Source organism: Lampetra planeri, unplaced genomic scaffold (genome assembly GCF_965212315.1).
Source record: "Lampetra planeri unplaced genomic scaffold, kcLamPlan1.2.h2 scaffold_306, whole genome shotgun sequence".
NCBI lineage: Eukaryota > Metazoa > Chordata > Hyperoartia > Petromyzontiformes > Petromyzontidae > Lampetra > Lampetra planeri.
In genome coordinates this window covers 20,498-82,230 of record NW_027615131.1, presented here as the reverse complement: position 1 = coordinate 82,230, position 61,733 = coordinate 20,498, and the positions used below count along the sequence as shown (strand labels likewise).

The following is a 61,733-nucleotide window of genomic DNA, read 5'->3' as shown; positions in this document are numbered from 1 at the left end:
CTGCACGTTTAGCACCAACGTCAGTGGCTCAGAGCGGCGGGCTACTGCTGTTGCTGCTGGACATTGCCACACGCTGAGCCACTTTGGTTCGGTTTGTAATTTGCGGCGGGCGGGTCGCTTCTGAAAAAGAACTACATGGCTCCGTGGCCTTGCCTGGTCAAATACAAGTAGTGTAGCTTAGTAGTGTAGTTCTTGTTACAGCTTGGGTTCATTTCCCCGCGGGAGTTTACAGCAGGCTGTGCGCGACGATCGGAAGAGTTCACTCGACTGCAGGCAGTGCGGTACGAACGTTTACTACTCTTCACCATCAACAAAGTTTACTCCTCTTCACCACCAACAACGTTCACTCTTCACCATCAACAAAGTGTATCAGCGACGGTCAATCCACTGCTGGATGAGGGCCTCCTCCCAAAGCCGCCGCCGCCGTCACCATCTCGCGCGATCCTGCGACGTAACTATTGATCCACGTGGCACCTGCACAGGCCGATTGATTTGCTATCATTGATAATGTAGCGATCACCAGGCAGTCGAGTAATAATGTTGTTTATTCATAATAAGGACAATAGCTTAGTACATTGGTCACTCCTCAGTGCCGTGCTGGGAGCGCGAGAAACATGTGTAGCAACAACGTATGATTGTCATGGAAGTGCACATCGTTAGCTTCGGTACGTCACACCTGGCCCTGCCACATCACACAACTGCAACCCCACCACCAATCCACACCACACCACGCATCAAACCACGCCAAATCCACCCCAATCATCACACCACGCATCAAACAACACCAAATCCACCCCAATCCTCAGCACACCACGCATCAAACAACACTAAATCCACTTCAATCATCACCACACCACGTATCAAACCGCACCAACCATATAACCACACAACCCGCGCCACAACCCCAGAGCACGTGGCCACCCCACGCTTCTAATCACACAAAACACATCACCTGGTCATAACCGAGCTTGTCATATCACACCACACTCAACCTAGCAACCCACGTCACCATGTCACACCACGTCACCATGTCACACCACGTCACCATGTCACACCACGTCACACCACATCACTCGAAACCACGGCACGCTGCACCACCCACCACAAAGATCCCCCACTCAGCTTGAACAGACTGCTGAGGCAAGTGCTGTTGCGAGCAATGCCGATGAAGGTCGGCACGGCATACCAGGTGGGTGGCCAGCACCTCGACAGATACCCGCACACACACAGGTAGACGGACGTGATGACCGTCCCATCCCAAGCGTTCCGGCTCTCCTGCGCATGTGGTAATGCTTACACACCAAACCGGGAACTCATTTGAGGTAGAGGCGACCTAGGGGAGGCCCAGGACCAGTTCAGACAATTGTCACTGGTGTTGGCTGTGAGCGGGAATCGAACTCTGGTCACCGGGTTCATAGCGCAGGGCAGCGCCCGAAACCGCTACACGACCCGCTCTCCATACCACCCACGTCACCACACACACACGAGCACTCTATGTGGCACCAACATAATTCCACCACAACGGTCCGAACCGTATGCCACGTGTTAGTTTCAGCCTAACCACACACCACCCCCACACCACCCCCCACACCACACACCACCCCCCCACACCACCCCCCACACCACCCCCCACACCACACACCACCCCCCACACCACCCCCCACACCACACCACCCCCCACACCACCCCCCACACCACACACCACCCCCCACACCACCCCCCACACCACACACCACCCCCCACACCACCCCCCACACCACACACCACCCCCCACACCACCCCCACCCCCCACACCACCCCCCACACCACACACCACCCCCCACACCACACCACCCCCCACACCACACACCACCCCCCACACCACCCCCCACACCACCCCCCACATCACACACCACCCCCCACACCACACACCACCCCCCCACACCACACACCACCCCCCACACCACACAACCACCCCCCACACCACACACCACCCCCCACACCACCCCCACACCACACACCACCCCCCACACCACCCCCCACACCACCCCCCACACCACACACCACCCCCCACACCACACACCACCCCCCACACCACCCCCACCCCCCACACCACACACCACCCCCCACACCACACACCACACATGACGTCCCACCACCGACTCCGCAAACCTGTCGAGTCGCGCCACACGTCACTCCACCCGCTAAACAATCCACGTCACAACACACGACACCCCCGTGCCACACCCTAACAACCCACACCACACTTCACGGCGGCTCACACATACCACCACCACCACCACGTCAGCCCCCCACTGCACGCCACACACAGCGGTCCACACCATAGCACACACACCTACACAGCACACACACCTACACAGCACACACACCTACACAGCACACACACCTACACAGCACACACACCTACACAGCACACACACCTACACAGCACACACACCTACACAGCACACACACCTACACAGACACACAAATATCTCAATATAGCCTTAACAGACTGTTGGGGCTGCTGGCACCTATGAAGGCTGGCACAGCACACGAGGGGGTGGGTGGCCAGAAACCACGCCCGGCCGCCTTTGTCTCCCCAGTGACGATGTTTACACACCTTACCAGGTACTCATTTGAGGCTGAGTCGACCTAGGGGAGCCCCAGGACCGGTTCAGATATTCGTCACTGGTGGTGGCCATGAGCGGCAATCGAACTCGGGTCGCCGGGTTCGTAGCGCAGTGCACTAACCACTACACTACCGCTCCCCACACACACTGTTGGGGCAAGTGTTATTAGCGAGCACACACACCCCACAGCACACATCACACGCCACATCACACACACAGCACACACACAGCACACACAGCACACACAGCACACACACACAGCACACACACACAACACACATCACACACACAGCACACACACAGCACACACAACACACCACACACACATCACACATCACACACACAGCACACACACAGCACACCACAACACATCACACACAGCACACACACAGCACACACACACAGCACACACACACAGCACACACACAGCACACACACAGCACATTACACACACAGCACATTACACACACAGCACACACACAGCACATAGCACATTACACACACAGCACACACACACAGCACATTACACACACAGCACCGCACGCAAAGCCCCCCCCCCCCCCAATATGGATCTAAAGTGCAGCCGCGTAGCAACCGCAGCGAAGTTGAACCGCGGGTTCCAATCAAGCACGTGGGATGGTCGCTCACGAGGCGGGGCGATGAGGGGAGGGAGGTGCGGGCCTGTGATGAGGAGACCGGTAGATTCACCATCGATCCCCATACTTCACCGACGATGACCGTCCCCCCCACCTCGTCATCTCCCGCCCCTTCGTCAGTGGAGCCGTTAACGAGGAGCGCCATCAGAAGTCGTTCCCCCAGGAGGAGCGGTCCTCAGTGGGGGTGCGGGGGGGACTGTCGGGGGGGGAGAAGGGAGCGGTGGAGACCTGTGGGGGGTTAGAAGGGAGAGTTAATATTTACTAATGTTCGTTATGCCACACAGCTGTGTCGCTCTCTTGCAGAAGTGACCTGGCGATCACAAATGATAGCGCTTCCACCAAGTGGCTTATCACGTGCAAACGTAGAGCAGCCAGATACTCTGAAATGCACGTTGATTCTAAGTGTGCAGGGAAAACCCGGAGAACCCGGAGAAAAGTCCACGCAACCACGGGGAGAGAGACACGCAAACTCTAAATATACAGCAGCAGCAGGCGTCAGGGTCGGGATCAAATCCATGACCTCCTGTATACCAGGCGAGGTAGTTAACATCTCTCCATCGTGGCACCCTGAGTGAGAGAGTGAATGAGACAATGAGATTGAGTGAAACACCCCATTCAGAGAGTGATTGCTAGATGATGATAATCGCATAGTGAACAAATGAATGACTGACCAGAGTGAATGAGTGTGATTGAGAGAACACCGGTGAATGAGAGAGTAAATTAGAATGTTATGTTGGGTAAATGTTATGTTGGGTAAACAGGACGAATCATCAGCACAAGACTAAAAGAACATCAGCTAAATATTTAATTCTCCCAAATACAACTGTCAGCAGTAGCAGAGCACGCGTGCCAACAAGGACACTCGATTGATTTTGATGTTGAAGTTCTGTGCAAAACTAGCTACTACTGATTTAAAGCTTTCGTGACTGCAGGGATTCATCTTCTTGGTTCTTTCGGTAAAGTCACGTAGAAGGGAAGTAATAAAATAATAAAAATAAAACATTATTTTATTACTTCCCTTCTACGTGACTTTACCGAAAGAACCAAGAAGATGATAGCTACTACTGGCCAAGACTAATTAGAGAATCTATCGAAATGGAAAGAAATAAAATAACTTTAACCGTTCGGATAGCTACCGCCTTAGTGCTGCGTGGAAGTGAATCATCATATAATACATTATTTAAATGCATGCCTACAAAGGGCAACATACTTCAATAGGGATTACCATTGGTACGGCTATTTTAATACACACAATAGACAGGAAAAACATAATGTACGTTGCCTCAGTAACCTCCCCCCCCCCCCCACATTGTGTAAGAGCGCAGAAGCGTGGTCACCACATCTACGCCTCGATATACGGAACGAAACAGGTGGACTTCTCTACAAATCTGGCTGTCGCCTGATCAAGCTGGTTGTAATTGTGAATGTTGTGGCTTGGCTCTCCAACACACCGGTTAGTGCTGTACTAGTATACTACACTATACACTACACTATACACTACTATACCACTACACTACTATACACTACACACTAGTGCTGTACGAGTGATGAATTGGCCATGTTCTGTTTACGTGACAACCCTTACTAGTTGGCTGTGTCGGGTGGTGGCGGATTTTAACCACGACACATTTATATATTTATGCGATCTAACCCCAAAAAAACTCTATTATAGAGTTAATTAGAACTTTGTGAATGAGACACCAGGTACAGGGATTGAGGTAGTGAATGAGGAAACGAGCAAATAAGACATGGAGTGAAATTGTGGTTAATGTGATAAGCGAGTGAATGAGAGCAGCAGAATGAGAGACTTGGAGACCAGCGAGAGATCAATCGGATGAATCAAAGAACGACATCACACCACAGAGTGAACGGTAGTGAATAAGAGTGAATTAAATAACAAGGGGGGATTTGAAAGAGTGGGTGCTAATAATTTGCATTAATCACACAATTATCGCTGCTCGGGTGGCCCCAGCCTTCGCGTCATCACTCGAACAAGAGGCCAGAAACTGTTAAACTGGAAGAAAATTGCAGTTTTCGGAAAATCTTTGGGCGACCGGGACGAACTTTGCGAAACCACGAGGACCATGCGAGCCCAGTGTCCAGTGCGCTACGCACCGTGAAGGGGCGGCTGATTCCCACAATGCCGTGCTTGCGGCTGTAGAACGCGAGCACATGCTCGCCACCATCGCGTGGAATCAGCTCCGAGTCGAAGCGAACCTGAAGCAACGCAGACAGCCACCGTGACGCAGTCACAGTGACTCAGTGTGACACACGGCGACACACAGTGACACGCGCTCCACGGGGGAGGAGAGAGCTAGCCTGCGTCTCCATCAGTTCTGGGGGGAGGGGGGCGGGGGGGGGGCGGGGAGGGGGGCGGGGGGGGGCGGGGAGGGGGGGGGGGGGCGGGGAGGGGGGGGCGGGGAGGGGGGGGCTCTCACCAGCCGGTCATCGCAGAGGCTCCAGAGTTCCTCGTCACGGGCCCACACGTACGACACGTAGTCCTTGGGGTGACGCCAGCCGACCTGCACACACGCGTCAACGCGCGCGTCATGGGGAGTGATAGTGGAGCGGTTAACGCGTCGTGGGTCTCCCCCTCCTAGGTCGACTCGGCCTCAAACGAGTACCCAGTCATGTGTGTAAACATCGCCACTAGGGAGACAAAGGCGGCCGGGTTTGTTGTTTGTCACCCACCCCCTCGTGTGCCGTGCCAGCTGACATAGGTGCTCACTCAGCAGCCTGTAAGACTACACGGGGGCCTTTTCGTGTGTGTAGGTCGTTGTTATTTACTGCAAGGCCCGCGGGCCGCTCCCCACACACCGACATACAAACACGAGCACACGTTAACATGTGTGTTACACGTGTGTTACATGTGTAACACACGTGAACATGTGTTACACAGCGGGCCCCTGACGTGTGGCTTACAACAATACACAAATGTAAAAACACCCATTGAAAGGCAATGTGGCGGCACTCACACCGATGTCTTATCGGCGAAAGCGTGGGTGCGTGCGTGCGCGTACAGCATAGAGCCCGATCCAGTCCCAGGGGTTTGTGGGAAAGCCCGGCTGCACATGGAGCGAGAGCTTGGCATCCCGCGCTGCGCTCCACTCCCCGATCGCCTCCACGCTCACCGGGCCCTCGGCGTCCACCTCTCCCTCCAGCTGCACCGCACAGCAGCCACCGCACGTGGTTACGGCAACCGTCGCAGCAGTGTCCTCTGCCGGCCCCACGGTGCGCGTTGCACGGCCACGCTAGCACTGTGGCTTGTCTTCAATGTGACTCTCTGTGTCTCTCTAAGTCTCTCTGTGTCTCTGTGGGTTTACTATACAGTCCATAGTTTGGGTTGGATGGCCACGCTAGCACTGTGGCTTGTCTTCAATGTGTCTCTGTCTCTATAAGTCTCTCTGTGTCTGTGTGTGTCTGTGTGTGTCTGTGTGTCTCCGTGCATCTCGATGGGCTTACTATACGGTCCATAGTTTGGGTTGGATGGCCACGATCGCACTACTGTGGCTTGTGTCTTTAATATTCCATTCACGAAGGAGATTTGTGCATTGGCCTGCTGATGATGTTCTGATGCTAATACTACTAAGCGTGTGTACACGGGACAGCCTCCGCGAGTCTCATGGCTCTGTTTGCAGCAGGGTCCTGCCAGGTGTTTGCAGTAGGGGGCGATGAGGGTGATGCCAGAACACGATGGCCTACACTTACAAATTACGTTATTTGTGAACTTATAAAGTGCATTGAGCGTTGTCTCAGGTTTAAAAGGAAGTTAGCGCTTTATATTTGACCAGTAGGGAGACAAAGGCAGCCGCGGCGTGGTGCTGGCCACCAACCCCCTCGTGTGCCGTGCCAGTCTTCATAGGTGCTCGCAAAGAGCACTTGCCGCAAATTTGTTAAGGCTACACAGGGGATCTTTGGCGGCCCCACCTCCTCGTGGTTCACTTTATGGTCCATAGTTTGTATTTCACGGTCTTTGGTGCATGGCCCAGCTACTCGTTGATACTGGGTCGTTTCACTTAACGAGTGTGAACTGCAGATGCTGAGGACAGGTACCTGCAAACACTGCGGTTCTTCACATGTGGTGTTACATTTGACGTTTTATTACTTTATTTTAAAATCATAATTTGTACTTCTCACAGAGAAAAGTCGTTCAAGAGTGGAGAATGTTGGGGCTGAAATGTACCTCGAACAAAGGCGGTGGTCACTGCGTCGCGTGCTTTCAGACGCGCTTTTGCGACCATCTGGAGCGCTCTTCGATTCGATATTAGGAAGCCACTGGAGCTTTGCACTTTTAAATCTAATTTTAAAACGCATTTCTTTAGAGCTGCTTTTTGTGCTTCGTTTGTTGTCCTTCCCCCGCACCTCCGATTGGCACAGTTGGCTATGTACGGTGCGAAAGAAGTTCAACATACACACATTCAACTCGGAAGGTATCTCGCTCGCGAAGCGAGACACGCGCCCCCCAGCGAGTCGGTTAAGCGGCGCTGTACCCCTGTACCCTACCAGCGAGACACGCGCCCCCCAGCGAGTCGGTTAAGCGGCGCTGTACCCCTGTACCCTACAAGCGAGACACGCGCCCCCCAGCGAGTCGGTTAAGCGGCGCTGTACCCCTGTACCCTACCAGCGAGACACGCGCCCCCCAGCAAGTCGGTTAAGCGGCGCTGTACCCCTGTACCTTACCAGCGAGACACGCGCTCCCCCAGCGAGTCGGTTAAGCGGCGCTGTACCCCTGTACCCTACCAGCGAGACACGTGCTCCCCCAGCGAGTCGGTTAAGCGGCGCTGTACCCCTGTACCCTACCAGCGAGACACCCGGCAGCTGGCACGCGACTCCGTCACCTGGATTAGGAACTCGGCGGCGACGGGTTTGTGGTCGCTGACGTTGCAATCCATGTGACTCGTGTAGGAGAGCAGCTTCACTCGGGCCGAGGGGGCGGCCGCGCCGTCGCCCCGGTCCTCAACGGCGCCCGCCCCCCTCCCCTCGCCCTCTGGCCCCGGGGCGTTGCGGGAGTCACCCTTGACCCGCCACAGCACGCGGTCGGTCCACGCGGGTTTGCGCTGCTTGCCGCTACCGATTGCGCGCAAAAGAAAACGAAATTAGAGCGAAAAGGCAAAGGTGCAGCCCTACAACTGCGTGCTCGTGCCGCTGCTGGCGGAAGGGGCCTCTGAAAGAGGGAGCTCCGATGAGGCCCACGATGGCCAGAAGTAACCCGCACACGAGCTCACCGCGCGAGATCGACTAACCATGACGTGCTCCTTTATATGGCTGCTACTGGGTGGACAAGAGGCCATGGTGGGCGGGGGATTATATCAACTCGCCCCCCATTGTTTAAACTGCCGCATCAGGAGATGGAGTCCGGATTGCAAGTCTCGTGGCGCTCAACTACTACACCAGGGTGGCAGCAGCCCCGTTGTAAAAACAACGATACGTGTTCCACTGACGCCAAGTGGTTAGTTACGCACCAATGGCCTAGACGTGACCCCAGCTTTAAAACCGAGGGCAGGGCCGTCCATAGGGGCGGTGAGGGGCCCGGGGAAAATCTCACCGTGCTGGTCTCCCCCCCCCAACTTCTTCACACTAAACCGGAAGTATTCCATCTGACACTGTGACATCGAAGCGCGGGGCCCCACAAATCGCGGGGCCCCCCAAATCGCGGGGCCCGGGGTGGTCGCCCCGATTCACCGTACCCTTGGGATGCCGCCGAGGTCGTGATGGGTATGATATGCCCCCTGTACCGTTCCCGTTCTGCCGTGATGTACATCGATGCCTACTTTTTTGAGGGCGACATTGTCACGTAACAAACAGATCGACCGACCGATCGATTGACCGAGGGGGATGAGAATGGCCAGTCGTGGTGTTCCCCGGGCGGGAGGGAGGTGGATCTGCGAGCCCCACGGGACACGGACTGCTGCCCTGCAACACGCGGTTCGGTCCCACCTGGTGTCGTAGGTGTTGGTCCCCTGGTCGAACTTGTACGTGGGGGGGAAGGAGAGCGGCCCCTCTTGAAAGTCGCGCAAGAACGCCTCGTTAGCCTTGGATATGTTCAGCTGCAAAGGGGAGAGCATATATATATATACACATTAATTAAATTGACGATTCGTTATGACGTTTGTTGTAAAATTACAATTTATTTTCGGTTTACATCTCCTTTGCTTCATCATTACGTTGTATTTTTGTGTTTTTTTTATTCTACATTGCGTATTTTTTTGGCGAGTCTGTTTGCCTGGCTGCCGCGTCTTGTAGCCTCACCACTCGTCGTTTGCAAGCCGAGCCGTGTCGTTCAATCTGCTGTTTGTTCCGTCACACTTTCGACTGTAAGCTCCTGCTGCCCCTCCCTCACCCCTCCCCACCTCACATGTCGTGGTGTATTTGGTGATGTTGGTGACGGTTGTGTTGACGATGGTGGTGTGACGAGAGGGATATTGGTCATGTGGTTGATGGCAGTGGCGATGGTGGCGTGATGAGGGGGATATTGTCGATGTGGTTGATGGCGATGATGTTCAGGAGGCCACGCGCCTCGTCCTTGCCCCACAGGAGGTGGAGGCGGCCGTTGTCGATGGAGTCGCGCGTGAAGCGAAGGCCGTGGTCGGCGATGCGGAAGTTGAGGTCGCCCAGGCAGAGCACGACGCTGTGGAGGCGTGACACGGAGACGCCCACTCACCGATTGGCACGGGTGGCTACGTACGGTACGAAAGAAGTTCAACGTTCACACCAACACTGAGGTGGCTGCCAAGGTGAAAGACAAGAGGCTGACAGCTGGGCCGACGGTCGCGTCTCCTGGCTTAGCGCACCCCAAGGACAACAAACTTAACAGAAAGAGCAGTTCAACCACCGTTACTAGATGAGGGCTGTCCCCAAGCCGCGCGGATCGTGGGGGCTATTCGACCATACTTCGCCTACTCTAGTTGCCACTGATATCAGCTGTAGCCAGCAATCGAACGTGCAGCAGAGGGTTCATATATGCAGCACCCTCACGACTACCATGAAGACAAGGATCCCCCATACAGCTTAAACAGGGCCGAGTTCTGTTAGCGAGTAACAGCTATGAAAGCCGAGTCGATGTCGGGGAGGCCCAGGACCGATTCAGACGATCGTGGCCGTGAGCGGGAATCGAACTCGAGTCGCCGGGTTCCTAGCGCGGTGCGCTAACTGCAACCCCACCGACCGGCGTGCGCATCCTCACTCGTGCTCCAGTATCGCGAGGCCGGCCCCGTTCCCGTCTCGGCCAGCCGCGTCCCTGCCGCCGCCGTCCCCGCCGCTCCCGTTGGCGTCGTTCTCCACCGGCGTCATCGCCGGTGCCACCGCGGGGTAGCGCTGCTCGTCCAAGATCCGCTCCAGAGCATCGAGGCGCTGCAGGTGGCCGCCCTCGTGCGGCGGGAGGTGGCAGTTGACGAAGCAGAAGGAGAGGCCGCAGAGCGACGCGCGCACGCTCACGCCGCCCTTGTTGCCCTGGACGCCGGCCGGGACCACGCGGAACGCATCACTCGCACGGCATGGAATGGAGCAGGTCACTCTTCCCACCCCGAAAAGATGAATCTCCCTGCTAAAACTGTCCATATGATAAGCGACTCCGTCGTGATTGTGGCCAGCTCGCTTCTGAAAGGAGCTATATAGCTCAGTGGGCCTTACCGGGTAAAATAAAAATAGTTTTAATAGTTGTAGTTTAATGTGACGGAGAGGTGGTGTGAGATGAGACAGGAGGTAGGGGGGGACGGCGCCAAGACCAATGTTGTCATTGTGTCTGTGTGTTTGCAGGTATGTGAAACTTATTTCGCACCATACGTAGCCAACCGTGCTAATTGGAGGAGCGGGGTACGCACCCAGTAGCCCCCGAGGCCCGTACGCGTGTACGCCGTGTGTACATCCCTCACGAGTGGCAGCAGGGAGCTCTGCACGAACACGAGCAGCAGCAGTCCCTGCAGACGCACCGACTCGCGCTGCACACACGCACACACGCACACAAAGACAACGATCCCCTGTGTAGCCTTTGTACGTATGTTGACCTTCTTTCGCACCGTACATAGCCAACCACGTAAATCGGAGGTGCCGAGAAAGAACAAACTAAACACAAATAGCAGTTCTAAACAAATTAGTTTTAAATATTGATTTTAAAATGCATCGCTCCAGTGGCTTCCTAATATCGGAAAGAAGACCGTTCCAGACGGCCGCAGAAACGCATCTGAAAACGCTCGCGATGCAGTGACCACCATCTGGCTAGTGAAAATCCGCTGTGATGAGCGGAGTTTGCGTGATGGTTTATGCTCCTTGACAAGAAACAGACTGTTGGGGGAAGCATCGTTAGCGAGCAATATGAAGGCCGACATGGCACACGAGGGTTGGTGTGGCGGGTACCACGCCCGGCCACCTTGTGTCTGCCCAGTGGCGATGTTTACACACCGCAGCAGGTACTCATTTGAGGCCGAGTCAACCGAGGGGAAGCCATGCACTGCTTCAGATAATCACCACCGTTATTGGCCATGAGCGGGAATTCAACTTGGCCAGCTGGACAGCCGGGTTCGCAACACAAGACGCTGACCCGGAATGCGCCCCGTCTCGTCGGCTCTCGGATGCTCAGCAAGAGTTGAGTCTGGAGAGTGCCGGGAGGGCCTCCCTGTGCGCGTGCTGGGGCCCAGCCCGCACGAACCCACGCTTGGGGGCCCTACCCGCCTGGGGGCCCTACCCGCCTGGGGGCCCTACCCGCCTGGGGGCCCTACCCGCCTGGGGGCCCTACCCGCCTGGGGGCCCTACCCGCCTGGGGGCCCTACCCGCCTGGGGGCCCTACCCGCCTGGGGGCCCTACCCGCCTGGGGGCCCTACCCGCCTGGGGGCCCTACCCGCCTGGGGGCCCTACCCGCCTGGGGGCCCTACCCGCCTGGGGGCCCTACCCGCCTGGGGGCCCTACCCGCCTGGGGGCCCTACCCGCCTGGGGGCCCTACCCGCCTGGGGGCCCTACCCGCCTGGGGGCCCTACCCGCACGTATCCGCGCGGAGCCAGCACGTCCATCAGGAAGCAGCTCCAGGGGTCGTCGACGAGAGAGTCCCGAAGAAACAAGTCCACACGCGCACTCAGCTCCTGCAGCCTGCGCACACAAACCAACAAAGACCCCCCCCCCGTATAGCCTTGGACACTGTTGTTGGGGTAAGTGCTGTTACAGAGCTCCTATGAAGGCAGGCATGGCACGTGATGGGGGGTGGGTGGCCAACACCACGCCCGGCTGCCTTTGTCTCCCCGGTGCTGATGATTTACACACCGTGCCAGGTACTCATTTAAGGCTGAGTCAACCTAGGAGAGGCCCGGAAACAGTTCAAATATTCAACGCTGTTATTGGTCGTTAGCGGGATTCATAACGCCGTGCGCTAACCGCTACACTACCGCTCCCCGCGCACACACGCACAGCCATTTTATCGCCCACACATAACGGCATTCATGTCAGAACTCAAAACACATCTCTCTACGCTTGTATAGAACAACTAACTCACAGCCACAACTTGATTTACATTTTTTTTTTAAAGGTGCTTTGGGTGGCACATTTGTGCAAGCAAGGCACCACACGTTGACATACTGGAGATCAGTAAAACCTACTGGACGTCTGTAAAAAAGAGCTCCACGGCTCATCGGATTCCTCCAGTCTAAATAAAGATTGTGATTCAGTAAAGGTGTGGCGGGTGGGGGGGTGGCTCACCCTATGATGTAGAGATGTGGTGGGGGGCCCTCCTGGCCCAGGGCGAGCAGAGCGTCTGCCTCTTCGGGGGGCTCAGCCGTTCCCACGTTCCATGTGATCACGCGCAGTCTGCGAGTCACGCGGCGACACGCATCGCGGATTTAACGGGAAAATCGCAGAACCCGGGCATCGTGAGACTCGCCATCGTCGCCGCCGCCATCGTTTCTGTATTCTCCCCATTACAAGACGCGGCAGAAAGTAAGATGCACCCCGTCTCCCCCCCCCCCCCCCAAACTTGTGGATCTTGAAATAAAAAACACCCCATTTGTATCCAAGAATACAAGGGTATGCATGTTGAACTTCTTTTGCACCGTATACAGACCACTGTGCTAATCGGAGGTGCAAATGTAGTGACATTAGACAGAACTGTGAGAACGATGGTAGCCGGTAGGATTACACCGCCAACATTGCATCACCTCTCCATTTACGTGCGGTGAAGAAGGGCCATCGGCCAAATCATCGCTTCTCATAACAAGATTCCTTTCAAGGCCACAGTCGTATTGATGAATGTGCTGAGGATCTTGTTGCTCGTTGGGGGGGTTAGGAGGGTGGGGGGGGGCGTGATGTCAACCCGGCGCACGAACCCGGCGCGACGACGCTGCGCACTTGCCTGCCTGTCCACGCGCCAGTCAGCCAAACGCTTTTTCTATAATATATTTCATCTGCAGTAATAATCACGTATATATTTTTTTCTTCATATAAGACGAGGATGTTGTGCTTGTGCACCACTGCCAACGCAGCAGCATCACAAATACAATTTGTTGCATTTCATTGACCAAGGCAAAGATTTTTCAAGAAAGTAAATTGCAAATCATGAATTCATAATTTTCCATGAAGATTTAATTTTAGATACCTTTAATATTATGCTGTATAACCAAAACTTTATTCAAATTTAGCTTGCAATCAATCCCCCCCCCCCCGACACGTTAAGGGAGGCGCGCCACCACTGATGGGAATTCTGGAAATGCTGGAACCAGGGGCCACAGACTGAGTGATTTCGCATCACTCCTGGAATTCAACAAAATAAATGCAGGAATTATGTAGCTCTCAGCACAGGGAACCAGGCATCAATGGATTCCAAAGAACACAGATAATGAGGATCTTGGGACTTTTACAACTGCCGGAAATGGAATCGGGTATTCCCAGGTATCGAGAGACTTAGCAGAATTCCGTTGTTCGAGGATTCGACTTATTCACGGGATTCCTGGTACCAGGAATTAAGAGGTGTTCTCACAATTTTGGGATTCGCGGCACCAAGAATCATGTTACAGCAATACGGATCAGAGATATCACCAAATTAATTTAACCTAGAACCATAGAATTCATGCCTCCAGGAATCAGGGATTCCAAGAAAATCAGGAAGCATACGATTCATGGCACTTGGGATCAGGAATTTAAACATTTGACAACAGCAGGCACGAAAAAATGTCAGTAAAAAGGAATAAGGATTTCCTAGATATCATGGGAAACTCGGAACTACAGAGCCACGAAACGTGTGACTTTAACAGCCAAGAACTCAGGGGAATTCACACCAGCCTGACGAAGCAACCCACAAGCCACCAGGGGACACCTTGTAACGTCACAACGAAACGAATGAGAGAACGGACGATCCGTTCGCACAACCAACTCACGGCACCTCATCTGCACCTCCGGCTCTCCCCGTAACGACCGCATGGCCCTGACCAGCTCGTCGAGCGCCCAAGTGGCAGCCGCTTCTTCTCCTCCCACCACCTCAGCCTCCTCCTCTTCGTCCCCATCGCAATAATCATCGGCGTCGTCGTCGCGCTCCCCGTCTCCGCCGCGGGCGAAGCGCCCGCCCCCCTCGCGGCACAGCACCAGCGAGGAGTTCCACGAGCGCAGGCCGCTCGCGCCCAACGCGGCGTCCCCGCCAAGCGGCCCGCCGGGCCACGGCGGCGCCGGCGAGTAGGCGCAGGACGAGGAGGCCGAGCTCGGGGCCCGGCTGCGGCGGCCGCAGGGGGTGCCGACCGCCGAAGACGCCGCGGTGGATGCCCCCCGCCCCCTCCGGCGCAGCACGAGGCTCACGCCCTGGACCGCCTGCTCCAGCCGGTCGAGTTTCGTCGACAGCGACTGCAGGCTCTGAGCGCGGTTCATGGTTGTGGTCGTCGTTGCCGCGGTCGTTGAAGAAGAAGCGTGGACGGATGGGCGGGCGGACGGACGGGCGGGCGGGTGGGCGTGGAGGTACGGCTTTGGGCAGAGTGCCGTGATCGTGCTGAAGTTGGTCAGGATCTTACCAGATGCAGCTCGAGTGATCGGGTTATATTGATGGATGAGCAGGAGCGGAGTAAATCTTGCTGGATACGTAAATATTGCCGGATGAATTTACAGCTGGATTGGTTATAACTGCAATGAACTGATACAGGACGGTCCTGGAGTGATTAAGATATCTCTGATCTTTCCAGATGAAGCTGAAGTGAGGAACGTCTTTGAAAACCGAGTTGTAGCAATTGCAATCTTCTGGATCAAGCTGGCACGATTGAGACCTTGCTAAGATCACGATGGCGTAATTGAGAGCCTGCTGGAGCGACCAGGAGTGTTCACAGTCAGACTGCGTGGGTGGGAGCGCTCACGGTCGTGCTTGATTGAGATCTTGGTAGATATCACCAGATTGTGCTGCAGAAAGTGGGATCTTGCTTAAGTTCGATGGAGAAATGCGGACCTTTCACGATCAAATTGCAGTCATCAGGATTATCAGTGAACCCTGCTGGATCATTCTGGAGTTGTCAGAATCTTTCCGGACCGTGGAGCATTGGTGGTTTTGCCGGAACGAGTCCTGGTATTACCAGGATGGTGTAGGACCTCGCTCTGAGTGACCACGAGTGATCAAGACGTTTCTAGATCTTGCTGAAAAGAACTGCAGCTCTGGATCTAGTTGAACTGATGTGGGTCTCCGGACCGACGATACCAATATGAATACGGCCTTTAAATCCAAAGCCGAACAACGATTAAGGATCGGGACGCTGCGAGGAGACGAGAGATACGGGGCGGGAGGGGGACAATCTTCAAGAAATACACACAGAGACAAAGCGAGATGACTGGACAGAGAGATATGGAGAGGTAGGATAGACTCAACAACATACAACCTACGCCTCGCAAGCGAGCCAAGTTAGAAGTGTCGCTCCCCGGTCACCCGCACAGCCTCCCCACACCATGAGGATTCCACCAGCCGCACCCCTCCCTCCCTCCCTTTGCCCACCCATCACACAGGGGGTTCAATGTGATTTTTCGGGCAGACCGAGTCACGGGGTCTGGTTTGGCGGGGGTGGGGGTGTGCGGGGTCTGCGGATGGGGCAAGCTATTCAATCGTGACCTTAATCCTGATCAGCGCCACGTGGGAGTCACCTGTATGGGATTAGTGAGGGCCCAGGCGGAGGGGAGGGGGGACTTGTGTAGGCAATGAAGAGGGGAGGGGGCTCAAGCGATTGGGCGTTGAAGCGGGAGGAGAGGAGATCAAGCTGGCATGAGTAGAGGAGACAATGCTTCTTCTATGCCGCCTGTAAGAAGCACCTTGTTCATTATAGTCTGGGCCCCATCACAGAAATGTGGAGTTTGGAAATTTCACAGTAGTTCAGAGACAGGTATAGTCTGCGAGGATTGGGTGAAAGTGCCAGATTGTTTCACGCTATCCGCCAGTCGGCACTGCGGTCAGAGGCTTGACTCTGAATTGGAAGGTCGCAGGTTCCAATCCCGGTTTGGGAATCCATTAAATCCATCATCATCATCATGCCTCCATGGTCGATAACATGACAACCATTTAGTGGGAAGCCAACAGTAGTTGTAGAATTGATGTACTCGGCTCCTCACAAACAAACAACTTGTAAAAGACCAAACGTAGAAGATTCTAAAGGTCCACCCTAAACCGCACTCACTGCACAAACCACAGCAGTAGATGCCAATACCTGACGCACAAATGGAAACATAAAAACTCTCAAGTAGCAGTGTGCGACTGTGGTCATCCAGAACAGACCCTACAATGTATAACGACGCGATGCCCGATCCACAAATACAAAGGAGACATCACAGCGATACACTCCGAAACATCCTGATGCGGTTATCTGGCTTGGCCACCTGAATGTGAAATTGTAGTTGTTGCTCTGCATCAGCCATACGAAAGACGAATAAGACTTGGCTCCTCCAGATAAATGTGGAATTTCAGCTGTGGGCTCTATTCAGGCTGCCAACAACGGAGATGAGCACTGCCCGTGAGACTATTAAACTGTGAGCCATTGTGTGCTTTCCATGTAGAGATCACCCATGTGATATCCCTGTGCGGCAGTTCCCTCCCCACCCACCAATGTCCACCCAGCGATATAAATGGGTGCACCAGTTAGTCAATCAGTAGGTCGCGTGTGGTGGGGTAAAATCTGGGTACTCCCAACTCTTAGACATCTGATCAGCATGGGAGAGTCGGCCAAAATACCCTCCCTCTAGCGGAGGCCCCTTCCGCCAGCAGTGGCATGAGCAAGACATTGCGGGGATGCGTCGTTACCTTTTACTGTGAACCACGTGATTGTTAGCTTAGGTCAGTACAGAGGTGAAAGGTTTATGTTCAAAGCTTAAGATCAAGCAATAAAGTTAAGCATTCGGCAGTGGGAGACGATAAAGGCAACGATGATAAGATTGTCAGTGTGTAATTATTCACCCGGCCATTCAAAGCATCACCTGATTCGGTGTCACGATTCCATGTACCATTACATTAGCTGGGCGGTGGTGGCAATATACGCGGCTGCCTGTAATCCAGCAATGTGGAGGCAGCAATGAGGGTTGGTGGATCACACACAGATGTTGTGACACTCCCTTCCCATGGGCTTCGAGGAGGTGCTGTACTCTGGCTCGCCAGAAGGTGGCACATCAATTTGTAGACTAATCTCCATCCGTTTCCATCTGCACAGGGGTAGAGTATTGGCCCCCTCGCCGCGCGGGGGTTTTACAACACTTGTGCAATCCTCCAACCCTCGCCGCCCCTACAGTGCTGGATTAGAGGCCAAGTATGTATGCATTTTGAACTTATTTCGCACCGTACGGACGTAGCAACCACCGCACGGTAAGAGGATGACCTCTGAACACTTCACACAAAGTGATACTCATTATTCCTGGAGTTTTTACAATGAAACTCCCAGCTCACTATTAACCACGGCTAGCCAGAGAGCCGGGCATTGTAGCCACACAGCATGCACCCGATGTGTAGTAGAGAGACCACAGGGCAGCATGCCCTAGTTGGAACAGCAGGCTGCCAACCTGCGGGGGAGTCACCCCTGACAATTTTGTCCACCGTCATCATCGTTCACTACTTCATATATCTCCTCGCAAGTATAAACAAGTCCCGAGGCACGGACGGAATGAAGGAGCAGATTTGAACAGAGCCTCTGCGAGTGGGCAGCAGCACACACGAATTTAAATCACAAATAGTTTTCAAGACAGCCAATAACATCGTTGTGGAAAAACTAGCTCCCTCAATTGTCATAGCCAGAAAGCACCGTACATCGAAATGCAAACACAGCCCATTAGGCTGCTAGGGGTAGAGCACGGCTAATGATTTGCATTGACGAGGCAATGCTGTTATCAGTGTAGGCTGGTGAACGGAGGAGGACCCAGGACCGGTTCATATATCACTCGCCTGTGTACACGAGTGTGTCAGTCTATGTGTCACTCCATGCAACTCTGTGGGTGTTTCACTCCGTGAGAATGTCTGTCGTTGTGGCAGTCCGTGAGTGTGTCACTTCGTGAGCGGCAGTGCGTGAGTGTATCGCTCTGTTAGTATGTCAGTCTGTGAGTAGGCCAGTCAGTGAGGATGGCAGTCCGACTACGAGTGTGGCCACCCGTGCCAGTCCGCGAGTGTCACTCTCAGCATGTGTCACTGTGTGTCATGGCAAGAGATCTCTTAGTTTGCAGTGGCGCAGTGGCTCGCCATACAGCTCGCCACAGGACTCTGGGGGCTGCGACTATAACGTCACAATAAGATTAACATTCCATGAGCCAGTAATCAGGGCAGTGTGGACGCATGAGGACACAAACCCTGTGAAATGCAATTCAGGACTTAAAAGGTTCTCATTAACAGTATTTTCCACAGCAATCTATAAGGATTTATGTTTGTACAAGCTAATTTGCCTTGTGTAAGCTGGCCTTGGTGAATCCATTGTTGAATGAAGGCTGTCCCTTGCTGTGCTGGTCGTGGGAGTGTTGTGTGATCATGCTTCACCACACAGGTCTGTGCGGCTTGGTGACCGATTGAGATATCAGTCGCCAGTGTGTCAGTCTGCAGGTCCATGGGTGTGTCAGTCCGTGAGTGTGTTAGTCCGTGTGTCAGTCCACGAGTGTGTCAGTCCACGAGTGTGTCACTGTGTGTTAGGCCATGAGTGTCAGTGCCTTAGTGTCACTACAAGATTGCGTCACCTTACGTTTACATGCGTCCATCTGTCAGTCCATTAGTGCGTCACGTTATGAACATGTTCACTGCACATGTCAATCCGCGAGTCAGAGCCCGGTATGTCCTGTTGTGCTGACAGCCCCACGCATCTCACCTGAGTTCCCGTCGTCTCTTGTTCGCCTCGGCCAAGCCAAGGCCCCTCGCCCCAGCCTCCAGCTCTCCCATCTGCGCTTTCCCTGCATCTGCCCTGGGCTCCTCCATGACTCCGGGTCCCCCTTAGCAGAGGGCAGGGACAGCCATTCAGTGTCACAGGCTGCGGCGGGGCTACATTACAACAACACCGTGATGCATACAGTCATCACTGTACTCCGGGCTTCACTGCAGCCGGATACATTGACTCGTGGTTGCACTGTACTGTGCTCCCACGTCTCCGCTCCCCGCCCTCGCCGCCCCGCAGTGACCCGCATGGGGAAGTATGTGGTCAGGTCGCCCGTTCAGCGCGCGAAGGCGGTGGGAGGCCCCGAGCAGTGGACTGCCAACGCAGGCTGTGCATGTCCATACTTAGCACAGCATCACGGTCAGCACTGGGTCGATTATATCTGTGTGATTCGCAATGATTTGCTTTCACAATACAGCAAATGTTTCATTTGCAAGTCTAACAATGCTACGGCTTTGATTGTATGTACAGTAACTACAGTATTTATAACGGACCCAGGGTCTGATTACAGAGATCGATGCGAAGGCGTCTCCCCGATCTAAGCAGCAGCGTTGAGCGGCGCCGTGCACCTGCTGGCTTCCATGAGCCGACGGTGGAAACTCCACACTCCCATGGCCGGGGCCAGTGAGATGTACAAAGTCACGTGTCATACCCGCCGCGCCGATCAGTCAACACGCACACAGTAGAACTACGTCACAACGCCTAAGATAACCCGATTTGTTCACGCTGATGTATTACCGCTGCTGTTGTCGCTATTGTCATCGGTGCTGAGCCGCAGAGGTCAATGCTTGTTGTAGTCGCCGTTGTTTTAGGGGAACCGTCAACGCCAAGCCGCGATCACGCAGATACCGACCTTTGACCCGGAAGACGACGAATCCCGGTGATGACGTCGCGGGTGCAGCGAGGGGCGGCCATGTTGGTTAGGAAACTGAGGGGTAGGGACGTCTCGTGCCTGTTCGTCATTGCCCCCCCTCCCTTACAAAGATGGACGCCCGCATTCAAATCAGAAAACTGCGATTGAGAGCGGAGAAATCCGATGAGCGACGAAGCTCGTTTTAAACAGATGTGCAGTACGGGCAGGTCAGAACGTGAGAATAATACAAAACACGAAAGGAGTGCAAAGTATAGGAAACGTAAACAAATCTTTAAAGCTTCAAATCAAGATTAAATCCTTAAAAATATATGAAACTAAACTATTTGTATATTATACCACGTCAAGCCCATTGAGCTATTAGCTTCTTTTTCAGAAGCTACCTGGCCACAACTGATAAGCTCAACGAGATGGTTTATAATGTGTAACTTTATAGCAGCCAAATCAAAATAATGTAAACACGTGTTTCAGGTCTCGCCTGGTCACAGGAACTAAATGTGAAACCACACTTTAATGAGGGCGACTTGGCGGTTGACAGTTTTCAGTTACACCATTGGAACCTCATTTGCCAGTAAAAATATGATAATTGTTTTTTTACCCTTCTATCTGGCAACAAAACTGACACCAACCCATGTGAGACTAGGGTCTAAGGAAAGCTGTCTCGGGTGTGGACCAATCAACTTCAAGGACAGTGCACATTATCAGAGTTATGTTTTTTGTTTGCATTATGACTGCAGGTATTGTGGTCTATGCAAACATGACTCCTTGTAAAAAGGTGTCAGTTTTGTTGCCAGATAGAAGGGTAAAAAAACAATTATCAGTTTTCAGTTAATGACGCCACGATTCCACACGGTACCGATGACGTCATGGGAACGTATCGCTGAATGTCGTCACAGGCGGCCCTCGGCTGGTGACGTCACCTCATGCACCACGTGTTTGTTTCAGCGTGGTCGGTGGGTGGCGAGTGAGGCGAGTGTTGTTGACGGTGGTGACGATGATGATGGCGATGATGTTGGCCTCCTGAGCAATGGTTCGGCTCCGCCAGGGCCTCTGCCCGGGCCTCACAGCCGACGTGGTGGCTGTGCTGCGGGGAAACAACATCAGCACAGGTGGGCTGGGACAGGCGGCGTGCACTGTGAACGTGTCTCACGCGCGGTGTGGTGGTGGTTGTGGTGTGGTGGTGGTGGTGTGGTGGTGGTGTGGTGGTGGTGGTTGTAGTGTGTGTGGTGGTTGTGGTGGTGGTGGTTGTGGTGTGGTGGTGGTTGTGGTGTGGTGGTTGTGGTGGTGGTTGTGGTGTGTGTGGTGGTTGTGGTGGTGGTGGTGGTTGTGGTGTGGTGGTGGTGGTGGTTGTGGTGTGGTGGTGGTTGTGGTGTGGTGGTTGTGGTGTGATGGTTGTGGTGTGTGGTTGTGGTGTGGTGGTGGTGGTTGTGGTGTTGCCGTGGGAAGCGGTGGTGGAGCTATCAGCTCGCGGCGTTACGAACCCGGCTCCACCGGAGGTCGAATCTGGCTCACGGTCAAGAGCAGTGACGATTCGGATAATTATAATTATCATGGGCCTCCTCTAGGTCCACTCAGCCTCAACGGACTGCCTGGTGCGGTGTGTAAGCATCGCCACTAGGGAGACAAAGGCGGCCGGGCGTGTTGCTGGCCACCCAACCCCCTCGTGTGCCTTTCCGGCCTTCATAGGTGCTACTCGCTAACAGCACTTGCCCCTACGGTCTGTATCGGCTACACGGGGGATCTTTGTCTTTGCAGTTGCGGCGCTGGTGACCCAGGACAGCCAGAGTCTGGCTTGGACCACGGGGATCCCCTACAAGGTGCCTGCCGCCATCAGCTGCAGAGAGAGAAGTTGCCCAGTCCGTGAGCTCTCTCTGGTCTCCAGAGCGGGGCTCTCGGAGCCCTGGGGGCACGCGGAGCCCTGGGGGCACGCGGAGCCCTGGGGGCTCTCGGAGCCCTGGGGGCACGCGGAGCCCTGGGGGCACGCGGAGCCCTGGGGGCACGCGGAGCCCTGGGGGCACGCGGAGCCCTGGGGGCTCTCGGAGCCCTGGGGGCACGCGGAGCCCTGGGGGCTCTCGGAGCCCTGGGGGCACGCGGAGCCCTGGGGGCTCTCGGAGCCCTGGGGGCACGCGGAGCCCTGGGGGCACGCGGAGCCATGGGGGCTCTCGGAGCCCTGGGGGCACGCGGAGCCCTGGGGGCTCTCGGAGCCCTGGGGGCACGCGGAGCCCTGGGGGCTCTCGGAGCCCTGGGGGCACGCGGAGCCCTGGGGGCACGCGGAGCCATGGGGGCTCTCGGAGCCCTGGGGGCACGCGGAGCCCTGGGGGCTCTCGGAGCCCTGGGGGCACGCGGAGCGCTGCGGGCAACCGCGTGTCAATGTCCCAGGGTGGACGGGAGGTGACTTGCAAATGTGTGAAATGTTATCATACACGAGAGTCATTGGTGAGTGGCCAGGTATGAATCTACCAATATAAAACAACAAACCATCGTGGTAACCTGCAACGACCTTTGTAAACTCGGCGGTTGTCAGCAACGAGGCGGTGACCGACAAGAACCAGCGGGCGGGGACATGACGTCACGCGCGCAGAGCGCCCGCGGGATTTTGACTTTAAATTCGCTGTCAGTCACTCAGCTCGTTGGGATACCTCACAAAACGGACAGTTGGTTAAGATATTAATGTTCATTATTCATACGTTTATTTCTCAGAACCATACTCGGTTGAAACAAAATTCAACAAGGGGTATAGGAGTTAGTCAAATAAAGGTGCCGGGTGGCTCGGAGGTCAGACGGAGCGAGCACCGCTGAGGTGTCCTGGGGTTGAACCCAGGCGCAGTAGTGGACCTGATGCTGTCGGCCCAGAGACCAAGGACTGCACAACAATTCGTCGCGTTACACTCGGTCCTTTAATACCAGCACTGCGGATGTTGATCCCAGCACTGAAAATGTCATTTCAGGCACTCGAATTCGAGTAATGGTTTGACTGCCCATGCGACGAGCATGGCTCTCAGTGGCAGAGTGAGTGACAGAAGGTGCTGGCCTCTGCTGTGTGGACCGGAGGTCACTTGAAGGGATATCAGAAGTAGTTCTGTGATATCCGCTTACATGGGCCATGCTGTACCTTGCTGAATGAGAGATGTGAATGGATTCTTCATAATTTGACACCAGTAGCACAATTCGGGAACATTTTTGCAAGATAAAAAAAAACAAATGTACAAAGTTGGAAATGTTGAATGTGTTCCAAATGTTAAGAGTAAAGCATTGTAACATGGTCAAGGTGAGGGCCCATGCATGCGTGCGCACATCGTGTGTGTGTGTGCGTGCATGTTTGCGATTGTGGGTGCGTATCAGTGCTTGTGCGTGCATGTGTAGCGGTTAGCGTGCTGCAAAACAAACGCAGCGACTCGAGTTCGATTCCCGCTCACCGCCAACACCAGTGACGATGATCTGAACTGGTCCTGGGCCTCCTCTAGGTCGACTTAGCCTCAAATGAGTACCTCGTGGAATGTAAGAACATCGCCACTGGGGAGACAAAGGCGGTCAGACGTGGTGCTGGCACTCACCACCTGGTATACCGTGCTGGCCTTGAAAGTTGCTCACTAACAGCACTTGCCCAAAAAGTCTGTTTCGGCTATACGGGGGATCTTTGTGCGTGCGTGCGTGCGAGTGTGTACGCATGGGGAGCGGTAGCGCACTTTGCTATAAACCCAGCGACCCGAATTCGATTCCCGCTCACAGCAAATATCTGACCTTGTCTTGGGCCTCGCCTAGGTCGACTCGGCCTTAAATGAATAGCTGGTTATTTGTGAAAAAACATCGGCATTGGAAGAGACAAAGACGGCCAGGCGTGGTGCTGGCGACCCACCCCTCCACGTGGCGTGCCGGCCTTCACACCCGCCGCTAGCTTACGTCATTTGCCCCAGCAGTCCGTTGAAGGCTATGCACGGGGGGGGGGACCTTCGCCCCTGTTGCGTGTGCTGCAGACTCTGCGTGCCGTGCGCCGCGTGCTGCTGGCACAGTTCGCCGCGTTCCCGAGCAGCGCGGCGGACGCCTACGAGGAGCTGCTGTCGTGCACGGCCATCCTGCCCACGGGCTGCTCGCGGTCAGCGCTGCACCGCGGCCGGCACGCTCCGGAGCTGTCCGCAACACTGTCCTGCGAGAATAATTTAGGCTCTCATCATCACGATCGACATCACGGTCTATGGCAGGGGTCGGGAACCTTTTTGACTGGGAGAGCCATAAAAGCCAAATATTTCTAAATATATTTCATTGAGAGCCATATAGTATTTTTAACGTATAATAAATTAAATATGTCTTACTTTTAATGCGACTTCTGGTGCTGCATGGTTTTGCTGATGGCCTTGTAGTCTGGTTCATACGTGGTGAGGTTGAGCTTCATGCAGGCGTGACCCGTGAAATGTATCTTCAAAACTAATTTCTGTTTACTTTAAAATGACACAGTATTATTAAGTAATATCACAAGTATTTTAAAATCAGTTCCAAACTGATTTTTTATTTTATTTTATTATTTTTTCAACTCAAAATTGTCTGGGAGCCATATGCCGTCACTGGAAGAGCCATATATGGCTCGCGAGCCATAAGTTCCCGACTGCTGGTCTATGGGGCAAACAGCCCGTAGGTGTCTACTGCACACGTCGTCATTTGTTTCCACTTTCCTCTGTCTTGTGCCAATATGCTCAAGTAGTGCCACATCTTTCTGGCACCAATATCTGACGTGGCCATGAAGCCATTCTCAGTTGGGTTATTCCTCTCTTTCCGGTTCCTTCCATTTTTCTGAACAACACACTTTTAATGTTCCTGTTAGTGTCCATACTACATGTGTCCAAATAGTACCAGTTTCCTCTGCACCGCCGGCATCAGGTCTTCCTCTACGTGCAAACTTCTTGCATTACGCTGCCCAGATGGTTGTATTTCGGTATGCCGCGACCATTATAGGATTATTATCAAGAGGCGTACCTCGTATTCTAGTGGTAGTGCCTTGTGCCGATAATTCCTACTGCCAAGTCAGCCTCGCAGCAGTTTCCAGATAATTTCTGAGTGAGGAATTAAAAGTCCCTGCTCGGGGTTCCCACGTAGCAGGGATCTCATGCCAGGGGTGGCACACACACACATGGCACGGACACGGTGACGTGGGTGACACACGAATGACGTGGGTGACACACGAATGACGTGGGTGACACACGGCACGGGGGCGAGGTGCGACAGGTGACACAGCGTACGGGGGTGTGATGCAGCAGGGAGTGTGGGCTATACTGTGCTGTGACCCCCACCCCCCCCCGTGTGTCTGGTCTCAGGTTGGACTCCCTGCTTGACTCTGGGCTCTACACGGGAGAGCTCACTGAGCTGGCAGGAGGACCGGCCACGGGAAAGACACAGGTCTTGTCACGGCACATCCTGTCACGGCACATCCTGCCATGGCACATCCTGCCATGGCACATCCTGCCACGGCACAGCCGGCCACGGCACACATGGCCACGGCACAACCTGCCATGGCACAGCCTGCCATGGCACAGCCTGCCATGGCACAGCCTGCCACGGCCTCTATCCTGTCACGGCACATCCTGCCACGGCACACATGGCCACGGCACATCCTGCCATGGCACAGCCTGCCACGGCCTCTAACCTGTCATGGCACATTCTGCCACGGCACACATGGCCACGGCACACATGGCCACGGCACATCCTGCCACGGCACACATGGCCACGGCACACATGGCCACGGCACACCTTGTTACACTCAATGCTGCCACACCACAGCCTGCGATGGCACATTCTGCCACACCACAGCTTGCCACGGCACATCCTGCCACACCACTCGTAGCCACACCACTCGTAGCCACACTGCTCTCTGACAACACCACATACTGCCACACCACTTTCGGCCACATCACAATCTGCAACACCACAGCCGGCCACATTGAAGGGCAAGTGTGAACCATGTCTCTCTGTCTCCCCTCGTGTCTCCCCGTACCTCCCTGTACTTTCCTATGTCCCTCCGTGTCTCCCCGTGTTTCTATTTGTCTTTTCCTGCGTCGCCCCTTGTATCTCCCCATGTATCTCCCCGTGCGTGTTTCTCCATGCGTCTTCTCTCCGTGCGTCTCCCCACGGCATGTAGGTGTGCCTGAGCGTGGCGGTCACCGTGGCCTGCGACTTGGGCCAAGCCGTGATGCTGGTGATGGCCGGGGGGGCGGCCGGGTGCCTCGCCTCCCGTCTGCTCGCCATGGTGCAGGGGAAGACGCCGGACTCCGGGGCGAGCCAGGTGTGCCGGGCGGCACGACACGGCACAGTCAGTCTCGGGACAGCACACCAAGAAACGCCATGTCGTGGCAAAACATGCCATGGCATGACACGGACTGGCACCGCATGGGCACACCACAACATAGCACGGCACAACAAAAACATAATTGGCAGGGCAGAGTCTGGTGCAGCATTCCACATCACGGGACAGCGCAGAGTCCCGGCGACGCATTGGCACGGTCGGGCGTGGCTCGCATCTTAACATTTTGGAGGGGGGGTTCGCGGATCGCACCGAGATTACGCTACTCTCTCAGCGTGCCGCTGAGTTGTTGTCGTAAGAGTGATTGTCGCCGACGTGTGCAGGTGGCGGCTCTGCAGCGCGTGCAGGTGGCGCGTGTGTTCGACGCATTCGCTCTCCTGGATCTGCTGCAGGACCTGCGGGCCCGGCTGGGAACACAGGCACGCGCGCACGCACGCACTCACGAGCGCACGCAAATACAGCCGCCCTTCACCACGACGCTGTGGTGACATCGCCACGGTGCTTGTGCCAGGCTAGGTGCATTTGGAGGCCACGTGAAATGTCGAAGGCTCGCTGCTAGCAGGAGGTCATGGGACAGACCCAGGTGCCATGGTTTGACTCGTTTAGATTGCTAGCAGATGCACCACCTGTACCCCCTACTGTGCCTTGCTGAGTTTTATTCGCCCGGCGCTCTGCTTGTTGTGCACATGGCTCCTCCTCCGCCGTCCGTTGTTGTTGTTGTTGTATGACGCCTCTTAGAGATTGGGATGGCAAGTAATCCACAATCACGGGAGTTGGTTACACCACAAAAACAAGGTTACAGTAAAAACACACAAAAAAACCAATGTGTTAGGTTGGGAATGACATGGTCGTCCATCACCAAATATAAGGCTACTAGAACACGTCACATACAATAATACTGCATATTTGATAGCAAAAATATACATCATTTTAAAAATAGTATATGCTACGAAGAATGGCCAGAGCCCAAAACTTTGTTAGTATATGTTTTTTTATTCTTTTAAGGCTGCAAGTGGTGTCACTGACAAACGCGTTGAGTAGGCCCGTCCTGCCTTGCGGAGCCTGTGCCTCGCTCAGTGCAGCCGAATGACCGGGCGGCTCCGTGCACCGTGCCGCGGCAGGTGCCGGTGACGCCTGCCTCGGGGGGCGCAGACTCCTCTGTTCTGCGCCTGCTGGTGATCGACTCCGTGGCGGACGTGATTACGCCGGTGCTGACTACGGAGCGCCACGACGGTAAGGACGCACGTGGCTGCCAGTTATGTTTTGCAGATAAATCACTTCTTGGGACGCTTTAGACAAATGACAAAAACATTTTAAACTGTTCTATTCTCTCGGCACCGCGACCGCACACAGCTACTCCCGCTACACCACACCACAGCACCGTATCACTACGCCACACCATTATACCACACCATTACACCACACCGCTACACCATTTATAAATGTAGAGGGAATTATCGAAGATAAATCCACGCGATCACGGGGAGAACGTGCAAACTCAGACTATATAAGCATTAGGGTCGGGATCAAACTCACGACCTCCTGTATACCAGACCAGGTAGTTAACATCTCATCACCATGGAGACCATAAACGAGCCCCGGGGCAGCTTCACACCAACCCATGCCTGCTGCTTGTGCCTCTGTCCGTGAGACTGCTTCTTCATTTGTCCAGTTGCTCCAGCTGTCTGTGTTTACATAACTTTGCCCATCTGTCTCTCCTTGTCCATTTGTTCTAAATCTGTCTTTGCTCGTCTCTCTGTCCATCCGTGTTTCCTCCGTCGTCCGTCCCCGTCTGTCTGCTCGTGCCTGCCGACGCGTGGTGCCGCGTCCTAACGGTTGAGTTGCACAACGGGCAGCGGTTTCTCTCACCTGGGTACGATTCCCGACCACGGCACATACCACTGTCGTCACAGCGGCACGTGGCGTTTGAACCTTGCCTGGTTCACTCCTCGGTCATCTCGGGCCCAATGTGATTCCTTCTACCCTTGACCCTGTGGCTCTGCTGCTCTCCCGCCCTAACGCCACCCCCAGGACTGGCGTTGCTGATGCACATCGGCCGTGAGCTGAAGTCGATCGCTAAGGAGCACGCGTTGGCAGTGCTGGTAATGGTCTCACCGCAGTGGCAGGAAGTGCATTCATTCATTCGTTTATTCGAGAATGGACGACTGGTTCAATACGGGCCATCGTGCCGAATGACGCGCGGCAACGCGACGTGAAGACGCGCGTCGGATGAGCCGCGCGGCACAACCACGACGGGCCCCGGGGCGGCGCAACCTCCCCTCTCCTTCCCCACGCCGTCCATCCCCACGCAGGTGACGAACTGGGTTTGGCGCGAGGACGGAAGACGTCCCATGCCGAGCCTGGGCCGGGCCTGGAGCTTCCTGCCCAACGTGCGGGTGCTGCTCGAGAGGGAGGGCGAGCGCCAAGGAGGCGGCGCGAGGGCAGGAGGGGGGGGCGGCCGTGAGGGGGGCGGCGGCACGCTCGTCTGCCGCGCTACGCTGCTCAAGTCTTCGCGGCAGGTGGGCAAACGAGCGGGGCCTGGCGTCTGGCTCGATGTCTTTGCCAGAACGCTGTCAGGGCTGGGCTTGCATGTACGTGCGTGTATGTTGAACTTTGGTGTTGAAACATTTTAACACACCTGTCTTCTTGCCAGGAACGGTAAAGCCTATAAAAGAAAATGTCATTATCTTGACACTGGTCCCATAGATGAATAGCGTCCCATACATATGTTGAGAGTCACGCGGGGCCACGGATGACGTCACGGATTACGCAAGGGGCTTTCGGAAAGCACTTTCGGGAACGTGGGCAGGGCCGAGCTGGGGGGAGGAGCCACCCAAAGGGTTCTTCAGGGGGACCCCGTGACGGGGGCGTCGTGGGGAGACGGGGTAAGGACCGGCTGGAAGAGGGTCTCTCTCCTCGTCGGGGAGCGGTGTCCGGGTGGAGTCGGGGTGAAGGAGCGAGATAGTGTGCACCTCCACTGGTGGAGGATGCCGAGTGTGAGAGTGTTTTAATAGGCGGCAACAGCCCTTATAGTATTCCTCGTCTCCACGTGGTTGTACTGCACAACACTTACATACAACTCTGTAGAACAGGGGGAGATCACACCAACTCCACTCACACTCTGTCACGCACACACTACACAATGGGGAGAACATACAAACTCCAACACAGAAAGGCACGAAGACGGACATCGAACCTTGGGCCTGCTTGTGAGGCGCAAGTGTCACCATTGCAGCACTCTGCTGGAGCAGCATTCCGGACTGTTTGAGGCTGAAATTAATCGCTAATACACACGAGTGTTTCGGCAAACGTATACAAGTGAGATTCATGCATAATGTCATCATTCAACGGGAACAATCTGTGTTCCTATGGCGGGAGCGAGTATACAAAGTGGTGCTCGCTTTAACGACCCTGGAGGGATGATGGGCTGAGTCAATCCCCCCCCCAACCAGCATTTGGACTGCCAACGCCCGATCGCCAAGCCGTCCCCTCTCCCAAAGATGTCACGAAGCTCCTTGTTGGTGGGTGTCGAGCGGAAGCCCGACCCTGGCTCGCCTGCTACAGCACAGTGTGGACTCCACCTGTTGCGTCTAGAAGGGATAGAGGGTTTCCCCCTCGCACGCGTGGGGTTTCCCCAGGTGCTTTGGTTTCTTCCCACATGTCGTGCACGCCGGTTGATTGGCTGGTAACACCTTCATATATAGAGGACCGCAGAGCTTGGCGGGGGAATTTGGTGCCGGCTCGTCTGCGGTTCCTCCTCCCGTCTCTCTTGGAGAGGAGTATTATTATTGTTGTTGCTGCTATTCCATTACTTCGCTTGAATAACTCCTTAAAGATGAAACGTTCCATTTGGCAAGGGTGCGTGTATGCACACGAGACGTCCCATCTGCCCTGTTTGTCCCAGGAGTCCCAGGTCTTGGTGCGGTCTGAGGCCGTTGTTGTGCTGCCTTGCCCCAAGCGCGGCAGGGATGTGTGTATTTGTGTGTCTATGCATTATATATATATTTTAGTGACTAGTTTTCGCTATCTTGCACTCGTATCATGATTTGTATTGTTGATGTAATTCAGTGACCCACCCCCAGTGGACATCGGTGGAAAAGTAGCTTCATAGCTCATTGGTTTCCTCTCCGATAAATACGCATTTTGAAGTGTAACATTTGCATATCATTTGCATAAAGGAAAATAAGTGATTTTTACGCACGCGATTCATTCTGTGTCATGAGCATAAACATTTATTATCAGAGGGATCTATTTGCCCTTACTTATCGGGTATTCAACGCAATGCAGCTTACATTAGAGCAGTACAATATCCGATTTCTAATTGCGAGACTTATTATAATAACTAACAGACACTGAATATTGAAACGAACCGTTTCATTGTGAATCCTTCCCTCACCCCCTCTGCTTGTCTGCTCAACCGCAGGCCACAGGCCAGTCCGTGAGCATCTCCGTGGGAGCCCTCGGAGTACTGGATTCGTGACGTCTTCAAAAACCTAAATCCTCTGCCGCCTCTTAGCGCGGCGCACGTGCGCGGGATCGCAATACAACTACATCTCAAGATTCCACTAATTATATCTGGTGATGTGACGGCTGCTGCTGCTGCGTTGGCAGCGGTGCACAAGCAACAAAATACAACTCCCAACACATTGGTCAATAACAACACTGTGTGGCCTTAACAGAAAACTATAATAGGTGACCTTTCAGGCAATGGGCCTTCTTCAGAGCGGTGGTGGAGCGGTGGTGGATCGCTGGTGGAGCGCTGGTGGAGCGTTTACCATGCTGCTCTACGAACGCGGCGACCCGAGATTCCCACTCAAGTACCAACACCGGTGACGATTATCTGAACCGATCCTGGGCCTTCCCTAGATCGACTCGGCCTCAACTGTGTAACCTGGTGCAGCGTGTAAACATCACCACTGGGGAAACAAAGGCGGCCTGGCGTGGTGTTGACCACCCTCCCCCTCGTGCATCTTCATAGGCGCTCGCTAACAGCACTTGCCCCAAGTCTATTAAGGCTATACGGGGGATCTTTGTCTTGGTGGTGGTAGTGCTGAAGTAGTAACTAATTGACACGTTTTGATTGCGTGACAAACCTTACTAATTGGCCGTGTCAGGTGGTGGTGGGTTAACGACATTTATGCGACCTGCCGTAAAAACCTTTATTGTGGTGGGGGTGGTGATGGTCAAAGGCCAAAACGGGACCTGTGCAGGCTCCCAAGGCTGCCACCCCAACGACCTCATCGCTGACGAGGTGCGGCGATGCCTGGGGCGGACAGGGAATTTGTTTTGTGGTAAAATACGACCGGGAACATCGGCGCAGGGAGCCCACGAGCGCCACAGGCGAGCGCCACAGGGGAGCGCGCACGAAGAGAAGGGACGTTTGAAAAGTCGTGAACGTTTGGGAGTCGCATTCCAGACTTGCAAATCCAGATGGTTGCCGGTGTGTCGGGGGGAGTACCCACACTTTGCCCCACGACAAATTTGGACCCCGACGCCGGCATGCGACGGGCCCACTCTTTTGCGAATGATGTTGCCAGATCTTTAACGTTCTATGCAATTGAAACGGACAGCAAGTGGCAGTGTCATGGTTATTATAGCCGCTTGCTTCTAACAGGAAAGCACCGTCTCGTGTTTAAAGCAGTTTGTGCTGTGTGGTAGCATAGCCACAGATGTTCACATATCTGGATTTTTCAGCCTGTATATAAAGCCGTCCAAACCTCGGTCTCCTGCGAGTCGGATATATGCGAGTTGCACTTGACCACCAAGGGGGGACTATTTGATGATTTCACACGGACTAGGGCCGGACGTAAGCTCCACTGCACGAGTGGCTGAAGCAGCGCTGCGGTTTGTAAATGCAACGTGATTACAAGGGAGGTTTGGGGACTCTAGAAAAGGTTGAATATAGCGCACTTTTAAAGCTCGGAATTCTCTATTTAAGTTGTTTCGGCGCGTGTCGCCACTGGTGACGTGTGTCACGCAGCGCCCATCTCCGTTATACGTTCCATGCCCCAGAAACCTTGGTGGGGAAATTCCACATTCCTCTGGCAGGAACCATGAACTTCACTCATCGACTCCTCGAAGTGTGTTGCCTGTATTCCAGACTGGCTGGCTGGCTGCTGCTGTTGGTGTTGCCAGTTCTTGATGACGATTGGCTCGGCTGTCTGTGCATGGGGAACAAGCGACGCTAGCGGTCATCAGCACACTCGGTGATTTATTGAGAGAAGACGTTTTTTTAAAGCTTTAAGTTGATTGTTGTTTAAGCATGTGAGAACTTAAGCGACCAGGATAAAGTCTGTCAGTAGGGAGCAACGACTCCCAAATTAGTCACTTCTGGCCTCAGTTTTCGAAATTGGCAAATTGAGATCATGCCCTGGTTTCGTGAGTCCTCTCCTGGATACACAAACGTGACCGGACTTGTGGTATCCGAGTTCTGGGAAGCAACCGGACACATCTGTGGTGATGAACTTTGGGGGCAGGCAGGGCCGTCCATCGGGAGGGGTGCGGGGAAAATCACGCCGTGTGAGCCCCCCCCCCCCCGACGCCTTCAAAGTAAACTTGGTCTCGAGTTCTCGAGTTCTCACTCTGGTTACACAATCAACTTGCAGAACATGCCGACAATCGTTCATTCTGACGCACTTGCACAGTGACACCCCCGTTATGAGATGACCGTGCGGATGTTCGTGCAGGCTGAGTGCAAAATGTGAAGGCCGTGGCCCAGGACAATGAACGTTTAACCAAAACCCAACTGAATTCGTCTATGAAAGAGACATTGATTGGTGACGCTGCTGCGTTAGCAGTGGTGCAAAAATACAAAAAAACCTCAACACGTTCGTCAATAACACCATGGCCTGGCAATGAAAAAGTCTAATGGGCGACATTTTGGGCAATGGCCCCTCTTCCTGGCTGTGCTTCATTGCTTCATTTGACTCGATGGCGTTTGTCGTTGTGGTGGCCCAGGTCGTCACGCTTGCAAACGAGACTCCTCCATCCTAGTCTCTCGAGTTATTCTAGTTAAAGACAATAAACTTGAACTTTTGACTTTGTAGTATCCCACTGGTTTGAGATTGGAGGGTGACGATTGGGGATGTGTTGTTGCTTTCCTGCAAACATGGACAACTTGAAGATCGTTGGGACCGTGATGAACATCAGTTGCGTGAAATTTGCGATTGGATCTCTTCGGCATTGGGAGAAAACTGGTAAATAAATACGGTGGGGTTCACGGAGTTTGCGATCACGTTTTGGTTTTCAGCGACCGTGGCTTTGGAGGTGTTTGGGAAGATGAAGATTTGGGCTCCACTCGCGCCTGGTCCACGCTTAAGTGAGCAGTTGCAAGCAACTCGGTTGGACAAGTGCAGGGGAGAATCCTCGGGGTGTTTTGATGCAACGAGACGGAATGATCGTGGACCTCGCCTGACACAGCTGGATTATGTTGATGACTGATTCGACTGGGCCTGAACCTTGTTCTGCATGTGAACCAGCATCTCCTGCATGCGGGCGAGCTGTGGACACACGCGCACACAATGAGCCATTGTATAGCCCGAGACTGTGGGGAGCAAGTTCTGTTAGCAAGCACCTATTAAGGCCGGCACGGGCATCGTGGTGGTCAGAACCTCGCCCGGCCAGCGACACCCGTCGCTTATAGATGTTGCATTTGCAGCTATTGGTCGCAGTCTGCACACATGTCTAGACAGTATGTATATGCTGCGTGTGTAAATATATGGATGCAGATTTAATTTAAACGCAAAACTTTCTCCAAATGATGAAGAAAAAACATCGCAATGCGAGGAGAACGCGTGCGGGCCGGAGACCACCAACACAAGACGCACGCACCGGGGTTGGTGCTGGTCTCGACAAGGCCGAGAGCGTTGTGCATGCATCGTGGCATGGGGGGTGGGGGTCACGTGTGCATGCATCGTGGCATGGGGGGTGGGGGTCATATGACATCCGTGCAACGGGGCACGCTTGCAGCCGTGTGCGCGTCGCTGCCATTGGCGAGCAGCCACCGCTGCACGTGGTGTTATTTAAATACGCGGCTCGCAAATTAAAAGGGGGGGGGCCTTCAGCAGGGGGGGGGGCATCTTAGCCCCCCTGCATCTCCCCCCCCCCTCACTGGGGCGGCCATCGCGCGGCTCCTCCCTGTGCCTCTCTCACCTCCTGCTCCTTGGCGCGGATGAGCGCGTCCGCCCGGCCCGCTAGGCCCGACACGATGGGCGTGGGGAAGTCCACGACGCTCTCGCGGGACAGCTTGCTGCCTCGGGGGGGGGGGTGAGAGGGCGGGGGCGGACATGATAGGCATGGGTACGAACCCGGTGACCCGAGTTCAACTCCCGCTCACGGCCAACACCAGCTACGATTCGGCTTCAAATGAGCACCTGGTGCGGTCTGTGAACATCGCCACTAGGAAGACAAAAGCGGCCGGGCGTGGTGCTGACGACCCACCCCCAATGTGGCCGTGCCGGCCGTCGTCGGTGCTCACTAAGCACTTGCCTCAAAAGTCTATTGAGGCTGTAAGGGGAATCTTTGTCTATATGCATCTACGTGTACCGGCGCGTACGCGTACCCACCTCTGTGTGCGTGTAGGTACCTGCGTGTGCGTGTAGGTACCTGCGTATGCGCGCGTGTACCGGTTGTGCGTACCTGTGCGTGCCCGCACATGCGCGTGTGTGCCTGAGCACGTGCGTGCGCGTGTGTGCCCGAGCACGTACCTGCGCGTGCGCGTGTGTACCAGATCGCGTACCTGCGCGTGCGCGTGTGTACCAGAGCGCGTACCTGCGCGTGTGTACTAGAGCGCGTGCGCGTGGCGTGTGCCCGAGCGCGTACCTGCGCGTGCGCGTGGCCACACGCGTCATGTGCTGGATGCAGCGCGCGCGGTGCTCCTCGTAGTGCAGGTCGCGCGTCACGTCCTTCAGGTCCTGCATGTGCGTGCGGATCAGCATCGTGCGCAGCTTCGCCAGGTCGCAGTGCTCGCTGCTGTCCACTGCTCCGCAAGGGGACACGGCGGGGGGGGGGGCACAGAGAGGGGAAACACGGGGATAGGCTGCCAAGCCACATCTGTCACACCGCGGCCATCAACCGACAGCCGTCACACCGCGACCCTTGCACCGCGGCCCTCGCACCGCTGGAGATGTGTGGAGCCACGCCGTCCTCACCCTCGGCGATTCCCCATGGGTAGAGGCGGCCGCGCACCCGGCGCCCTGAAGCCTCCACAACCGCGCTGCCACCAATCACTGCGAATGGGATGCTGGCCTAGAGAGCACGGGGACACGCGCAAATACGCACGCACACAGACAAAGGTCTCTCATGTAGCCTTAACAGACTCTGGGGGCAAGTGCTGTTAGCAAGTAGCGCCTATGAAAGCCGGCACGGCACACGAGGGGGTGGGTGGCCAGCACCACGCGTGGCCGCCTTTGTCTCCCTTGTGATGTTTACACACCACACCAGGTCGTCATTTGAGTCGGATCGCCGAGTTCATAGCGCAGTGGAGCTAACCCCCCACCTACACACACAGCCACTCCAGAACAGTCAAGGTTTGTTCCCCAAACCCATTCCCACCATTCTGCCGCATTCTGCTCTCGCGTGCGACAGCAGCAGCGATGTGGTTCAGGAGCTCGATGCCAAAGTCGGAGTCTGCTGCTGCTGCTGTCACGACGAGAGGGCTTCAGCAGAAAGAGTTCGTGCCGCTTTGCGAACCCTACGCAGGCGACTCCGGGCTACGATATTGTTCCCACTGCCGGGTTGCGTTGCACACAGCTCGCAGACGGAGCAATGAGCTCCATTCCTTCGTAGGCATGAGACACGGTGGCAAGATGTTAACTACCTCGCCCAGTATACAGGAGGTTGTGGGTTCGATCCCGACCCTGACGCCTGCTGTATATTTGGAGTTTGCGTGTTCTCCCCGTAGTTGCGTGGATCTCTCTCCGGGTCCTCCACATTTTCCCCTTCACATTTAGAATAAATATCAATATTTAGCTGCTATACATTTCCACGTGATAAGCCACTTCGTTGGGCTATCATTTGTGGCCAGGTCGCTTCTGAACAAGAGCTACATAGCTCAGTGCGCCTTACCTGGTGAAATAAAAATAGTTTATCGTTTAGTTTAGACGGATTTTCGGTGGTGCAAGGCGTTGAGGGATGGCGACGATAACGACGATGACGGCGATGGATGATTGCTCCACCGGCCTCCCGGCACACACCTTCAGCTCCTCGTCCTGCCTCTTGAACTCTTCGTCCTCGTCCGAGTCGCACTCCGGGAACTGGTAGATCTTGATGTCGTTTTCACTCAGCTCCTCTTGCACCTGGGAGAGGGCGAACATCGGCATCGACCAAGGGGCGATCGTACGGCTGCATGATCCGATGGAAGAGTGGGGTCATAGGTGGTGCTGGGGGGGGGGGTGATTAGGGGTGTTAGGGGAGGCTCTCACTCCCACTTCTGTCGTCAAATTTACAGTTGCTGAGGAGAGGCCCAAAGCAGCCAGCAACAAACTGCACAATTGAAGGTGAAATAACAATAGATACACGTTGACAGGTTTCTTGAGCAAGTTGTGTGTGTATACTATATGTATACCACTGTATATCTATATATATAAAATCGCAAACCTGTCTGTCCGTCTGTCTGTCTGTGTGTGTGTCTGTCTGTCTGTGTGTGTGTCTGTGTGTCGCCGGACCATACGCAGTTTCATTGGACGGCGGTTGCCCCTGGCAACGGGTAGCGACGCATTCGCTGCGGGGTGGACGCCATTTTTAATTCCCGTTAAAAATATGCGAACGCATTAACACGCGACTCTGAGGTAAATTCATCAAAGTTTCACGTCCTCTTCACTCCCCCCCCCACCACAATGTGTGCAATTACTATTATAGGGTCGGTAGATAATAAAATTATAGCGATTAGACAGTATTATTGTAGCGCGGGGGGGGGGGGGGTAACGGCCCCTGTACCCAGCCTCAGCCGGGTGGGCAATTTAGGCGAGGCCGGAGGCTCTGCACGGTACTAGGCCTCGACACCCCACCACACTATAGGCCGTACATATTACTGCACAGCGGCCCAGGAGATCGTCGCTGGGGGGGGGGGGGGGCAGGGGTAGCAGCCCATCTGTGTATATATGTAAGGTTATTAAGAAATATATTTTTCACCCGGGCAACGCCGGGTACTTATGCTAGTACTATATGTATAGTACTGTGTTTGTGTATAATTACGTGTCTGAGTGTGTACATGCACATGTGGGGAGCGGTAGTGTAGCAGTGCTGGCCACTCACCCCATCGTGTGCCGTGCCGGCCTTCACAGGTGCTCGCTAACAGCACTTGCCCCTACAGCCCGCCAAGGGTAGATGTCTTATGTACGTAGTCAGGGGTTCGATTCCCGCTCAACGAGTACCCCTAGTCTCAAATGAGTACCCGGTGCCACGTGTAGAAATTGCAGCCGGGCGTGGTGCTGGCCACCCACCCCCCCGTGCACCATGCTCGGCCTTCATAGGTGCTACTCGGTATCGGCATTTTCCCCAAGCGTCTGTTAGAGGCTACACGGGGATGTTTGTCATTGTGCGAGCGAGCGTGCGAGGCATCACCCTGCGTTTGAGCGTCTCCCTCTCCCGCATGGTGAGCGTGAGGACAAGCGTGAGGACGTGGTGGTGCTGGCGAGCGAGCCATATGGTGGCGGTGCGAGGCATCACCCTGCGTTTGAACGTCTCCCTCTCCCGCATGGTGAGCGTGTCGGCCTTGGCGATGACGGGGACGATGTTCACCTTGTTGTGCAGCGCCTTCATGAACTCCACGTCCAGCGGCTTCAGCCTGGGACAGCGCGGCAGCGGTCAAAGCAACGGTGAACGACAGCGGTCAAGGCAACGGTGAACGACAGCGGTCAAGGCAACGGTGAACGACAGCCACCACGAGCCCCGCGGCCCTGGGCACCGGTCTCATCCCGGCAGTGGAGGTGACAGAAGAAGTGTCGCGTATCCGCCGCAAACACCGCCGCCACGATTACCGTGGGGAGCGCGGGCGCCGTCCCCGTGGGGAGCGCCGTAGGGAGCCGTGCTCACCCGCCCCCACCCATCCCCGTGAGGAGCCATGCTCACCCATCCCCGTAGGGAGCCGTGCTCACCCGCCCCCAACCCATCCCCGTGGGGAGCCGTGCTCACCCATCCCCGTGGGGAGCCGTGCTCACCCATCCCCGTGGGGAGCCGTGCTCACCCATCCCCGTGGGGAGCCGTGCTCACCCGCCCCCACCCATCCCCGTAGGGAGCCGTGCTCACCCGCCCCCACCCATCCCCGTGAGGAGCCATGCTCACCCATCCCCGTAGGGAGCCGTGCTCACCCATCCCCGTGGGGAGCCGTGCTCACCCATCCCCATGGGGAGCCATGCTCACCCGTCCCCGTGGGGAGCCGTGCTCACCCGTCCCCGTGGGGAGCCATGCTCACCCATCCCCATGGGGAGCCGTGCTCACCCGTCCCCGTGAGGAGCCATGCTCACCCATCCCCATGGGGAGCCATGCTCACCCATCCCCGTGGGGAGCCATGCTCACCCATCCCCATGGGGAGCCGTGCTCACCCATCCCCATGGGGAGCCATGCTCACCCATCCCCATGGGGAGCCATGCTCACCCATCCCCATGGGGAGCCATGCTCACCCATCCCCGTGGGGAGCCATGCTCACCCATCCCCATGGGGAGCCGTGCTCACCCGTCCCCGTGGGGAGCCATGCTCACCCATCCCCATGGGGAGCCATGCTCACCCGTCCCCGTGAGGAGCCATGCTCACCCATCCCCATGGGGAGCCATGCTCACCCATCCCCGTAGGGAGCCATGCTCACCCATCCCCATGGGGAGCCATGCTCACCCATCCCCGTAGGGAGCCATGCTCACCCATCCCCATGGGGAGCCGTGCTCACCCATCCCCGTAGGGAGCCATGCTCACCCATCCCCGTGGGGAACCATGCTCACCCATCCCCGTAGGGAGCCATGCTCACCCATCCCCGTAGGGAGCCGTGCTCACCCGTCCCCGTGAGGAGCCATGCTCACCCGTGCCCGTAGGGCGAGATGAAGTAGAGGCAGCAGTGGACGCGCGTGTCCTGCAGGCTCTTGCGGTCGAGGCCGCTCTCCTCACGGAAGTACGACTCGAACTGCTCCTCCACGTATTCCACCACCGGCTGCCAACTGCTCAAACAAAGACAAAGATCCCCCGTGTGGCCTTCAACAGACCGTTGGGGCAAGTGCTGTTAGCGAGTTTCACCTATAAAGCTTGGCACGGCGCACGAAGGGGTGGGTGACCGGCACCACGCCCGGCCGCCTTTGTCTCCCCCCGTTGCTGATATTTGACACACCGCACCAGGCGCTCAGATTAAGGCCGAGTCCCCGTAGGGGAGGCCCAGGACCAGCTCGGACATTCGTCGCCGATGTTGGCCGTGAGCGGGAATGTATGTTAAACTTCTTTTGCACCGTGCAAAGCCAAACATGCTAACAGGAAGTGCGGGGAAGGACAACGAGACATGCTGTTGGCATGAGTGACGCTACATAAAATGAAAGTGTCATTATTAAGTCCCCTCACCACCACCTCCTCCTCCTTACCACCCCCAACTCACCACTCCGTGTTGTCGATGGCGTCGGCAAACCCGGGGGTGTCGACCAGGGAGAGGCGCAGTCGCACGCCCTTCTCCTCGATCTCCAGGGTGCGCCGCAAGATCTCCACCGTGCGCGAGATCCGCTCTGCGGTGGAGGAGACCTCGCCGTCACGGAGCGCAGTGGCCCAGCGCGGAGGCCCCACGTGGAGGCCCCACGCGGAGGCCCCACACGGAGGCCCCACGCGGAGGCCCCACACGGAGGCCCCACGCGGAGGCCCCACGCGGAGGCCCCACGCGGAGGCCCCACACAAAGGCCCCACACGAAGGCCCCACACGGAGGCCCCACACGGAGGCCCCACGCAGAGGCCCCACGCGGAGGCCCCACGCGGAGGCCCCACGCGGAGGCCCCACGCGGCCAACCGCGCTCATCGGAGGTGCGGGTGAGACTCGGACGGTGACAGCAGCAGCAGCACTATCCCAGAAAGGGATTGAATGATCTCCGATTAGTGGACCATACTTCACCACCACGGTCACGCTGTTCCGTGCGGCTTGATGACGGAAGGGTGGTGAGGGAACCGGGACCGACCGGTTCCGATGTCGCCCGCCACTGATGTCAGCCGTGCCTGGGAATCCAACCCAGGTGCGAGTTTCGTGACGGCAGCCCACTAGGTGATTCGTGAGGATCCTCCAACTACAGCGCTCGGTGCGGATCAGAACGCCTCTGCTACTTTGTTCGGCACGATGTCCGACGTTTCCTTCCACGTGCCGTACGGGAGCTTTTTTAGGAACTGTTCAGCTCCCGTATTTGTTGTGTGTTCGCATGTGCACGTGTGTGCGTGCGTGTGCACGTGTGTGCGTGCGTGTGCACGTGTGTGCGTGCGTTTACATGTGTAGCGGTTAGCGCACTGCGCTATGAACCCGGCGACAAGTTCGATTCCCGCTCACGGTCAACACCAGTGAGGATTATCTGAAACGGTCCTGGGCCTCCCCTAGGTCGACTCAGCCTCAAACGAGTACCCAGTGAGGCGTGTAAACATCACCACTAGGGAGACGAAGGCGGCCGGTTTTGGTGTTGGCCACCCACCGTGTGTGCCGTGCCGGCCTTCACAGGTACTACTCGCTAACAGCACTTGCCCCAGCAGTCTGTCCGGAGGCTATATGGGGAAGCTTTGTCTGTGTGCGGTGGCGTCTCTTGCCGTCAGCGGGCAGCAGCACGCGCTCGTGGTAGAGGTCGGTGAGGAAGAGGCTGTTGATGAGGGTCGACTTCCCCAAGCCCGACTCGCCTGCGGAGCAGGGGCCAGAAGAGAGGGGGTGAGCAGAGGGGAGCAGGGGGGAGCAGAGGGGAGCAGAGGGGAGCAGGGGGGAGCAGGGGGGAGCAGAGGGGAGCAGGGGCCAGAAGAGAGGGGGGAGCAGAGGGGAGCAGGGGGGAGCAAAGGGGAGCAGAGGGGAGCAGGGGCCAGACGAGAGGGAGAAGCAGAGGGGAGCAGAGGGGAGCAGGGGGGAGCAGAGGGGAGCAGGGGCCAGAAGAGAGGGGGGAGCAGAGGGGAGCAGAGGGGAGCAGGGGCCAGAGGAGGAGGGGGGAGCAGAGGGTGGGCATCAATGAGCGGGGGGAGCAGGGGGGAGCAGGAGTGAATATTGCAAGGCATCAAGTCTGAAACATGCTACAGACGCGCGTTGACTGCTCGTTGACTTCGTTAATTACCTGAAATTGTCGTTTAAATTCGGACAAAACCGAAATGTTGTGAATCCCAAACTCATCCCGAGCCTCAAGTCACTTCCATCGATCCCGACATTCCCGCCCGTCCGTCCGCCCCCCACTCGCCCCCCACTCGCCCCCCACCCAGCGCCCGGAGAGCAGCTGGGAGGAGAAGCAGGAGGACGACTCACCGGCCACCATCAGCGTGAACTCGAAGCCTTTCTTCACGGACTTGCGGTGGACTTGGTTGGGGAGTGTGGCAAAGCCAACATATTCCTTGTCATGATCCTGCGTGTGTGTGTGCACACGTGTGTGTGTGTGCACACGTGTGTGTGTGTGCACACGTGTGTGTGTACACGTGTGTGTGTGTGTGTGTGCACGCGTGTGTCAGACACAGCAGTGAGGCAAGCCGCGTTAAATCAGTCGCATTGTCACGCAGTCAGTTGGCCAGGCAGGGGTTGGCCATTCTGAATCTTCGTGGTTTTGTTGTCACGATTGTTTGAATCCACGCTGCTGTCGTTGTCACGACGCCATCCCAGGGGTCCCGTGATTCCATCCCAGGAGTCAAATATTGTTGGCCACGTTTCGCCGCGTGGTTTGTACTGTTACCGGTTTGGTCCGTTTTGTTTACTTTTTGAGCCTCACTTCTATTCATCATGTCTTTGATTTATATTGCTATCATGATAATTACTTTCAGATAGTTTATTTAAGAACTGTGGGTCTCTGAACGTTGTCCGCTGTCTGCGTCGCGTGGAACACGCGTACACACACACGCGTACACGCGTACACGCGCACACGGAACACGCGTACACGCGTACACGCACACGGAACACGCGTACACACACACGCGTACACGCACCGAGATCTCAATCTTAATTTGAATCAGTCCTCTTAACGAAAGCAGCGGTCATTGCTTAGCGTGTTACACGGGGCGTGTTTAACACTCATCATGCGCGTGTCGCGCGAGGCGAGTCACGTTGTATGTCAATGGGGAGGAGTAATTTGGTAAACGCGGAAAGACGGAGGAGCATGGTGGTGGTGGTGGTGCCAGGAGGACTGGAGTTGTGACTACCCTGCACTAGATGATTATGCAATGTTTACTCCAACTCTTACTACCCATGGGTCTCTCTCTCTCTCTCCGTGCGATGAAGAACTGCCCGAGTCCCGAGGGGCCACTGCACTTGGAGCGACGCGGACGTCCGGGATGAACTCCTCATTCGAGACGCAAACACCCCCCGCCTCTTGCCTGTTCCATTCGCCGCTGAAGACAGCGGGGGAAGCGTCGACCAATTCATCGGAACATCGTCAGCAGGCCGATGCGCACGTCTCCTTCGTGAATGCGACAATTAAAGACGCAAACCGAATGGAGTGCGATTGTGGCCACGCAACCCAAACTACGGACCCGTACAATAAACTCATAGACACACAACGGTACAGAGGCTCACAGAGACCCAAAGAGATACATGGATACATAGATATACATAGAAACCCATAGAGATACATAGAGACACATAGATACACCTAGAGACCCATAGAGATACACAGAGATACATAGAGATACATAGAGACCAATAGAGACACACAGAGACCCATAGAGGTCCATTATGTAGACAAGCCACAGCAGTGCGACTGTGAACATGGCACCCACACGAGTGACCGCCACAGTGACCCCACTGCGCTCTGCGCTCCATCAACGTAGCAGCAGCAGGAGGGGGAGGAACAGCGGCAAGAGACGAACTCTCTCCCTGCTCAAGGCCTCTCGTCGTGACAGCAGCAGCAGCAGATCTCGACATTGGCATCGAACTCCTGAACCACATCGCTGCTGCTGCCATCATGCACAATAAGATAATTGCTCGAATCATCCCCCGTTATTGACATAGACACTTTTAAGGCCACACACAGCGGTGTTATTGACGAATGCGTTGCGTTTGTGTTTCTCTCCAATATTTGAAGGGCAGCCATTGCCCTCGGGCCTCGACTAACGCACGCGAAGGGCGCAGCAGCAGCAGAGCGCGCGACCATCGCCATCGGGAATCGTTGCGGCGACCTTGTTTTGCTTTTCCACTGCAATCGATCTCCCGGTGCGGCCGACTCGGCTCCCCCCCCCCCCCCGTGTCCCCGTGAATGTCGCCCTCCACCCGGGGGCGAGGGGGGTCGGCGGTGCTCATTGGCACGGCTGTCACGCCGGAGGAGGCACGGCACGACGGCCGTGTCGAAGAGGGCATCTACATAAGATTCCAACTCGAGCTAAACTAACACCCAACTTGTGTTCTGCCAGGAGAGGCCCCCACTGAGCCACGGAGCTCTTTATCAGCAGCGACCTGCCCATCCAGACGGTAGCGCAGCGAAGTGGCTTATCATGTGGACAATTATAGCAGCCAAACACTCTGAACGCGTGCTGGTGTTGATTCTAAATGTGGAGGGGAAAACCGGAGGACCTGGAGAAAGATCCACGCCACCACGGGGAGAGAGAGACACGCAAACTCCAAATATACAGGCGTCAGGGTCGGGATTGAACCCACGACCTCCTGCACACCAGGCGAGGTAGTGAGCGCGGTTGGCTACGCACGGTACTAATATTGAGGGTCTTCAAGGGCCCCTGCAGTGCGCCGAGCTCCTCAGCTCGATTGGGAGTGCCTGCCCACAACATCGCGAATCAGTGCGGCTAAATGACCCGAACATACGAAAAAATTGACGGTCCTTAATAATCAGATTGTTTTCCTCATCTGAGACGCATTAACAATTGATACCATTGGACGTATACAAACATCCCCCATATTTCCAAAGGCTTTAGGGGCAAGTGATGTTAGCAAGCACTTATTAAGGACGACACAGCACACAAAGCGGTGGTGTGGACAACACCACGCACGGCCGCCTTTGTCTCCCCAGTGCTGAATTTTACACACCGCACCAGGTAGTTATTTCAGGCTGGGTCGACCTAGGGGAGGCCCAGAACTGGTGTAGATATACAGCAGTCGTCACTGCTGTTTTCCGTGGCCAGGATTCGTAGCCAAGTGCACGACCCCACCGGCTGTGACACGAAGACAAAGACTCCCCGTGCAGCCGTTTCACAGATTGTTGCGAAGGTGCTGTTAGCGAATAGCAGCAGCACCTATGCAGGGCGACACAGCACACGAGGGGGTGGGTGGCCAGCACCACGCCCGGTCACCTTTGTCTCTCTTGTGCTCATATTTACACACCGCACCAGGTACTTATTTGAGGCTGAGTCAACCTAGGGGAGTCCCAGGACCGGTTCAGATAATCGTCACCGGTGTTGGTGGCCATAATCGGGAATTGAACTCGGGTTGCCGGGTTCATAACCCAGTACACGAACTGCTGTTACACGACCGCTCCCCGCGTTCGTCACGCACACAAACACACTGGCAGCCAAATACCTCCAGGGTGTCGTAGGGATCGAACACTGCCCAGGGACTCTTTGGCCGGGAGCTGCCCGGGGGGGCGAGGCCCCCGTCACTGGGGCTCAGCAGATCGACGTCTTCCGCACTCCGCGCCGCGGCCGCGTGCCGTGCTGCCCTCAGAGTCGCCCCCGCGCCATCTCCACTGTCGTCGTCGTCTCTCACGCGATTGGTCGCCTTGGAGGTCGCACGGCCTGTGACGTCACAAGGGCCCGTGATGCCCACCACTGCCGGGTCACTGTGGGCCTCCTCCTCTTCTTCCTCTTCACGCTTCTCTTGCTCCTCTTCTCCCTTAACCGGGGGAGTTGCCTGTGGCCCCTCGATGCATCGTGGGGATCGGGTTTACGGTTGCAGGAGGATCACGACAAGGATTGACCACGTGTTTGTTATATCCGCATGCGTCCGGGAAACATGACATTTGTCATTGGTAGGAAAATCACACGAGGGCAGGTGGGTGGGGAGGTAGGGGAAAACGTCCACGTGAGAGGCAGCACTCCACATGCATCGTGGGGAGTGTGGGACAGGCGTGGGAAGTGTGGGACAGGCGTGGGGAGTGTGGGACAGGCGTGGGGAGTGTGGGACAGGCGTGGGGAGTGTGAGACAGGCGTGGGAGAAAGATGAAACAGAACGTTAGCACAGGGGGACAAGGCAGAATGTTGTGTTTGTATGGAGAGGAGCCACTGTGGACGTGGAGAAGTTGTCGGGATATTTGGAAGCCACTGGAGCTGTGCACTTTTAATCAAAATTGAAAACTAATTTCATATTCTTTGGTTCTTTCGGTAAAGTCACGTACATAGAAAAATACAACAATAATAAATAAATTAAATAAAAATTATAAAAACCACGTTTCCATCGCAACACAAGCAGTCGTCATCAGGAAAAGGGGGTTAACCTGATAACGATCGCTTGTGTTTTATTTTCTTTTTTTGTATTATTATATTTTTCTATCTACGTGGCTTTACCGAAAGAACCAAAGAATATGAATTCCCGCAGTCACGAAAGTTTTAAGTCAAAATGAAATCAAATTTATTTAGAACTGCTCTTGGTGTTCAGTCTGTTGACCTGCACGGCGTGAGAAGGCACTCCTCGTTCAGTAGTGGATCGACATGAGGGCTGCACGTGCACAAGAAACACGAAACTAAAAAACATTTTTATTTTACCAGCTAAGGCCCACTGAGCTGTGTGGCTCCTCTTTTTCAGAATCTCAACGAAGCAGCGGCTTCCGGAGGACCCAGAAAGAGATCCACGCGATCATGGCGAGGGTCGGGATCGAACCCACGGCTTCCTGTACACCAGGCGAGGTCGTTAACATCTTGCCACCGTGGTGCCCCACAGATACCGTTTCGGTGTCCCCGACGCGCCCACTGTGACCACCCCTCTCCCCCAGAGCCACCGAGTCCCGAGGGGCCCCCACCGGGGGAGTAACGACGCATGCTGGCCCGCGCCGCGCCGCGCCGGGTCGCGCCGCGCCGGGTCGCACCTGCCGAGCGGGCGGGACGCGGGGCAGCGGCCGGCGGAACCCGCGAACCGTGGAGTAGAGGGCGTCCCCTGCCTCGTCGCCCTCCACTCCGCACCCGGAGTCTGCCCCGATGGGACGGAACCGCCTGCCCAGGGGCAGCACCTTCGGGGGCAGGGCCGGGGCTGGGGGTACGGTCTGGGTTGGTTTGGGGGGCAAAGTCTGGGTGGGTTTGGGGGGCAGGGTGTGGGTGGGTTTGGGGGGCAGAGTCTGGGTGGGTTTGGGGGGCAGAGTCTGGGTGGGTTTGGGGGGCAAAGTCTGGGTGGGTTTGGGGGGCAGGGTGTGGGTGGGTTTTGGGGGCAGGGTGTGGGTGGGTTTGGGGGGCAGGGTCAGGGTGGGTTTGGGGGGCAGAGTCTGGGTGGGTTTGGGGGGCAGGGTCAGGGGTGGTGTCGGGACTTTGAGTGCTGGGGAGACGAGGCGAGCTCGGGTCGAGGAATCTCGAACGAGGAGTTCCTCCTCTCCTGTGTTCTATAGGAGTGTCAGTGTTTGTTAGTGAATGTGTGTGAGCATGCGTGAGTGTGTGTACATTTTCATACACAAGGACATGTGTACACACATTCACAAGTGCACGTGTGAACACTTGTACAAGTAGGCTGGTGTGTAAACACACGCGCACCAGCATTACACACGCAGCTAAAGCGCAAGTATCACCAGTGAACATTTAAATAAGGTGGATTCCAAAGCTCCAGTGTATATGTATGTATGTAATTTGCACTGCAATATACACATATGTAGACACCAAGTAGGTGCACACACACATATAAACAATCTAAAACATAAACAATTGGATGTGTGTGTAATGTATGCACATATGCACACTTAGACACGTCACATCGTTTAACATGTGTAGTGACATGGAATGGGTCACTATGGCGGGTAGCGCTGGCTGCTGGCAGAGAAGGGGATCTCTGCTGTTGGAGCAGCCCCGTCTGCCGCTGGGTCACGCGACGAGCCGGAGAGAGGCAAGTGGGACAAAGGTGACAGAAGGGACACGTGGGCTGGAGCCGGGAACCTTCTGGTCGGTCCTGGAAGGGGGCGTGGCCGAAGGGGGCGTGGTCGAAGGGGCGGGGCCGAGGGGGCGGGGCGAGGCCGCGCTGCACGAGGCTCCGTCTTCACCTCCTCGGGGTCGCTGCTCAGGCAGCCTGTTAACCGTCCTGACCAGAGTAGTTACTCCCTGTGCCGGTGAAAGCTAGAATACAGAGGGTGCATCCTACTCTTGGTGTCTCTGAGTGACTCACTACACATACAACGTGTGCCCTTATACAAATATACATGATACACACACATGTACAACTATATATGGAACATGATTGCTTTAAAGCCTTAAATGCATGGCAGGAGAGCAACAGCGGTGATGGAGACAAGAGAGGGAGGATGGGCAGGGAGGCTCGGCACGATGTGTTGGAGTTGTGGACAAGGCCAGGTGAACACCGCTACGTCACACGCCGCGCACACACGCGTGGCAGGGCGTGAAGGGAGACACGTGGCTGTCAGATTGTGCACATGCATGTCATTCTATATTTAACAAAATAAGTTTTGCTGGCTGGCTGGTGCAGGTGGTAACGTCACCGTACATATTTGCGTGATAATGCTCATATGGTAATGATCATGATCATAATAATATGATTATTACGTCTCTGAAGCTGCACACGAGACACACATCGTCGCGATGTCAGCTTAAAGAGGCCGACGAGACCCGGGCTGCTGGAGGCTCGAATGGCGTGGATGCCCAATACCACAGCAGGAAAACTACTCAGGGTGCAAGTCACAGACCACCAGCCAACAACGGGCACTGGACAGATCCGTCCTACTCTTGGTCCTGATGTCAAGGACACCATGGGCTCGTGGCAGAGCCGCCATCCGCCACCAAGTGGCGGTGACGTCGACACAGCGCCTATGCCAGGCTAGGTGCACTATGAGACCACGTGAGGTGTTGAAAGCTCGTTGGCAGGAGGTCACCAGACAGACGACCCAGGTGCTATGGGTTGACTGAGATAACTGGCAGATGCACCATCTGTGCTACTCACTGTGACTATTTGCTGCGTTTTATGCACCTGGCGATCCGCTCATTGTTGTGAGCATCGCTCATTCACGGTTGTTGAAGGGCGACTGCCTCCAACTGCCCAGCAGCGTCTTTCACGAACTTCCTCCACAGAGGCCGATCTTGACACCGCTGGTACCGGCCATCTCTTCTCCCCCTCTATCCGGTCAAACAGAAGCTGCTTGGGGGCATGCGTCGGCTGGGGAGTGTTGGGGCGAGTGCTGTTAGCGAGCAGCACCTGTGAAGACCGGCACTGCGGCACACGAGGGGGTGGGTGGCCAGCACCACGCCCGGCCGCCTTTGTCTCCCCAGTGGTGACGTTTACACACCATGGCACGAGCTACTCGTTTGAGGCTGCCAGGGGAGGCCCAAGACCGCTCATGATCATCGCCGCTGGTGTTGGCGGCCGTGAGCAGGAATCAAACTCGGGTCGCCGGGTTCGTAGCGCAGTGTAGCGCTAACCGCTGCACCACCGCTCCACCCACCACAACAACAACATACACAACACACACACACAACAACAACACACACAACACACACACACCACACACACAACAACAACACACAACAACAACAACACACAACAACAACACACACGCAACAACAACAACAACACACACACCACACACACACAACAACACACACAACAACAACAACACACACGCAACAACAACAACACACGCGCGGCGTCGTCACCGTGCGCTCGCGCTGCCCGCCCGAGGCCGCCGCCGCCGTCGCCTCGGCGGCTCCCGGCAGAAGGAGCCGCTCCACGAGCCGCTCCGGGATGGGGCTCCTCGCCATGGGATGGGGGGCGGGTCTGGGGGGCGGGGGGGCGGGGGGGGGGGCGGGGCTGGGGGGCGGGGGGAGACGCGCTCGGGGACTTCAACCCTGAAGCGAGCGGCGGGAGGTGGAATGGGGACAGAGCGAGAGACACGCACAGTCAGTCTACACACAGTCAGTGTACACACAGTCAGTGTACACACAGTCAGTTTACACACAGTCAGTCTACACAGTCAGTCTACACACAGTCAGTCTACACACAGTCAGTCTACACAGTCAGTTTACACACAGTCAGTGTACACAGTCAGTCAGTTTACACACAGTCAGTGTACACAGTCAGTTTACACACAGTCAGTCTACACACAGTCAGTCTACACACAGTCAGTCTACACACAGTCAGTTTACACACAGTCAGTGTACACAGTCAGTCAGTTTACACACAGTCAGTTTACACAGTCAGTCTACACACAGTCAGTCTACACAGTCAGTCAGTGTGTACACAGTCAGTGTACACACAGTCAGTCTACACACAGTCAGTTTACACACAGTCAGTTTACACACAGTCAGTTTACAGTCAGTCAGTTTACAGTCAGTCAGTTTACACACAGTCAGTCTACACACAGTCAGTTTACACACAGTCAGTTTACAGTCAGTCAGTTTACACACAGTCAGTTTACACAGTCAGTCAGTTTACACACAGTCAGTTTACACAGTCAGTCAGTTTACACACAGTCAGTGTACACAGTCAGTCAGTTTACACACAGTCAGTTTATACACAGTCAGTCTACACACAGTCAGTGTACACAGTCAGTCAGTTTACACACAGTCAGTTTACACACAGTCAGTTTACACAGTCAGTCAGTTTACACAGTCAGTGTACACAGTCAGTCAGTTTACACACAGTCAGTTTACACAGTCAGTCTACACACAGTCAGTCTACACAGTCAGTTTACACACAGTCAGTGTACACAGTCAGTCAGTTTACACACAGTCAGTGTACACAGTCAGTCTACACACAGTCAGTCTACACACAGTCAGTCTACACACAGTCAGTTTACACACAGTCAGTGTACACAGTCAGTCAGTTTACACACAGTCAGTTTACACAGTCAGTCTACACACAGTCAGTCTACACAGTCAGTCAGTGTACACAGTCAGTGTACACAGTCAGTCTACACACAGTCAGTTTACACACAGTCAGTTTACACAGTCAGTCTACACACAGTCAGTTTACACACAGTCAGTTTACACAGTCAGTCTACACACAGTCAGTCTACACACAGTCAGTCTACACACAGTCAGTGTACACACAGTCAGTCTACACACAGTCAGTGTACACACAGTCAGTCTACACAGTCAGTGTACACACAGTCAGTCAGTCTACACACAGTCAGTCTACACACAGTCAGTGTACACACAGTCAGTCTACACACAGTCAGTGTACACACAGTCAGTGTACACACAGTCAGTTTACACACAGTCAGTCTACACACAGTCAGTTTACACACAGTCAGTCTACACACAGTCAGTCTACACACAGTCAGTCTACACACAGTCAGTTTACACACAGTCAGTGTACACAGTCAGTCAGTTTACACACAGTCAGTTTACACAGTCAGTTTACACACAGTCAGTTTACAGAGTCAGTTTACAGAGTCAGTTTACAGAGTCAGTGTACACACAGTCAGTGTACACACAGTCAGTTTACACAGTCAGTTTACACACAGTCAGTCAGTTTACACACAGTCAGTTTACACACAGTCAGTGTACACACAGTCAGTGTACACACAGTCAGTTTACACACAGTCAGTTTACACAGTCAGTTTACACACAGTCAGTTTACACACAGTCAGTTTACACAGTCAGTTTACAGTCAGTTTACACACAGTCAGTTTACACAGTCAGTGTACACACAGTCAGTTTACACACAGTCAGTCAGTGTACACACAGTCAGTTTACACAGTCAGTCAGTTTACACAGTCAGTTTACACAGTCAGTCAGTTTACACAGTCAGTTTACACAGTCAGTCAGTTTACACAGTCAGTTTACACAGTCAGTTTACACAGTCAGTCAGTTTACACACAGTCAGTCAGTTTACACAGTCAGTTTACACAGTCAGTTTACACACAGTCAGTCAGTTTACACACAGTCAGTTTACACACAGTCAGCCAGTTTCCACAGTCAGCCAGTTTACACAGTCAGTGTACACACAGTCAGTGTACGCACAGTCAGTTTACACACAGTCAGTCAGTTTACACAGTCAGTTTAAACACAGTCAGTTTACACACAGCCAGTTTACACACAGTCAGTTTACACACAGCCAGTTTACACACAGTCAGTTTACACAGTCAGTGTACACAGTCAGTCTACACACAGTCAGTTTACACAGTCAGTGTACACAGTCAGTCAGTTTACACACAGTCAGTTTACACAGTCAGTTTACACAGTCAGTTTACACAGTCAGTGTACACACAGTCAGTGTACACACAGTCAGTTTACACACAGTCAGTCAGTTTACACACAGTCAGTCAGTTTACACACAGTCAGTGTACACACAGTCAGTTTACACAGTCAGTCTACACACAGTCAGTCTACACACAGTCAGTTTACACAGTCAGTTTACACACAGTCAGTTTACACACAGTCAGTGTACACACAGTCAGTGTACACACAGTCAGTTTACACAGTCAGTTTACACACAGTCAGTGTACACACAGTCAGTTTACACACAGTCAGTGTACACAGTCAGTCTACACACAGTCAGTTTACACACAGTCAGTGTACACAGTCAGTCAGTTTACACACAGTCAGTCAGTTTACACACAGTCAGTGTACACAGTCAGTCTACACACAGTCAGTTTACACACAGTCAGTGTACACACAGTCAGTTTACACACGGTCAGTTTACACAGTCAGTTTACACAGTCAGTTTACACACAGTCAGTTTACACACAGTCAGTGTACACAGTCAGTTTACACACGGTCAGTTTACACAGTCAGTTTACACACAGTCAGTTTACACAGTCAGTCTACACACAGTCAGTATACACACAGTCAGTTTACACACAGTCAGTTTACACAGTCAGTTTACACAGTCAGTTTACACACAGTCAGTTTACACAGTCAGTGTACACACAGTCAGTTTACACAATCAGTTTACACACAGTCAGTTTACACACAGTCAGTTTACACACAGTCAGTTTACACAGTCAGTTTACACACAGCCAGTTTACACAGTCAGTTTACACACAGTCAGTTTACACAGTCAGTTTACACACAGTCAGTTTACACACAGCCAGTTTACACAGTCAGTTTACACAGTCAGTTTACATACAGCCAGTTTACACAGTCAGTCAGTTTACACACAGTCAGTTTACACAGTCAGTTTACACAGTCAGTTTACACACAGTCAGTTTACACACAGTCAGTTTACACACAGCCAGTTTACACAGTCAGTCCGTTTACACACAGTCAGTTTACACAGTCAGTCTACACACAGTCAGTCTACACACAGTCAGTTTACACAGTCAGTTTACACAGTCAGTTTACACACAGTCAGTTCACACACAGCCAGTTTACACAGTCAGTCAGTTTACACACAGTCAGTCTACACACAGTCAGTTTACACACAGTCAGTTTACACAGTCAGTGTACACACAGTCAGTTTACACACAGTCAGTTTACACAGTCAGTCAGTCAGTTTACACAGTCAGTGTACACACAGTCAGTTTACACACAGCCAGTTTACACACAGCCAGTGTACACAGTCAGTCAGTTTACACACAGTCAGTTTACACACAGTCAGTCAGTTTACACACAGTCAGTTTACACACAGCCAATTTACACACAGTCAGTTTACACACAGTCAGTCAGTTTACACACAGTCAGTTTACACAGTCAGTTTACACACAGTCAGTCAGTTTACACAATCAGTTTACACACAGCCAGTTTACACACAGTCAGTTTACACACAGCCAGTTTACACACAGTCAGTCAGTTTACACACAGTCAGTTTACACACAGCCAGTTTACACACAGTCAGTTTAAACAGTCAGTTTACACACAGCCAGTGTACACACAGTCAGTTTACACACAGTCAGTTTACACAGTCAGTTTACACACAGTCAGTTTACACAGTCAGTCAGTTTACACACAGTCAGTTTACACACAGTCAGTTTACAGTCAGTTTACACAGTCAGTTTACACACAGCCAGTTTACACACAGCCAGTTTACACAGTCAGTCAGTTTACACACAGTCAGTTTACACAGTCAGTCTACACACAGTCAGTCTACACACAGTGCGTTTACACACAGTCAGTTTACACACAGTCTGTTTACACACAGCCAGTTTACACACAGCCAGTTTACACAGTCAGTCAGTTTACACACAGTCAGTCTACACAGTCAGTTTACACAGTCAGTTTACACAGTCAGTGTACACACAGTCAGTTTACACACAGTCAGTTTACACAGTCAGTCAGTTTACACACAGTCAGTTTACACAGTCAGTGTACACACAGTCAGTTTACTCACAGCCAGTTTACACACAGCCAGTTTACACAGTCAGTTAGTTTACACACAGTCAGTCAGTTTACACACAGTCAGTTTACACACAGCCAATTTACACACAGTCAGTTTACACACAGTCAGTTTACACACAGCCAGTTTACACACGGTCAGTTTAAACACAGTCAGTTTACACACAGCCAGTTTACACACAGCCAGTTTACACACAGTCAGTTTACACAGTCAGTCAGTTTACACACAGTCAGTTTTTACACAGCCAGTTTACACACAGCCAGTTTACACAGTCAGTTTACACAGTCAGTCAGTTTACACACAGTCAGTTTACACAGTCAGTTTACACAGTCAGTTTACAGAGTCAGTCAGTTTACACAGTCAGTCAGTTTACACACAGCCAGTTTACACAGTCAGTCAGTTTACACACAGTCAGTGTACACACAGTCAGTTTACACACAGCCAGTTTACACAGTCAGTCAGTTTTCACAGTCAGTCAGTTTACACAGTCAGTGTACACAGTCAGTTTACACACAGCCAGTTTACACAGTCAGTCAGTTTACACACAGTCAGTTTACACACAGCCAGTTTACACAGTCAGTTTACACAGTCAGTTTACATACAGCCAGTTTACACAGTCAGTCAGTTTACACACAGTCAGTTTACACAGTCAGTTTACACAGTCAGTTTACACACAGTCAGTTTACACACAGTCAGTTTACACACAGCCAGTTTACACAGTCAGTCCGTTTACACAGTCAGTCAGTTTACACAGTCAGTGTACACAGTCAGTTTACACACAGCCAGTTTACACAGTCAGTCAGTTTACACACAGTCAGTTTACACACAGCCAGTTTACACAGTCAGTTTACACAGTCAGTTTACATACAGCCAGTTTACACAGTCAGTCAGTTTACACACAGTCAGTTTACACAGTCAGTTTACACAGTCAGTGTACACACAGTCAGTTTACACACAGTCAGTTTACACAGTCAGTCAGTTTACACACAGTCAGTTTACACAGTCAGTGTACACACAGTCAGTTTACTCACAGCCAGTTTACACACAGCCAGTTTACACAGTCAGTTAGTTTACACACAGTCAGTCAGTTTACACACAGTCAGTTTACACACAGCCAATTTACACACAGTCAGTTTACACACAGTCAGTTTACACACAGCCAGTTTACACACGGTCAGTTTAAACACAGTCAGTTTACACACAGCCAGTTTACACACAGCCAGTTTACACACAGTCAGTTTACACAGTCAGTCAGTTTACACACAGTCAGTTTTTACACAGCCAGTTTACACACAGCCAGTTTACACAGTCAGTTTACACAGTCAGTCAGTTTACACACAGTCAGTTTACACAGTCAGTTTACACAGTCAGTTTACAGAGTCAGTCAGTTTACACAGTCAGTCAGTTTACACACAGCCAGTTTACACAGTCAGTCAGTTTACACACAGTCAGTGTACACACAGTCAGTTTACACACAGCCAGTTTACACAGTCAGTCAGTTTTCACAGTCAGTCAGTTTACACAGTCAGTGTACACAGTCAGTTTACACACAGCCAGTTTACACAGTCAGTCAGTTTACACACAGTCAGTTTACACACAGCCAGTTTACACAGTCAGTTTACACAGTCAGTTTACATACAGCCAGTTTACACAGTCAGTCAGTTTACACACAGTCAGTTTACACAGTCAGTTTACACAGTCAGTTTACACACAGTCAGTTTACACACAGTCAGTTTACACACAGCCAGTTTACACAGTCAGTCCGTTTACACACAGTCAGTTTACACAGTCAGTCTACACACAGTCAGTCTACACACAGTCAGTTTACACAGTCAGTTTACACAGTCAGTTTACACACAGTCAGTTCACACACAGCCAGTTTACACAGTCAGTCAGTTTACACACAGTCAGTCTACACACAGTCAGTTTACACAGTCAGTGTACACACAGTCAGTTTACACACAGTCAGTTTACACAGTCAGTCAGTCAGTTTACACAGTCAGTGTACACACAGTCAGTTTACACACAGCCAGTTTACACACAGCCAGTGTACACAGTCAGTCAGTTTACACACAGTCAGTTTACACACAGTCAGTCAGTTTACACACAGTCAGTTTACACACAGCCAATTTACACACAGTCAGTTTACACACAGTCAGTCAGTTTACACACAGTCAGTTTACACAGTCAGTTTACACAGTCAGTTTACACACAGTCAGTTTACACACAGTCAGTCAGTTTACACAATCAGTTTACACACAGCCAGTTTACACACAGTCAGTTTACACACAGCCAGTTTACACACAGTCAGTCAGTTTACACACAGTCAGTTTACACACAGCCAGTTTACACACAGTCAGTTTAAACAGTCAGTTTACACACAGCCAGTGTACACACAGTCAGTTTACACACAGTCAGTTTACACACAGTCAGTTTACACAGTCAGTCAGTTTACACACAGTCAGTTTACACACAGTCAGTTTACAGTCAGTTTACACAGTCAGTTTACACACAGCCAGTTTACACACAGCCAGTTTACACAGTCAGTCAGTTTACACACAGTCAGTTTACACAGTCAGTCTACACACAGTCAGTCTACACACAGTGCGTTTACACACAGTCAGTTTACACACAGTCTGTTTACACACAGCCAGTTTACACACAGCCAGTTTACACAGTCAGTCAGTTTACACACAGTCAGTCTACACAGTCAGTTTACACAGTCAGTTTACACAGTCAGTGTACACACAGTCAGTTTACACACAGTCAGTTTACACAGTCAGTCAGTTTACACACAGTCAGTTTACACAGTCAGTGTACACACAGTCAGTTTACTCACAGCCAGTTTACACACAGCCAGTTTACACAGTCAGTTAGTTTACACACAGTCAGTCAGTTTACACACAGTCAGTTTACACACAGCCAATTTACACACAGTCAGTTTACACACAGTCAGTTTACACACAGCCAGTTTACACACGGTCAGTTTAAACACAGTCAGTTTACACACAGCCAGTTTACACACAGCCAGTTTACACACAGTCAGTTTACACAGTCAGTCAGTTTACACACAGTCAGTTTTTACACAGCCAGTTTACACACAGCCAGTTTACACAGTCAGTTTACACAGTCAGTCAGTTTACACACAGTCAGTTTACACAGTCAGTTTACACAGTCAGTTTACAGAGTCAGTCAGTTTACACAGTCAGTCAGTTTACACACAGCCAGTTTACACACAGTCAGTTTACACACAGCCAGTTTACACAGTCAGTCAGTTTTCACAGTCAGTCAGTTTACACAGTCAGTGTACACAGTCAGTTTACACACAGCCAGTTTACACAGTCAGTCAGTTTACACACAGCCAGTTTACACAGTCAGTTTACACAGTCAGTCAGTTTACACACAGTCAGTTTACACAGTCAGTTTACACAGTCAGTTTACAGAGTCAGTCAGTTTACACAGTCAGTCAGTTTACACACAGTCAGTGTACACACAGTCAGTTTACACACAGCCAGTTTACACAGTCAGTCAGTTTTCACAGTCAGTCAGTTTACACAGTCAGTGTACACAGTCAGTTTACACACAGCCAGTTTACACAGTCAGTCAGTTTACACACAGCCAGTTTACACACAGCCAGTTTACACACAGTCAGTTTACACAGTCAGTCAGTTTACACACAGTCAGTTTTTACACAGCCAGTTTACACACAGCCAGTTTACACAGTCAGTTTACACAGTCAGTCAGTTTACACACAGTCAGTTTACACAGTCAGTTTACACAGTCAGTTTACAGAGTCAGTCAGTTTACACAGTCAGTCAGTTTACACACAGCCAGTTTACACACAGTCAGTTTACACACAGCCAGTTTACACAGTCAGTCAGTTTTCACAGTCAGTCAGTTTACACAGTCAGTGTACACAGTCAGTTTACACACAGCCAGTTTACACAGTCAGTCAGTTTACACACAGCCAGTTTACACAGTCAGTTTACACAGTCAGTCAGTTTACACACAGTCAGTTTACACAGTCAGTTTACACAGTCAGTTTACAGAGTCAGTCAGTTTACACAGTCAGTCAGTTTACACACAGTCAGTGTACACACAGTCAGTTTACACACAGCCAGTTTACACAGTCAGTCAGTTTTCACAGTCAGTCAGTTTACACAGTCAGTGTACACAGTCAGTTTACACACAGCCAGTTTACACAGTCAGTCAGTTTACACACAGTCAGTTTACACACAGCCAGTTTACACAGTCAGTTTACACACAGCCAGTTTACACAGTCAGTCAGTTTACACACAGCCAGTTTACACACAGCCAGTTTACACAGTCAGTTTACACACAGCCAGTTTACACAGTCAGTCAGTTTACACAGTCAGTTTACACAGTCAGTCAGTTTACACACAGTCAGTTTACACAGTCAGTCAGTTTACACACTCAGTCAGTTTACATACTCAGTCAGTTTACACACAGTCAGTTTACACAGTCAGTTTACACAGTCAGTTTACACAGTCAGTCCGTTTACACACAGCCAGTTTACACACAGTCAGTTTACACACAGTCAGTTTACACAGTCAGTTTACACAGTCAGTCCGTTTACACAGTCAGTCAGTTTACACAGTCAGTTTACACAGTTAGTCAGTTTACACACAGCCAGTTTACACACAGTCAGTTTACACACAGTCAGTTTACACACAGTCAGTTTACACAGTCAGTCAGTTTACACAGTCAGTTTACACACAGTCAGTTTACACAGTCAGTCAGTTTACACACAGTCAGTTTACACAGTCAGTGTACACACAGTCAATTTACACACAGCCAGTCAGTTTACACACAGTCAGTTTACACACAGTCAGTCAGTTTACACACAGTCAGTTTAAACACAGTCAGTTTACACACAGCCAGTTTACACACAGCCAGTTTACAGACAGTCAGTTTACACAGTCAGTCAGTTTACACACAGTCAGTTTACACACAGTCAGTTTACACACAGCCAGTTTACACACGGTCAGTTTACACACGGTCAGTTTACACACAGTCAGTCAGTTTACACACAGTCAGTTTACACACAGCCAGTTTGCACACAGTCAGTTTAAACACAGTCAGTTTACACACAGTCAGTTTACACACAGTCAGTTTACACACAGTCAGTGTACACAGTCAGCGTACACACAGTCAGTTTACACAGTCAGTTTACACACAGTCAGTTTACACAGTCAGTCTACACACAGTCAGTTTACACACAGTCAGTTTACACACAGTCAGTTTACACACAGTCAGTTTACACACAGTCAGTTTACACAGTCAGTGTACACACAGTCAGTTTACACAATCAGTTTACACACAGTCAGTTTACACAGTCAGTTTACACACAGTCAGTTTACACACAGTCAGTTTACACACAGTCAGTTTACACAGTGAGTCAGTTTACACAGTCAGTTTACACAGTCAGTCCGTTTACACACAGCCAGTTTACACACAGTCAGTTTACACACAGTCAGTTTACACAGTCAGTTTACACAGTCAGTCCGTTTACACAGTCAGTCAGTTTACACAGTCAGTTTACACAGTCAGTCAGTTTACACACAGCCAGTTTACACACAGTCAGTTTACACACAGTCAGTTTACACACAGTCAGTTTACACAGTCAGTCAGTTTACACAGTCAGTTTACACACAGTCAGTTTACACAGTCAGTCAGTTTACACACAGTCAGTTTACACAGTCAGTGTACACACAGTCAATTTACACACAGCCAGTCAGTTTACACACAGTCAGTTTACACACAGTCAGTCAGTTTACACACAGTCAGTTTAAACACAGTCAGTTTACACACAGCCAGTTTACACACAGCCAGTTTACAGACAGTCAGTTTACACAGTCAGTCAGTTTACACACAGTCAGTTTACACACAGTCAGTTTACACACAGCCAGTTTACACACGGTCAGTTTACACACGGTCAGTTTACACACAGTCAGTCAGTTTACACACAGTCAGTTTACACACAGCCAGTTTGCACACAGTCAGTTTAAACACAGTCAGTTTACACACAGTCAGTTTACACACAGTCAGTTTACACACAGTCAGTGTACACAGTCAGCGTACACACAGTCAGTTTACACAGTCAGTTTACACACAGTCAGTTTACACAGTCAGTCTACACACAGTCAGTTTACACACAGTCAGTTTACACACAGTCAGTTTACACACAGTCAGTTTACACACAGTCAGTTTACACAGTCAGTGTACACACAGTCAGTTTACACAATCAGTTTACACACAGTCAGTTTACACAGTCAGTTTACACACAGTCAGTTTACACACAGTCAGTTTACACACAGTCAGTTTACACAGTGAGTCAGTTTACACAGTCAGTTTACACAGTCAGTTTACACACAGTCAGTTTACACACAGTCAGTTTACACACAGCCAGTTTACACAGTCAGTCAGTTTACACACAGTCAGTTTACACATAGTCAGTTTACACAGTCAGTTTACACACAGCCAGTTTACACAGTCAGTCAGTTTACACACAGTCAGTTTACACAGTCAGTCTACACACAGTCAGTCTACACACAGTCAGTTTACACACAGTCAGTTTACACACAGTCAGTTTACACACAGTCTGTTTACACACAGCCAGTTTACACACAGCCAGTTTACACAGTCAGTCAGTTTACACAGTCAGTCAGTTTACACACAGTCAGTCAGTTTACACACAGTCAGTCTACACACAGTCAGTTTACACAGTCAGTTTACACAGTCAGTTTACACACAGTCAGTTTACACAGTCAGTTTACACACAGTCAGTTTACACAGTCAGTCAGTTTACACACAGTCAGTTTACACACAGTCAGTGTACACACAGTCAGTTTACTCACAGCCAGTTTACACAGTCAGTTAGTTTACACACAGTCAGTTTACACACAGTCAGTCAGTTTACACACAGCCAATTTACACACAGTCAGTTTACACACAGTCAGTCAGTTTACACACAGTCAGTTTACACACAGTCAGTTTACACAGTCAGTTTACACACAGTCAGTCAGTTTACACACAGCCAGTTTACACACAGCCAGTTTATACACAGTCAGTTTATACACAGTCAGTTTACACACAGTCAGTTTACACACAGCCAGTTTACACACAGTCAGTTTACACACAGTCAGTTTACACACAGTCAGTCAGTTTACACACAGTCAGTTTACACACAGCCAGTTTACACACAGTCAGTTTAAACACAGTCAGTTTAAACACAGCCAGTTTACACACAGTCAGTTTACACAGTCAGTCAGTTTACACACAGTCAGTTTATACACAGCCAGTTTACACACAGCCAGTTTACACACAGTCAGTTTACACACAGTCAGTTTACACAGTCAGTCAGTTTACACACAGTCAGTTTACACACAGCCAGTTTACACAGTCAGTCAGTTTACACACAGTCA

At 53.1% G+C, this 61,733-nt stretch overlaps 3 protein-coding genes across 7 annotated transcripts; 1 reads left to right on the top strand and 2 right to left on the bottom strand.

The window, feature by feature from the left end:
* Window positions 1-2,089: 2,089 nt before the first annotated feature.
* LOC144740813 (inositol polyphosphate 5-phosphatase K-like) lies at window positions 2,090-20,465 on the bottom strand. 4 transcript variants are annotated; one of them, XM_078623534.1, is made up of 13 exons: window positions 20,444-20,465; window positions 19,528-19,648; window positions 12,950-13,057; window positions 12,238-12,346; window positions 11,089-11,205; window positions 10,452-10,717; window positions 9,785-9,896; window positions 9,206-9,315; window positions 8,107-8,335; window positions 6,289-6,429; window positions 5,707-5,790; window positions 5,384-5,485; window positions 2,090-3,496 (listed from the first exon to the last, which is right to left on the bottom strand). In XM_078623534.1, exons 2-13 carry the CDS (start codon window positions 19,632-19,634, stop codon window positions 3,413-3,415), a joined length of 1,569 nt encoding a protein of 522 aa, XP_078479660.1. In that variant the 5' UTR covers window positions 19,635-19,648; window positions 20,444-20,465; the 3' UTR covers window positions 2,090-3,412. The 4 variants fall into 4 exon arrangements, with proteins under 4 accessions (XP_078479660.1, XP_078479658.1, XP_078479659.1 ...); XM_078623532.1 differs by having other exon boundaries at window positions 20,329-20,446; XM_078623533.1 differs by lacking the exon at window positions 20,444-20,465 and adding an exon at window positions 20,100-20,310.
* Window positions 20,466-21,330: 865 nt separating this feature from the next.
* RAD51D (RAD51 paralog D) lies at window positions 21,331-33,788 on the top strand. Its single transcript, XM_078623537.1, has 10 exons — window positions 21,331-21,570; window positions 22,217-22,278; window positions 24,436-24,554; window positions 25,768-25,849; window positions 26,589-26,732; window positions 27,074-27,169; window positions 27,872-27,983; window positions 28,782-28,852; window positions 29,063-29,269; window positions 31,174-33,788. The coding sequence occupies exons 1-10, from the start codon at window positions 21,489-21,491 to the stop codon at window positions 31,228-31,230; spliced, it is 1,032 nt and encodes a 343-aa protein (XP_078479663.1). The 5' UTR covers window positions 21,331-21,488; the 3' UTR covers window positions 31,231-33,788.
* LOC144740814 (septin-5-like) lies at window positions 30,960-49,784 on the bottom strand. Of its 2 annotated transcripts, none has more exons than XM_078623535.1 (11): window positions 49,665-49,784; window positions 42,187-42,283; window positions 41,496-41,582; window positions 40,321-40,444; window positions 39,761-39,895; window positions 38,418-38,535; window positions 36,944-37,045; window positions 35,867-35,996; window positions 35,571-35,727; window positions 34,902-34,998; window positions 30,960-34,249 (listed from the first exon to the last, which is right to left on the bottom strand). In XM_078623535.1, the coding sequence occupies exons 1-11, from the start codon at window positions 49,767-49,769 to the stop codon at window positions 34,175-34,177; spliced, it is 1,227 nt and encodes a 408-aa protein (XP_078479661.1). In that variant the 5' UTR covers window positions 49,770-49,784; the 3' UTR covers window positions 30,960-34,174. The 2 variants fall into 2 exon arrangements, with proteins under 2 accessions (XP_078479661.1, XP_078479662.1); XM_078623536.1 differs by having other exon boundaries at window positions 35,900-35,996.
* Between the last annotated feature and the right edge of the window lie 11,949 nt (window positions 49,785-61,733).

What these genes read in the sequence shown, in the direction of transcription:
- LOC144740813 (XM_078623530.1), bottom strand. Translation starts at nt 15,100, where the DNA reads ATGAACCGCGCTCAGAGCCTGCAGTCGCTGTCGACGAAACTCGACCGG. An exon ending in CTCGCGATACTGGAGCACGA is followed by an intron (nt 9,897 to 10,451) that starts GTGAGGATGCGC and finishes ACGCCTCCACAG; the next exon opens with CGTCGTGCTCTGCCTGGGCG. An exon ending in TCCTGTGGGGCAAGGACGAG is followed by an intron (nt 9,316 to 9,784) that starts GCGCGTGGCCTC and finishes TCCCCTTTGCAG; the next exon opens with CTGAACATATCCAAGGCTAA.
- RAD51D (XM_078623537.1), top strand. Translation starts at nt 21,489, where the DNA reads ATGGTTCGGCTCCGCCAGGGCCTCTGCCCGGGCCTCACAGCCGACGTG. An exon ending in CCACGGGGATCCCCTACAAG is followed by an intron (nt 22,279 to 24,435) that starts GTGCCTGCCGCC and finishes CGTGTGCTGCAG; the next exon opens with ACTCTGCGTGCCGTGCGCCG. An exon ending in CTGCCCACGGGCTGCTCGCG is followed by an intron (nt 24,555 to 25,767) that starts GTCAGCGCTGCA and finishes GTCTGGTCTCAG; the next exon opens with GTTGGACTCCCTGCTTGACT.
- LOC144740814 (XM_078623535.1), bottom strand. Translation starts at nt 49,769, where the DNA reads ATGGCGAGGAGCCCCATCCCGGAGCGGCTCGTGGAGCGGCTCCTTCTG. An exon ending in ATCTCGCCCTACGGGCACGG is followed by an intron (nt 38,536 to 39,760) that starts GTGAGCATGGCT and finishes GCGCTGTCCCAG; the next exon opens with GCTGAAGCCGCTGGACGTGG. An exon ending in GGCAGGACGAGGAGCTGAAG is followed by an intron (nt 35,997 to 36,943) that starts GTGTGTGCCGGG and finishes CGTGCTCTCTAG; the next exon opens with GCCAGCATCCCATTCGCAGT.